The 72089-nt window shown below is 34.8% G+C and overlaps 5 protein-coding genes across 5 annotated transcripts in view; 2 read left to right on the top strand and 3 right to left on the bottom strand.

The window, feature by feature from the left end:
• The window catches only part of LOC132553845 (D-2-hydroxyglutarate dehydrogenase, mitochondrial-like), a 7995-nt gene extending 3998 nt beyond the window's left edge, over window positions 1-3997 (bottom strand). Inside the window, exons 1-4 of the mRNA XM_060218128.1 lie at window positions 3718-3997; window positions 2178-2375; window positions 1042-1235; window positions 389-557 (exon numbers count right to left, since the gene is read on the bottom strand). Of these exons, the coding sequence (XP_060074111.1) occupies window positions 389-557; window positions 1042-1235; window positions 2178-2375; window positions 3718-3997 (841 nt within the window). The remainder of the gene's footprint in view (window positions 1-388; window positions 558-1041; window positions 1236-2177; window positions 2376-3717) is intronic.
• A 23559-nt stretch (window positions 3998-27556) lies between these two features.
• Window positions 27557-36372, top strand: LOC132553844 (uncharacterized). The gene is made up of 8 exons (XM_060218127.1): window positions 27557-27577; window positions 29195-29273; window positions 29840-29991; window positions 30703-31915; window positions 32487-32624; window positions 33895-33993; window positions 34832-34923; window positions 35851-36372. Exons 1-8 carry the CDS (start codon window positions 27557-27559, stop codon window positions 36370-36372), a joined length of 2316 nt encoding a protein of 771 aa, XP_060074110.1.
• A 10187-nt stretch (window positions 36373-46559) lies between these two features.
• On the bottom strand, window positions 46560-53769 carry LOC132553861 (nucleolar protein 7-like). The gene is made up of 6 exons (XM_060218142.1): window positions 53605-53769; window positions 51880-52151; window positions 50642-50753; window positions 49445-49541; window positions 47786-47901; window positions 46560-47428 (listed from the first exon to the last, which is right to left on the bottom strand). Exons 1-6 carry the CDS (start codon window positions 53723-53725, stop codon window positions 47352-47354), a joined length of 795 nt encoding a protein of 264 aa, XP_060074125.1. The 5' UTR covers window positions 53726-53769; the 3' UTR covers window positions 46560-47351.
• Window positions 53770-54005: 236 nt separating this feature from the next.
• LOC132553859 (small ribosomal subunit protein mS22-like) lies at window positions 54006-62157 on the top strand. The gene is made up of 8 exons (XM_060218140.1): window positions 54006-54091; window positions 55413-55681; window positions 56688-56852; window positions 57856-57999; window positions 58760-58849; window positions 59956-60101; window positions 60730-60844; window positions 61961-62157. Exons 1-8 carry the CDS (start codon window positions 54010-54012, stop codon window positions 62063-62065), a joined length of 1116 nt encoding a protein of 371 aa, XP_060074123.1. The 5' UTR covers window positions 54006-54009; the 3' UTR covers window positions 62066-62157.
• A 494-nt stretch (window positions 62158-62651) lies between these two features.
• Window positions 62652-66037, bottom strand: LOC132553843 (alpha-1,6-mannosyl-glycoprotein 4-beta-N-acetylglucosaminyltransferase-like). Its single transcript, XM_060218126.1, has 3 exons — window positions 65900-66037; window positions 65449-65521; window positions 62652-64048 (listed from the first exon to the last, which is right to left on the bottom strand). The coding sequence occupies exons 1-3, from the start codon at window positions 66035-66037 to the stop codon at window positions 62652-62654; spliced, it is 1608 nt and encodes a 535-aa protein (XP_060074109.1).
• Between the last annotated feature and the right edge of the window lie 6052 nt (window positions 66038-72089).

Here is a 72089-nt window from a genome sequence, read left to right as displayed (position 1 = left end):
ATCCTTGCTTGATAAATTCCTAAAAATAGTTAATGGTGACCTTGAAAAATTAAACTGTTTGTTTGTTGACCTTTGTGTTAAAGTGTGATCAAAATCGTTTCAGCAGATCACAACACAAAATTGGCCTATTTCTTTTAAATAGTAATGATGACTCTGACCCTGGCACCCTGCAACACAAAATCATTTAAGAAAGTATCAAGACTGACCTCTGTTTTAATTTTTTGTCAAAACCTGATGACCTCTGAACCCTGTGTACTTCACACATGCATGTTAGTAGATAATAATGTACATACAAGTGTAACAGGACAACAGAGATTAGACAATTAACCAATGACAGAAAGATCAGAGAATCAACTCGAGTTAGAGCCTGGCTTCAGTATCAACTTACCTAGAAATGCTACACTAACAGCAGACGGTTTCTGTGGGCATAGAACAGAGGCTGCTGTGACAATCCCTAGTGTCCCCTCGGACCCTATAAACAGCTGTTTTAGGTCATAACCTGTGTTGTCCTTACGAAGTGTAGACATACAGTCCAAAATTTCTCCATTGGGCAAGACCTATGACAAAACAAACCAAGTGATAATAAAGTTATGTTCCAGACAATAAAGGACGGACAGAAAGAAAGACAGACGGACACACAGACGGACATGGTGGTGCCTATATGCTCCCCAGAAAATTTTCAGGGAGCATAAAAAAAATTATCAGAAAGTTGTTTGATCCCTGTGACCTTGAAAGTAGGTTCAGGTCATTGATTTGAACAAACTTGAAAGTTCTTCATCCTAGCATGCTATACTGGCCAAAAAAAGATGACACTGGTCTCATGGTTATTGAGACAAAATCATCTAAGTAAGCAGTTAACACTGGATGAGGGATGAATAAATGATAGAGAATAGACAACAAATACAGCATTAGCTCACTTTTCCTTCGAGCAGGTGAGCTAAATATAGAAAAGGGAGGTGCCCTTGATCCTTATTGACTCCACAGTAATTGATATTTAAAGGTGATGACAAGATTTAGTCAGCTGTTGATGGTAATACTTACAGCTTCCACACCAAGGATGCTGCCGTGCAGTGATCCATATCTGAGGAGGCGAACACCTCCTGCATTTGTTGCTATATTCCCACCAATGTGACAACTGCCTTTGGCTCCAAGATCTAGTGGAATGGTAAGATTATAATCTGCTATATATTCTTCTAGGTTTCCCAGGACACATCCAGACTGACACACCAGTGTTCCTGTAAGAAATCATCGGATCTATCAAATCTCAAATATTGGCTACAGATATCCAATGTTAAGACTGAAGTATGGTACTAGTTAGATAAGTTACTGGCCTTGATGCACTTTATCAATCACTCAAAGGCATAACTACTGTACTACATTGGAATCACATGTTAAACATCTATAATAATTACCTGCTGGGGCTAGACAACAACTTGTCCTGAGATATGCAACTTTATCAAAGTAGGGGTTAAAGAGACAAGCTGTTAGTTTACTGGTTGGTACGAGATTTCTTGGTGTGAACTTTTTCAATAAAAGCCAGGGTAAGAAGTCAAAATGCAGTTCACAGCGACCTACTCTTTGTTATGTTCTGTTATACTCATGAAACAGTATGTAGATTGAATGTCAATTTTATCTTAAATCCACAGGTGGTTAATTGGCAGAAATGCGTGAATCCAGCGATCGATGTATGTTTTATGAATAATTTAACAATATTTTACAGGAGCTTAAAACAAACTTCAAACCAATAAACCCAAGGTCGATATATGTTGTCTAGTAACTATCCTGCATCACAAGAGCTTTGGAAACAAATGTCCAATGCCCAAATCCACGGAACACATATTTGTATAATAGAGGTCATTATTTATTTTAATTCCTCCGTTAGGGTATTGAACCAAAGACCTCTGGCGTATAGTTGTATGCTCAACCAATCAAGTGAAAGAACAGTCCTCTCTAGCTAGCCAAGCAAACACTAGCCAAGCAGTATATTACAGCTAGTATTTAGCAGGATTGTAAATGTGTATTACATATATATAGTTCTAAGTGTATTAGTCATATTACATGAAGTAAAATTTTGCGTCTATCACATGCTCTTGTTATTTATAGTCCTGACAGCACCTGTGAAGGTTTCTTCACAACTAAATCAATAGCCAACAGTTAATGATAGTGCTGGTAATTACCTGAGAGTTCATCAAGACTGATAATCTTGTTTAACAGCTGAGTTGAAACTACCACTTCATCAAACACAGGAACACTCCCACCAACCAGACCTGTGTTACCACCCTGAGGAACCACAGCTAGTCGTCGTGTATTACAGTAATTGAGAATAGCAGATACCTCCTCCGTTGTCTTAGGTCGCAGAACAAGTTCACTGCACCCTGAAAAATGTTAAAAGGAAATTTAAACAATCAAAGATTTTCTTGTTTGCTGTACTGTTTTGTTGACAGATCCTAACTTGTTAGACAACTTAAACTCAAGTGTGATTAAGCAATTAACTGCTTTCACTTGGCATTCATAGAAATATGAATACCAACAGAATTACAGTAAATTCAACATTGAAGTACATTATTTGCCTTTATTCTGTTGGCATTTATATACAAATGAATGTCGACTAAACACAGTTCAATGCTTACATTTATCATTTTCAGCTTTTATCTTGTTGTAATATTGCTTATTTGCTGAGTTATCTCCCCTTGAATAGCCAGGGTCATTGAAACCAAACAACAGCCCATGGGAATCAAACTAAAAATAATACATTTCTGATGTCAGCTTATAAAGACAGAATTATACTTCCAATATTTATAACAGGATGCTGATTACAATTGAACCCAGATATCTGATGTGATAATCCACAAATGAGCTAAACATGGAGACTTTATCAACTGAGTTACAGATTAAACAGAAAGTAAACAAACTACATCAACCAACTGTTGTACGGCTATAGGTATTGGGGAAAAAAAACTGTTCAACTCATTACTAAATGTACTTATAACAATGGCAAACAAGAAATTCAGTGTTAACACTGTGATAAACTATACATTATTATATACATATATATAATATATGATAACTTTTAGTTTTTTTTTTTTTCTAATGGCATATATGTATATTAAGCATCCTTTCCGTTTACTCCTATCCCACATGTTGCAGGTATAGGTAGTATGACATCTTTTGCTGGATTTCAAGCTTTCTAGTCCACTTTTTGTTTACTTTGTGTTTTCACTTTCCTTCATTTTGGTTGCATGCTTTGTTCTATTCCTATTTCAGCTTCAAGTTTGCTTTTACCACGCATGTTGTGATTATGTAGTTAAATGACTTTACGCTTGCTATCAAATGCCTATATCATACATGACTCTGCTCGAACTGTATTTAATGATATTTTCCAGCACAGGTTCCTTTAGAGATCCTCTTCACTGGACTCGTCAGAGTTAGTATTATAATTAGATCAAATGATTTGCTTTTGTAATTTTACAGATATTATTTTATGATATATGTACATGTACTTTCATCTTGCATGACTGGTATTTTTTGTTTATAATAGATCAAACACGTGTTTGTCTTAAAATAGCTATACATAGGTAACGTTTGTACATATACGGCATAAAATAGATCTGGTGTTGTACATATGTATCTTTAAATGCACAGCAGTGTCGCAATGACACCGGAGTCCCTAGTTAATTTCTTGTTATTCTACCTTCTACACTATGCAAATTATGTCACCTCTACATGTTTTCAGCCAATCAGTGTTGTATCCTTCTATCTCGGATGCGTCGGCTAAAACTCGTCCAGCACCGGACAACAAACGTTCGAAAAACTGCACATCTGTGTCTTTGAGAACTGAAAATGGACCTCGTTTCAAATTCGGGTAACGGACCTTTGTCAGCTCTACAGAACGCACCGGGACTGTTGAATGCAAGGATCGGCAGCTTCTAAATGCATCTCGGGTCGATTTCTTGATTAAAAAGCAACCAATTCGAGAAACTGCATGATGAATTCTCATGTTGACAAGTCACAACTCCACGATTGCTTTCATTTAGTATGTCGATCCTAACCAAGTCTACAAATGTTTTAAAATTGTTATTTGAAATACGAAAAGATCTAGAAGTCTTGATTTTATTAATCTTATATAATGGAGAGAACTTTCAGATATGCTACTAAATGTTCAATTATCACGGGCAGTCTTAATAAAATAATTTGACGTTGATACCGACGGTCCGTCTAAATAAAAGAAAAGTCCTAACGTAAATCAGATGTATGCTTGATTTCCCATGGTAAGTCCTTCGTTCCAATCAAACGTTTAGCCTGTGTGTCATGGGGAAGAGTAAAAGTCAGAGGAAGGCAGGTTCCGGATTTATATTTAAAGATGTTAAATGATTATTTATCTAGTTTTTGAAATTATTATTATCATTATTTATGCGTGTGTAAAAGGTCAAACTGAAAGCATCATTGGGGTAGAGGAACCAGTTTTGTTTAAATGTTGTAATACAAGTATTTTGACCGGTCTGAAACGTTTGTGGACGGCAATCATTAATTAGATAAATGAGTTTCTTTAGACACTTGGGGATACGGAATGACTTTCATCATTTTTACGAAGTGTCTAGATATTTCAGAATGTATATTCATAACATATTTCTGTGATACTTCAACAAGTCAAAATGAGTACCATAACATGCTAACAATAGCAGCACCAGTTATTGTGTGGTTGAAAATTCAAACCTGTTGGTTTGGTTGGGGCGAAACGTCCACTTCTTATCATGACTCACATTAAAACGTTAATTTAGAGTTAACTCTGATGCTGCTGCTGCTGCTGCTGCTGCTGCTGATGATGATGATTGTTCGTGTCTCCATCTCCATTACTCTTCCCGTTTCCGGGCGTTGTCCAATCGTCAATTCTCAGGCGATGTTGTCAGAGAGAGTCTCCCGAGAGAAACTGGCTCTCCAATTTGAAAGTCTTACATGATTTGTCATTTGCTATAACCCATCTGCCGGAGTTAAACTCTATCAAGTCATAATGCTTGTGATCAACAAGGTTATATATACTGATGTTGAATCATTCATTTTCGCGGGGATTTCTTTTCATTGATTTTCGTGAGTACATTTAACCCGCGAATTCATAAGTCTTCGAACTTTTATAATGAATGTAAGAACATTTATTGAACTAAATTTATCCATAAAATCAAACGTCCACAAAATACACATTTTTGATAAACCGCTAAAATTGAGCCCACAAAAATATATGATTTTACAGTATATCCACTTTTTAAAGGAGATTGATCACTATTTTGTCTTTTGAAAAATGTGTTGCTGTGCGGCAGCCAACGAACTTTACAAATATATTATACAAAAGGACGAGAGAGTATAACGCTATCTGATGGTTCTGACTGGAATTCCAAGAATTTTTCAAATTCTGTTGTTCGCAAACAACAATTATACCTCTGTTGCAAGGTGGACTTTTGAGAAACATGTCAATTTTCACTTTTGATAATACTTTTTACAATGTATTAGGTGATATTTGTCCTAGTGACAAGCAAGTATATATTTGTCGTACTAGCGTGGTCGTGTGTTAGATAACATTAGATCACATCGGTCCTATTGTCATTACCTGGATTACGTAAAGGTCAGACTCCAGTAGCAGCCATGCCTCGTGCTAATACAAGAGCACAAATGTCAAACATCAATATCTTCACATCATGCATCTCGGACAAGCATGTCTCCACGCTGTCAAACTTTGAATTCCATTCCATAAAAAAATTTCAAGACCAGTTATTATCTCCGCCGTTTTCCGTTTTAATAACGTAGTGTTCTACACGTGTTCCTGTTTATATGTGTGTATGTTATGACACGACCGCTGTCTGCCCTATTATAACACTAAGTAAAAATCTGTTGAGGAGGTGCAAGAACAAACAAAGGAAATATTCAAACGTCGACAAATCAGAGAGGAAAACTAGTCGGTTTGTCATCCTTATTGCACTATGTATCTGTATAAAGACGAATTTCTTAATTGCTGATTATCACGTTAAAACAATACAGTAGAGAATTCGTGGATATAAAATCGGAGTCCGACAATCAAATATGATTTAATTGTAAGTTGCATTCTTCTTTGGCAGCCTTTATAGTATTTTCATTTCATTTTTGTTCGACATGAGCGAAAAACCAAAACGAGTTAAGATTAATTGTCGAAATATAGAACTTGTATGAAATCCAATTTTCTATCATTATCATAATTTCCACTGCATTGGTTAAAAACACCGACATTTAGGGCTTTTTGGATGTAACGTTTTAATATTTGTTTGGTTTTCACATCTGTACGGTATTGTGAAATATCATTATCTTAAAATGTGGTTAAAAATTTGAATTTGGACGAAATATAATTATATAACACAATTAGTATTTTATTTATCATATCAATAATAACATCTTTGATATTGTTGTTGATAAGTGCACAAGTTGAACGTAATGCCGATATATTTGTGCTATCCCTTAGTCTAGTACATGTCGTTGATAACATATAAAAATGGATTAATACAACCTTCTAGTTTGTTTTCCAATCCTCAGCATGCATTGTTTATCAAACAACTGCTGTGCGACAACTAATCAAATAAAATCATTTAAACTACATTGTAACATATGGGAATCGGTGCCTGGTTTATCATCTATGTGGTGATATAACAGTTATTGCATTCATGCATAAAACTTGACCACATTCTTAATACGAAAAAGGAAAATATCGGAAAGAGTTTAAATTTAACTTGAGCAAATAGTAGTTGTACGGTCGTTATAGTGATGTCGTTGAGAAATATTCTACGCTTTGTGTGACATGAAGCTGGACGTGTTTAATGCTCGTTAGTTTGCCTGTTGGTTCTGTTGTTGTATACCTTGTTCTCATTTGAGAACCTTACATTACTGACTTGGATTGACAAAGATTTACATGGCGTGTGTCGTCGATGAAACAAAAGATGCTTACTCTTCTGGAACATCTGGTTTTATTCTCCTAATACTTTTCCAAGTGTCTCCGTGTCAATTTTATTTTGTTCATATTTTTCACTAGTTTTATTGACTATGAGTTTGGATTACGATTATGTTGACATTTTGATATTTTCGTTTTGTTTAGTGATATTATAACTGATGAAGATAAGCCTAGATAGTTGAAAATAATAGCCGTACATTTGTATCGAAGTTTTCCTTCATCCATGATATAGATTAACTAGGATTTTACAAAATGAGACACAAGTGAATAGAACTTTCCATTAATCTTGAGAATTAGATAGAGTATAGTCAAATAAACAAACTTCGTTATTTAAGTAGTTTCATCTTTTTCGCACTTGTTAGTAACGATGAGAGCTTAAATTGTTGAAACTTGGTAGGCGACTAAAGAAAGTCCAGACTTGCCGAAAAAATATACGCGTGGTTTGGTCACCAACAACAAAATTCAATGAATTTCATACTTTTCGATAACAGATGCTTTTAAAAGAATGAGAAGCATATGAGTATATTCCAAACAGTGCCACTGTTCGAAATTATCAAAATATGGCATGCAGGTAACAGCAAACCCTGGGGATGATCCATCAGCAGTGTCTAAATGAATATTGTACAAATGGGAAGAAAGCAACAAGCGAAAAATGAATGTATTTATTTCTATGTAACAACTAACAATTTGATCAGACATATTTGATGAAACACAGCGGGTTAATCTGATCAGGACTGAAGACATCGGCCTAATGAGAAAAATAAATATGACATGTAGTTTCAGGTCACGGGTAATACGCAATATGATTTTAGCTTATGATAAATGTATCTCCATTACCGCATCTCCAAACAAAGGTTATTATCATTACAAAAAATTCATTGATTTTTTTTTCCTTTCTGAATACCATTCTAACAACATTATAAAAAGACCTCATATCTTATTTCCGTACAAGGTGGTAGCCATCAAGAATAATGTTCTTATTTAATAATCTGATAGAACATTAAGAATATAAAATGTTCAAATTAGATCGAATAAAGGATGCGTTTTGTGTATACGTTGTATTAATTACAGGTATGAAATTCATTGATATACTTCAAATATAGATACACCTTTGAAATATTAATATTGTATTTTCAATTAGAAATGATTTTTTAACATTTTGTTTTTATTCAACCCGACATAAACAACGCGCGTAAACCATTAAAGGAAACCATTTTTTACGACCACACGTAGTTTAAGATTGTGCACTGAGAGAAATATAAAAGCACGCCAAATGTATACCTCAAATGTTGATGCTGCGATATCATAGCAAAAGTCTGCAAATAATAAATAAAACAAATAAACAAATAAATAAATAAAATGATCTTAAGATATGATGTCACTTGTATTATACATTGCATTAACAAGAGACAACGTCGTTACCCTATTGTGATGATGTCGTTACCTGCTTGTGATGACGTCATTACCCGATTGTGATTACGTCGTTACCCTATCGTGATGACGTCGCTACCGATTGTGATGACGTCGTTACCGATTGTAATGACGCGATTGTGATGACGTGATAGTAGTTTAGATAAGTCTTCCTTCAGAAGAATAATCGAAATTAAATCCCTCTGCAGTGAGGTATTTTTATCACACTCCGAGAAATAGGATTTTTGTATCTGACATTCATTTCTTTCTATATTTTTTTCTGTACTACGTATGTTATGTAATGTGCTGTAATTGGAGAACATAACCGGTATTCACAATTCAAACAAAATAATAAACAAAACATTAACACACACACACCAAAAAAAAAAAAAAAAAAGAAAAAAGAAAAAGAATAGTTTATTGAGCTTCAACAGGCCTCTGAATACATCTTAGCTGTACGAAGGGTTACCTCCCGTTTGTCTTTTTGGAAAGTCATAACGCTATATATCACACAGGAATATAATTTTGAAAATCTGCAGATTTATTTATATATTTCAAATACTTCAACATATGAATTTAGTTGAAGAAACAGCACACATAATTATAAAAAAATAAATAGAATTAAAAAAGTAATGACCATGTGGTTACTGTTTGGTAGTCTAACGACGGAATATTATATAATAAGGCTCTTTAGCATGGATTAACCCTTAATCCCCAACCCCAGCCCTCCTTCCCCTAGTCACTAATGCCTTTAAACGGTGAGTAATTGGATATACCTGTTACGTGACAAAGGTACGACTTCAACATGTACCACCTGTCTACCTACTGTTACCACGTGTAATTGATCTGTATTGGTTAATTACATGTATCAATTCCGGCATCTCATTTATTTGTTTTGTTAATTACATGTATCAACTCCGGCATCTCATTTATTTGTTTTGTTAATTACATGTATCAATTCTGGCATCTCATTTATTTGTTTTGTTAATTACATGTATCAATTCTGACATCTCATTTATTTGTTTTGTTAATTACATGTATCAATTCCGGCATCTCATTTATTTGTTTTGTTAATTACATGTGCCAATTCCGGCATCTCATTTATTTGTTTTGTTAATTACATGTATCAATTCCGGCATCTCATTTATTTGTTTTGTTAATTACATGTTTTGTTAATTACATGTATCAATTCCGGCATCTCATTTATTTGTTTTGTTAATTACATGTATCAATTCCGGCATCTCATTTATTTGTTTTGTTAATTACATGTATCAATTCCGGCATCTCATTTATTTGTTTTGTTAATTACATGTATCAATTCCGGCATCTCATTTATTTGTTTTGTTAATTACATGTATCAACTCCGGCATCTCATTTATTTGTTTTGTTAATTGCATGTATCAATTCTGACATCTCATTTATTTGTTTTGTCATCACATTTAATCTTACTTCATATTTCAAGTTCCAATTTTGTGAACATGTTTTCAAATTAGGTATTGAGTTAGATCATTGATACGGTTCCATAGTCTTGACTTGTTATAATGCCAAAATTTCCATTACTCTCAGAATAAAACGTAAGTGTTAACGTACCTTATCCAATAGCAATCCAGGTTTTTCCTGCAATAAGACATATAATTACAAAATGTTTCTATAAATAGAGCAAACGCAATCAGAAAAAAAACATATTCAATTTTTTAATATTTAATATTAGTGAGATCTAGTTTAAGCGGAAAGCTTAAAATTTAAGATAATAAGATACACAATAATGTGTAATACTTCAGCATTAACCAAAACATTCCTATTTGGTACTTCATTTTTTTCATTCTATTGTTTTAAATGCGAAATTAATTGAATTATGGGACAAGTGCACTTCTCAATCTGGAATTTGATATTTTTTTCGATGAATTTTGACTCTCCTCAGTTAACTCATAGGTTTCAAAATTTAGGCCCTTAGAATCACTGACATGTCATAGGATGAATGCGCTTTATGATGCAATTTTTTAGGGTCTGCTGTATCTAATTCAAAATGTATATTGAAAGGTGTAATTTATTTGATGGGTTTTTTTTGTACATTATTTGAACAAAGGGACCATTTCGTCATTATTTTTTGTAGTTTCATTGCTTTTAAATTTTTTTCATACTCTAGCGTTGCTTATACGAAAATATTTTTTTTTCTTCCAGAATCTGATATCATTCCAATATTCGAAACGTAAAAGATTTGCCATTCCATGAATTGATCAACTGGAGCTTCAGCTTGTTAAAACCAAAAACATGACTGTCTACAAATTGGTCGCAGATGCGATAACAACATACATGTATAGTAAATAGTTGTGTGTGACTAGCATGTAGTAATATCATTTTACCTGACGTCGATGATGTTGTGGTAGCTGTCGTCGTTGTTTGTTGTCCTGATTTAAGTCATTCAACATAAAACAAGTAAACAAATAAAGAACGTTACAACAGTCATTCCATATATCACTAGTTTTTCCAAAGAATAATTTTGATGAACGTTGACAAAAACTTTGACGTCAAAAGCAAAATCTTTGTGGCCATTTAACGATAAGAGCGATTTGTTTACCTGATGTTATAGACTAAGCATACATTACCTGATTGACAAATAACACCAGCATCTTCCGAATGATCGCAATCTCCATGATCTATAGGGACGAACGTACATTGGTCTAGGTTGGTTTCCTGTCCACTGCACTGGGTTTCATCAAGATAAATAGGACCCACCCCACTACCGAACCTAGCCTTGGAGGTATGAATGGCTGATCTTCTGTGTAGAAGTATGTAGATATTTGTAATGAATGTTTGTCGCAAAAAAGTCACATGTCACTCAGTAAAAGAATAAATTTGGTTCAATTTGGACATGCATATTTCACTCAACAGATCTTGTAATTAGTAAGTAAAGAATCAACATGATGTATAAAAATCAATACAAAAGCTGGTTCTCTTTATTAAGGAGACAATAAAGTATCTGTCCTAATCGTTTTAATTTCGTTCACTTACGAATCATATCCCAACATTCTGCATACAACTTTAGCATCGTCATCGTCCCATGCATCGTCACACACTGTTCCCCACACACCATTGTATAGGACCTCCACCCGGCCCTCCATTGCGTTTCTGCCATTTACTAGTCGAACTCTGAATGTGACTACCGAATTGAGAAATTGTAAGAGAATACCAATATGTTAAAAAATCGTAACCCTACACTAAAGTTTCTCAGATGAGATCCAATCTGTATTAAATAAAAGTCTAACAAAGAAAACCATGTGATATCCGGAAGGGTAAATATCTTAGCGTCTTGACATAAAACAGGTCTATATATGTAAATAAGTAAGTAACGTTTTGTTCTTCAATAAGAATCGGGTTTATAACAACGGGTATCGAAGAACTTCATATTACACAAGGAAATAAAATACTTCTTGATGAGACTTTGTATGATAACGTCAATAAAACTTCCCTTTAGTCTTTCCAACAAAAACATCATATGGAGACGGCTTTGTAGGACTTGTTTATTAATTTTCATGGCAACAGCAATGATCGTTTTGAAACTGGCCTTCTATGCAGTTCCTGGTGGCTACCTCACAAAAAATCTATATGCAGTTGAGGGTATAAGTGTCTTGACCATAGATATAATCAAGATAGCACAGACCAGTCCGTTTATCGTTATCTGAGGTTATGTATGTCCATTGTTTACAGGCTGAGCTATCGTGGCCTTAGTGTTAACGGAGATAAAGAAGAACAAAAAACATACACAGCATAGACAAAAGAGCAGGAAGAAAATAAAGGAAGAGCGAAAGAATACAGATCACATGACTCCCCATGTCGGCGTTGAGGCAGCAATTGTTAAGGCAATAATGTCCTTAAGTATATGTTGATGACACTGAAGGTGACCCCATTAGACCCCCGAATTCAAGAAAGGTGTCCTTCACACTTAACCGATCTGTAAATTGATGATTTTACCGACAAAAAGTTATTTCAGAGATGAGGCATGTACTTGTTGTTGAAAGGTCTAAACCAAAACAACACACACAACTTTTCAAGAAAAAATAGTTGACAATATATGCATTGTATGATGGATTGGTGTAAGAAGATAAAATAATTAAGATATTTCAAATTACTTATTGGAGCAGCGGTTGTAGGTCTGGACGTAGAGACGGCTGAGGGTTTCCGTGTCGGAGTTGTTTTACCTGTAACAATAGATGGTAGATAGTCCTTAATATAGCAGTCAGTCATTAGCTCATTTGTCAGTCGTTAGTCTGTGCTTATGTTTAGATTAATATAGATATGGGTCTTCCGAAGGGGTTATCGAGACACCTAAATTTACACAACCGCTTGATTTAGATCTATTGTATTTGTTTTATGTTCTATGTAAGTGATGTAATTCATGTAATATTTGTGTCTTGATAAAGGGACAGGTTGCCTCGAAAATTTGACAATTCGCTTGTCCGTATTGTTGCTATTACTTCATTGACCATATATACCAAAAAGATTTTTAGTCAATATGATATACTTTGTTCTTTCATGAACACCAATAGTATATAACAAGAAAATTGTCCTAGGTTTTTGCTTGGTTTATTACACTGTCAACATCCAATGTCATCTTGAGGTGATGTATCCTTGTTGTAGTTGTGGCTAACATTCGGGAGACCCATAGTATGTCGTCCATGACATTGAGGATAAAGTGTCTTGCACAAGAACACAATCCCGTCAGCACATACTAGTTAGTTTCTCAGCTTAATGAGAAACACAAACAATAAGGGGAAGAGAGAATCGAACCACAGCTCGGATCTAACCAAGTTGTTGTGGCACTAGAAAGATCTCGTGCGTTATAATGATGTAATGATTCAATAACGTCACTAGATACTATGCTTAATTTTTAAAATATCGTCTCAGCGAAGAAAATTATTGACTTGTCTGGACAGTATGAATCCACACAAAAATATGAAAAGATTCATTGACATTACATGAAAAAGCACGATAAATTGTGTAGACATACGGCTTTCTCCAGACAAGAAACATGAAAAATAGGAAAACCGTATGTAACGACTGATAAAAATTGTTGAAATTTCAAAATAAAATAAGCTTTCTGGACGTTCTTACTATCGTTAAAGATTTCTTGATAAGATGCATCGGAACGGCAGATATCTTATTCTTATGTACTCTGTTATTGCGGAATTTATATTAAAGATTACTTAACATTATTTTACATAATTAATTTACATAGACGTGTGTATTTGTACGCATACTACAAAACATATTCGCTTGCTTATATCTGTTAGTGGTATGTGAAAAAAAGTTAACCTACCTGAAATGGTGCAAGTCGTTTCATCACTGTTATCACCACAGTCGTTGTTCCCATTACAAACGTAAAGTAGAGGAATACACTTTTGGTTGTGACACCTGTACTCCAGTATTGGTATACATAACCCTGTAAAATGATTATATAAAAGCATGTATTGGGTAAAAGTATTGTCTCCATGTAACGTATTTCACGGTACAGGTACCCGTAAGAACTTTCGACTTGAACTTACCTTCAAATATCACTGACAAAATCATGCGTGATTGCTAATGAAAACAAAATATGCAGAATATGAGAATTGTAATTTTTTTTTTTTTTTTTTTTTTTTTGTTTTAAGAATCGGAATATTATATCCTGATCTATACCACTATTTATTTATCTGTTTAATCAAGGATTGTACTGAACACATGCGAATGAATAGCAAATAAATCTTTGAAAAGATAGAATTAGATACAGTAAAACCAAATAATGACTTGGACTGCATCACCACATAACTACTTCGTCATGTCCGTCTAGGACGCGTTAGTGGTGCTACCAGATTCTAGAATTATCAGATACACGAAGATTATGAATTTAATTGAATTATGAAGGTAGTATACCTCCATTTTAGATTGTTCTTTTTTTATTTTTATCACCTAGGTTGCCTCATAGACTTCAAAATGTACCTTAGCAACATTGCCGAGTCCTAGAAGGACGAAACAGCAGTATGATGCAGTTTAATTCAAAATTTGCAACTCTGAATTTGTACTTAAAGGTACTATTCATTTGAATGTCTTTAGTACAATCATGTAAAAGATTATTATATATTTATCAGAGAAGACAGCTACAGTAGTATTGATTAAAGGAAACCTAGAATATTTGAACAGTGACAACGTCTTTGTCTATGATTTTAGTATCGAAAGTGTCTAAAGATGTTTTATTCCAAACCGATTCCCATTGACATAAGTGATGTGATTGTGGTGTTAAATAGGTGAAGTCAACCACATTAATGCTACAAGGGGAGAGAATCAAAACGGGACGTAGTAAAGCATGGGAAATTGATAACGTATGAAGAGATACTAATGGCATACCATCCTTGCAACAACCACGGCCATATGAGGTCGGGTGTCAAGCGGGACACATACAGTGAAAAACCGAGTAGGAAAAGAAAGGACCAGATCGGAGAGAAAGGAAAAGATAAAGATAACTGAAATTTCAGATGATGTGATAGGAACAGGAGATTTATCTAGTTCTGTTAATTCCTTTCCCTTTCCCGTAGAAGAAACGAAATGGACTCAAAATTCAACGATATCTACCTTCCATAAACATGCAGCGGAATAGCCTGTTCTTGAAACCCCCGGATTTCGGCCATTATAAATTTCAAGTTTACGTTATTAGCATAATACACAGATTTGTCAGCTTTAAATATTGATATCACACCATCTGCTTAGAATAATTATTATACGACCTAAAATTTATTGCACAATGCTCCATACTCGGACTGACTACTGTATTTCTTCTTCAATATAAATCCGTGATATTATGCATTGTTTTCTGTAAATCGCTGTAATATTGACCCTAACATCTATTCTGCATTGCAATGCAATCATTACTTTTTCTTATCGTGCACCTCTTTTCTGATAAAACAGCCTGTAGCAAAAACTGGAGCGATAGATAATGTTGCTTTCGTTAATGAATGAAATAGTAAATTCCACATTAAGTTTCTGTGACCAAGTTTAAAAACATTATCATATTAGATATAAAACTTGTCTGTGTCCTTCCGTATTTTTTTTACAGAAAAATATATTACCATATTTAGGAAAACCTTGAAAAAGTCCTTTTATTTTAACACATTTCACAAACAGCTCAGGTAAAGTTACATTGATGAGCGTCGTCACTTACATGTGTGATCTACAGGAGAGTGGGCACTTACATGTGTGATCTACAGGACAGTGGGCACTTACATGTGTGATCTACAGGACAGTGGGCACGTCACATACATGTGTGATCTACAGGACAGTGGGCACTTACATGTGTGATCTACAGGACAGTGGGCACTTACATGTGTGATCTACAGGACAGTGGGCACTTACATGTGTGATCTACAGGACAGTGGGCACTTACATGTGTGATCTACAGGACAGTGGGCACTTACATGTGTGATCTACAGGACAGTGGGCACTTACATGTGTGATCTACAGGACAGTGGGCACTTACATGTGTGATCTACAGGACAGTGGGCACTTACATGTGTGATCTACAGGACAGTGGGCACTTACATGTGTGATCTACAGGACAGTGGGCACTTACATGTGTGATCTACAGGACAGTGGGCATCGTCACATACATGTGTGATCTACAGGACAGTGGGCACTTACATGTGTGATCTACAGGACAGTGGGCATCGTCACATACATGTGTGATCTACAGGACAGTGGGCATCGTCACATACATGTGTGATCTAAGTGATCTACAGGACAGTGGGCATCGTCACTTACATGTGTGATCTACAGGACAGTGGGCATCGTCACATACATGTGTGATTTACAGGACAGTGGGCATCGTCACTTACATGTGTGATCTACAGGAGAGTGGGCATCGTCAATTACATGTGCTATCTACAGAACAGTGGGCATCGTCACTTACATGTGTGATCTACAGGACAGTGGGCATCGTCACATACATGTGTGATCTACAGGACAGTGGGCATCGTCACATACATGTGTGATCTACAGGACAGTGGGCACTTACATGTGTGATCTTGGGCATCGTCACTTACATGTGCTGATCTACAGAACAGTACAGGACATGGTGATCTGGACAGTCACTTACATGTGTGAGACAGTGGGCATCGTCACATACATGTGTGATCTACAGGACAGTGGGCACTTACATGTGTGATCTACAGGACAGTGGGCACTTACATGTGTGATCTACAGGACAGTGGGCATCGTCACTTACATGTGTGATCTACAGGACAGTGGGCATCGTCACATACATGTGTGATCTACAGGACAGTGGGCATCGTCACTTACATGTTTGACCTAAAGGACAATGGGCATCGTCACCTACATGTGTGATTTACAGGACAGTGGGCATCGTCACTTACATGTGTGATTTACAGGACAGTGGGCATCGTCACATACATGTGCGATTTACAGGACAGTGGGCATTGTCACATACATGTGCGATTTACAGGACAGTGGGCATTGTCACATACATGTGCGATCTACAGGTCAGTGAACCTCATCTAACTTATATGAATCGAAGATAATAAAACTGATCACTCACCTTTGTGACCTACAGAACGATGAGACTTTTTACTCACCGGCGTGAGCTACAGAACAATGAGATTTACCACTCACCTTTGTGATGTACAGAACGATGAGACTTGTCACTCACCTGTGTGAGCTACTGGACAGTGGAACTCGTCACTCACCTTTGTGATGTACAGAACAATGAGACTTGTCACTCACCTGTGTGAGCTACTTGACAGTGGAACACGTCACTCACCTTTGTGATGTACAGAACGATGAGACTTGTCACCCAACTGTATTAGCTACTGGACAGTGGAACTCGTCACTTACCTTTGTGACCTACAGGACGATGAGACTTTTCACTCACCGGTTTGAGCTACAGAACAATGAGACTTGTCACTCACCTGTATGAGCTACTTGACAGTGGAACACGTCACTCACCTTTGTGATGTACAGAACGATGAGACTTGTCACTCACCTGTATGAGCTACTGGACAGTGGAACTCGTCACTCACCTTTGTGACCTACAGGACGATGAGACTTTTCACTCACCGGTTTAAGCTACAGAACAATGAGACTTGTCACTCACCTGTGTGAGCTACTTGACAATGGAACACGTCACTCACCTTTGTGATGTACAGAACGATGAGACTTGTCACTCACCTATATGAGCTACTGGACAGTGGAACTCGTCACTCACCTTTGTGACCTACAGGACGATGAGACTTTTCACTCACCGGTTTGAGCTACAGAACAATGAGACTAGTCACTCACCTGTGTGAGCTACTTGACAGTGGAACACGTCACTCACCTTTGTGATGTACAGAACGATGAGACTTGTCACTCACCTGTATGAGCTACCGGACAGTGATACTCGTCACTCACCTGTATGAGCTACCGGACAGTGATACTCGTCACTCACCTTTGTGATTAACAGAACGATGAGATTTGCCACTCACCTGTATGAGCTACCGGACAGTGATACTCGTCACTCACCTTTGTGATTAACAGAACCATGAGACTTGTCACTCACCTGTATGAGCTACTTGACAGTGGAACACGTCACTCACCTTTGTGATGTACAGAACGATGAGACTTGTCACTCACCTGTATGAGCTACCGGACAGTGATACTCGTCACTTCTGTCGCCACAGTCGTTATGGCCATTACACAACGATGTTACTGATACACATCTCCTATTGTGGCAAGTATACTGGTAACTATGGCATTGGCTTGAGTCTGTAAAACAATAATAATGTTAATATATATAGAAGATGTCTGTTCTTCTGCAGACGACGGTTAGTTTTGAATTGATAATTCATCGGTCCCCGCTATTGAAGTATGTAATCAAAAGAGAAAGGACTTGACAAATAAATGGGAAAATGGCACATCATGATATTTTGCCAAACATTCATATTTACATAACGAGAACATTTTTTTCATTTAGGAGTACGTATAAACATTGAGAGCATTCTGCCATGTCTTGAGACAGGAAATTATCTTAAAAGTGAGTAAAGAATGTATATCACATTGATGCCTTGATCCCGTTGCGTTTACAACATAACAAAATACAATTTGATTTAGGTTTATTTGGCGTTACAGTAAAATGCCAATTATCGAGTGTTTGTTTAGCAGTTAAGTAAAATGCTACGGGTAAAATCAGCATCATAAACCTTTACTGACTAGTAAACATTGGTAAGACGTACAAAAACATCTTTCCAGTTAAAGCTTATCAAATGACGTGATATGAATTCCAATGAAAAGTGGTGCTTTGTAAAATCTGTCAAATATTGCAAAAGAAAGTGTAATTGTTTAACCGTTCAAGAATGTTTTTAAACGAGGGATAAACAGATAACATGCGACTGGGGTTTTGGTAAAATTTATTAAAATATATTGGTATTTTACTTTATAAATATTTTCCCATTTGTAATAAAAAAAATTCGGATTTTTAATTTCGGTCCACGCGATGGTATATCTCCTTACGTAAGTATTTTTCTACAGGACGATACAGTGTATAACATCATGTTGACTTCATCAAAGGTCCATGACGATCAACATCATTGTAACTTAGCTAAGTTGATTGTTCTGTTTGTACCATCAAATGAAATTGTGGTAGGATGTATATACAATAAGATATTTATAATAGACTATTGAATATTTGTTGTTACAATAAATTATGTTTTAACATTAAAGAAACATTATTTTACACGATAAATGATAAATAGGCTACGACAAAACAGAAAAACAAAAAAAACACCAACCCAAAACAAAAAAAAAAAAAAAAAGGGCGTAAGCTTAAACAATTAATGAAACATTCACGAGTACATCAGATAAGATATTTATAAGCTTACTGACAACAAAGAAAATACCGACATGTCGACAGAGTTATAACTCAATCCTAAAGTCGATGGAACTAGCTCAGAATATTATATATATTCATACCCTGTATTTTAGGAATCATAATTCAGTTATGCTGATTCTTCATACAAACCTGTCTGTGCTACATTCAAAATCGCCAGGATAGTAATAAAGTAGCTGGTAAAATATGTCATATTTGAGTCGTTGTCAAATTTATAAAGGACGCAAAGGTCAATTCAGTTCTAAATGATCATGCCTTATCTTTATCGTCAAAAGTGACAATAATCAGTAAAGTGATATCACGAGTTATTTAGTTATCTAACTGTAAATGGCAGCTTATTGTTTTTATTCTATATTGTAATTCTGCATTTGTACTTTGATGGAGAAATGTTGATAGTTAACTACCTCACACTTTGGAATCATTTTTGTGACGTTACGGGATTGTGGACAATGTTAACATGTTTAGTTTTATAAGTATAACACGAAAAGGATTGGTCAGCAGACCACGCGAGAGGATATTTCTTCCATCAATAAGATCGTCATTTTCTTTTTAAAATATTAAATGTGCAATATGACACTTATTTTTAGTAATATCATCTATTTTAGCGATCCGTAATAAAAAATATTCTTCATATCAATAATATATGTGTATAACATTTAGTTCATAGTCGGACTTAAGTGGTCTCAAATAGATAACAAGTCATTTTACGAAGTTCATTGAAAATTTATACATGGAAGGATTTCGCCAGTAAAATACTTCATATGTTTTTACTTTTGAAAGCAAACCGATATCCATCTTCTTTTCTTATCAACAAACCATACAATGTCTTTGTTTTCTGACAATGACAAAATATTTAAAAAGAAATATTTACACAGAAACCCCTGTACCAGTAAAAGAAGAAAAGAGACCAGGTGTTCTGGAACAGTACGCATCTTATGCTTTATCGACGACTTGCCATGTAAATCTTGGTCAATGCAAGTAAGTAATATCAAGTAATCAAATGAGAACAAGGTACAACAATGGAACCAACAGGCAAACTAAAGAGCAGCAGGCATTTTCAGCTTCATAAACAAATAGAATATTCCAAACCAAATTGAAATTGAAATCAGGTTTATAATACAGCATGGTGGAAATCTGTAGAGAATGTAAAAGAGTTTGTCGTATCTTTTCTTCCAATTCTGGTGGGTATACACGAAAGACGTTATCACACTTGTGTATAAAAGACAAAGACAAGTAGAAGTAGAGACAGATATTTGCTATATAAAGGCACAATTTGAGTAAAGTATGGTTACGATAAAGGCTCCCTTATCCTAAGAATGAACGTGCGATGGGTGTTTTGCATTCCAGGGGCTTTGTTAGGATGAGTGGACTCAGCCTTTCCGACTAGACAGTGAGCCTCGTAGCCCATCTGTTGCATTTGCATGACAGTGAGCTTCGTTATTCACATGTTTAAGTTTTGGAAACGTGAGCTTCGTTATTTTCCGATTAGAACTACTCATCTTGAAGCTATGGGTACAGCATATTGAACCTCGTCACACACTTGTGTGATGTAAAGGAAAGTCTGTCTCGTTACTTGCATATGACAGATACCGGATCGTAAGACAGACTGTGTTTACAACTGAACTCGTCATTTACCTGTGTGAACAAATGGACACTGAACTCCGTATCTTATATATATGTATATGAGGTACAACATAGTGAGTTTCATGACTCACTAAAGTGAGCTAAGGGGCAATGACACTCGTCACTCACATGTACACGGTACAAGGTGGCTCACTTTGGAGAGCTACAGGACAACGAAACTCCTTAATTATGGTACCGATATGAACTACACGGCAGTAAAGCTCGTCACTCACCTGAAAGAGCTACAGGATAATAAGCCTTTCCTCTCACCTGTATAAGTCACAGACAGGCTTCTTTACACAACTGTGTGAATTAAAATGTGTAAGCCTCATTATTGGTCTTTATGCGCCACAGAACAGTGAGCCTTGTTACTTAACTATATAAACTACAGAACCGATAGACTCGTCACTTACATGTGCGATCTACAGGACAGCGAGCCTCGTTACTTACCTTTGCAACCTACAGGACAATGACACTTGTTACTCATCTGTGTGAGCAACATGACAACGAGTCTCTTTACTCACATGTGTAATATACAAGACAACGAGACTTGTCATTCACCTTTGTGAGGTACGAACTCTTTACTCACATGTGTGATATACAAGACAATGAGACTTGTCATTCACCTTTGTGAGGTACAGAACGATGAGACTTGTCACTCACCTTTGTGATGTACAGAACGATGAGACTTGTCACTCACCTGTGTGATGTACAGAACGATGAGACTTGTCACTCACCTTTGTGATGTACAGAACGATGAGACTTGTCACTCACCTTTGTGATGTATAGAACGATGACACTTTTCACTCACCTGTGTGAGCTACCGAACAGTGATACTCGTCACTTCCGTCGCCACAGTCGTTATGGCCATTACACCGCGATGTTGATGGTACACATCTCCTATTGTGGCAAGTGTACTGGTAACTATGGCATCTGTAATTTGAGCCTATAAAACAATGTTTTTGTTTGTATAATGTTAATATCTTTATATGATGTCTGTTATTCTACAGAAGACGGTTAGTTTCGAATTGATATTTTATCGGTCTCAGCTTTTGACACGAGTTTATCAAAGAGAAGGAGGGTTGACAGATAAATGGAAAATGGCACATCGGGATATTTCGCCCAACCAGTTCATATTTACATCACAAAATCATGTTTTATTAAGGATTACGTATAAACATTTTGAGCATTCTGCCATGTCTGTAGACTGACCAGTTTTTACCAGTGAGTAAAGAATGTACATTACTTTGATGACGCCGTAGATTCCAAGTCCGTTCCGTTGCGTTAACTAAATAACATAATACAACTTTATTAAGGTTCATTTAGTGTAAAATATCAATGCTCGAGTGTTTGTTTAGCAGTTAAATTGCTATGGGTAAAATAAATTTAATCGTAAGATTTTACTGACCAGTAAAAGTTTGCGTAGACGTACAAAACATCTTTCCATTTAAAGCTTATTTAGCGAAGTAAAATTTGTATGGAGAATGGTACTTTGTAAAATCTGTCAAATATTACAAGAAAATATAATTTTTTAACCGTTCAAGAATGTATTTAAATGAGGGATGTACAGAAAACATTATTCTTGCTTTTTGATAAAAATTAACAAAACATTTTGATATATTACATGTATTAAATATTTTCCCAACACAAAAACAAAAACCCCAAAGAAAAGACAAAACCGCGAAAAACTCAAACCATTTATGAAACATCTACGAATACATCAGATGAGATATTTATAAACTTACTGACAACAAAGATAATACCGATATGTCGACAGAATTATTACTCAATCCTAAGTTTATGAAATTAGCTCAGAATATATGTAAACACTGTATTTTAGGAATAAATTGAATCATAATTCAGTGATGTTGATTCTTTATACAAACCTAACTGTGTTACATTCAAAATCGCCAGGATAGTAATAAAGTAGCTGGTAAAATATGTCATGTTTGAGTCGTAGTCAAATCTATATAGGACGCATTTCCCACAATTCAGTTCGTAATGACCGTGTCTTATCTTTCTTATCGTCAAAAGTGACAATAATCAGTATTGTTATATTACGAGTTAGTAAGATCTATCTATCTATCTTCCCAGTGGCGGTGCCGTTGGGGCGCTACAGATGACCTGTCGACCAGCCCTCTCCATCCCTCCCTGTCTTCCGCACGTTTGACCGCCTCGCTCAGCTTCAATCCTGTCCATTCTGTGATATTGTCTTCCCATCTCTTCTTCTGTCTTCGTCTCTTTCTTCCTCCTCCGACTGTTCCCTGGAGTATTGTCTTGGCAAGCCTCTCTCCTCTTGTTACGCGGCCGAACCATTTTAGTTTGCGCCCCTTGGTTGTGGTGGGAAGATCTTCATAGGGATCAATGGCTTGCCTTATTCTGTTTTTGACTTCCTCATTGGTTATGTGGTCTTGTAGGAGATGCCAAGCAGTCTTCTGAAGCATCTCATTTCTGAGGCCTGAATCCTCTTCTCTAATTCTACTGTCAGGGTCCATGTTTCACAAACATACAGGAAAACTGAGTGGACAAGGGAACCACTGAGTCTTATCTTTGAGCTGAGCTTGATTGCCTTGTCCTTCCAGATGACGTTCGACTTAGCCAGTGTTGCAGCTATCATTGCAACTCTGGCTGGTACTTCAGGCTTGGACCCCTCATCTGAAACTATTGCTCCAAGGTATTGGAATTTCTTCACGGTTTCAAGCTTTTCTCCGTTGGCAGTGATATCAGTCTGGATTCCATGGTCACTATTTGTCATCAGTTTTGTTTTGTCTGCACTGATTTCCATGCCGTAAGCTGTAGGGGATCTGTCTAGTTGCCTGACCAGGTTCTCCAGTTCTTGTTCTGAGCGTCCGAGACCGTCAATATCGTCAGCAAAACGCAGGTTTGTGAATGGCCTGCCACCGATGCTGACTGTTCCTTGGTGGTCTTCAAGTGCATATGTCATAATTCTCTCAAGGAAAACATTGAAGAGTGTCCCGCTGTGGTTCGGAACCAGTCTCCAATGTCCCCGTTGAGGTAAACGGCACTGCTGGTTTTGTCGTATAGGTTCTGTATGACGCGAATGGTGTTAGCATTGATGTTGCAATAGTTCATGGTCGCCCAGAGTGCCGCATGTCACACTCTGTCGAATGACTTCTTGAAGTCTACAAATACGTGGTAGAGTTCTTGGTGTTGAAAGTATTTCTCACACAGAATCCTGAGGTTGAAGATCTGCTCATTTGTGTTGTGTCCTGCCCTGAATCCTGCCTGTTCTTCAGCTATAATTTCTTCAACCTTGGGTCTTAGCCTATTCAATATGATCCTGAGCATCACTTTGCTAGGATGACTTATCAGGCTGATGGTGCTGTAGTTATTGCACTGTTGTAGGTTGCCTTTCTTGGGTAGGATGAACATTAAAGACTGGGTCCATTGTGTTGGTCACTCTCCTGTGCCCAAGATCTTCTGGCAGGTTGCATGTAGCACATCGATCATGGCCTCATCCCCTGCATGAACTGGGATGTTATCAATGCCTGCTGATTTTCCTTTCTTCAGGGACTTCACTGCTTCCTCCACTTCTTCTCTGAGGATGGGGAAGCTGTCTGTGTCTGTTGTCAGGGGGGTGTTGAGCTTCTCTACGTTAGTAAGATATGTAACTTTAAATGGCAGCCTATTGTTTTTATTATATGTTGTAAATCTCCATATATTGTTATCACTTTTGTGACGTCAGGAGATTGCAAACAGTAAACAGCTCATTTCAACTCCATAAAAAGCGTTATCCAAACAATGAGTTTAGCTTAATCAAACAAATGTATTGTCCTTATATATCTCCTCATGGCTACTGGGTGTATAAAGTTTGGAAATATACCATGCTAATTCGGAAAATCAAAACAGAATTTTTGTTCGTAACCCCAATAACGACACGTTTCTGACAAACGTCATGAAACCGATATTGCAATGGTTCTTGATAGTGTTTGTCGTGTTACACGATAATTATCAACATTAGTACAACGGATTGTGTTAACCTCGATATTACTGCCTGCGTCGGTCATTATCACCGAGAGGTAACTACCTATACGCTTTTAGTCAATGTATGACGTTTAGTGTCGTGTCAGTACAACATTGACATCATATTATTTTTTTTTGTCTTGTATATCCGTGCGTTGAGAAACGTAACATCAACATGTCGATAAAGGGACATCACAATATTTTATATTAGAATGTTGAGAAACTCAGACGAATTGAGTTGAACCATTGTGACTTTTGGACGATTTCTTTTGTTTAGAATCACTTGCCTTTGCCTATATGGATGGAAAATCACAATGGGATCCTAATGCAGCAAATGACGTCCTTGGCATCACAAACGAGGACAAAACAACTACATGATACTGTTTAATATGTATTTGGCTATTGTGTATCTATTTCTATATTTCCGTTGAACGATGTTAGTCTTCTATAATTTTACATTTTCTAAACCTTTTCTCGGCTGTTTTACAACACGAAACTCGTAATTGAAATAAAAATGCTTATTTAATGAAAGTTATATTTTTGCTAGGTTTGGATAATACTCTCCGTTCAGATTTACATGTTGTGATAGAAAATATGGGTTTAACTCCATATAACAGTTAGTGACAAAGATAATATGTTATTTCCCTCAGAAACAAGAGTTCATCCTGGCTTTTTGTATATCATTCTACGTTAATGGCGGGGTACAGTTACAATGTTAACGTATTTGTTTTTTACACGTAAAACACAAAAGAAATTGGTCAGCAGACAACGCCAGAGCACTTATTTCTTTCATCAATAAAATCGTAAATTTCTTTTTAAATAATCATATATGTGCAATGTGACACTTACTTGCATTAATATGATCTATTTGAGCAATCCATAATGAGTAAGATTATTCTTCAAATCAATGATATATATATGTATGATACTTAGTCCGTAAGTCATGGCCGTACTTTTCTAGCCTCAGATCGATAACAAATCATGTAACGAAGATCATTGATAGTTTATAAATGGACGGTATGGTCAATAAAACGCTTCATGCTTTTACTCTTAACAACAACTCATACAAAGTCTTTGTTTTCTGACTACACGCCAGTTTCAATAGTGACAAATCAAACAAAAAAGAAACCCCAGAACAAGTACAAGGAGCAAAAGACCAGGTGTTCCGGAAGAGAATGCAACTTCTGTTTCATCGACGACACCCGCCATGTATATCTTAGTCAGTCCAAGTAAATTATATCACGTTCTCAAATGAGAACAAGGTACAACAGCGGAAGCAACAGACAAACTAAAGAGTAGCAAACACACCCAGCTTCACATACATATAAAATATTTTTCAATAAATGAGATATGGCGACCACCTTTAAATTTTATCAACCTGCATCTTTTGAAATCCTGTGCTACGAGTTTGTCCCACAGTTGACGATTTCTTATACGAAAATCATAATAATAGGAATATATCCTTGAATGAATCAACTGTTACATTTAAATACTATAGACTGTGGATGCAAGGAGATTGCTTACCAAACATGGAAAATCCCTATAAGGGAAATTGCAATCATCGCGCCTATCATACAGCTTGGTGGAAATCTGTTAGTTTCGTTGTAGGAAAAGATCGAGATAAGATTAGATAGATTAAACTGATGAAAACAACTATCTCTAAAGGAGAAATGTTGCTGATTAATTTAGTCTCAACGCGTTGTCATTATATTAGGTTAAACATGGAATTGATCAGGCACAAAAAGATGCACGGCTAAACGCAAGAAAATAAAAATAAGCTTATTCTGGAAATGCATTTTTGATATCTCAGTGGTTTATTTTTTATTATTTATTTTTTTATTTTGTTTTTCGGGGTTTTTTTATTATTATTTATTTTTTTTGTTTTTTTTTTTTTTTTTTTTTTTATTTTTTTTTTATTTTATTTTTTTTTTTATTATTATTGTTTTTGTGAACTGCAGAGTTCTAGAGGTCACCCTGTTAAGTGGTTTTCAGGATTTAATTACGAATATCTGTTCTGGTTCTGTAATCGGATGTTATTCATCCTTTGTACCTGGTATCGCAATTATCTATAATTAACCTTTGACTTTGGAAACTTATTGACTACTCATGACACTGGTATATACGGCATTTGCGGACGAAATTGAATGGATACAGAGGTACAAACCAGATATTCCATCTGATCACAAACGAAAAATTTCGAACCGAAAGGTATCTGCAGCTGTTGCATGGAAACATGGACATGGTTTCCATCATTTACGGTTGAAAACATCATTAAATGCCTTCCTGTTAATAACTTACCGCTTATCTCGATCTTTTCCTACAACGAAACCAAGGCAACAGGCAATGTTTTTCTAATGCTAACTACCATTATTCTCTGTAACTAAAATCTTTACGCCAAGCATAAATTACATACACATGTATATGGTACATGATCTAACTTAACATACACGATTAATTTATAAAATGTCGTCTTTGTTCAGGATTTCCTAACGGTAATGAAACCTTGTATATAATCCTATTATTATCGCGGTTGCCTTGGCTACCAATGCAAAATTTGAATCCTGTTGGTAAGTAGGAGATAATTGGGACGTTAATTATGTTGCGATACGCGCAATATTCAGTCTAGGTGCGGGCACTGACAAGACCGTTGTCACAAGTCAGCGGCCATCATGGTATTGGGCAAGTTTAAGGTATGTTTTCCTCGTTTATTCTTATAATTCAAGTAAATATGACAAATGCCATACATATTTATTTTCGCGGGGACTATAGTTTCGCTATTTCATGCACTTTAACTTGATCGCGAAGTCTTCATTCTTGAAATTATTAGACAATTAGACGTAATTGATGATTTTGTTAGATTTAGCGAGCAAGTATCAAAACTTCGATGAGGGTTTCATAAACAAAAATCCATTTATCGAATATTTCATAAGATATATAACTTATATTGTCTCTATTACTTTTTTCTATATCAATGAACGAAATATCGCCTTTCTGTCAAATGTATAATAAGATTTTAAATGAGATTTCATCTTACATACCATTTTATCAAACGAATCTCAAAAGTGTTTTTAAGCCTTGCCGAGACGATATTACTTAAAGTTACATTTCCGCATGTTTTAAAGTAAAAATGTGGAGGACTAATTCAAACGTATGCAGCCATTTTGGAACGCGATTTTCAATATATGACGAAATGTCATTGTCCATATTATGACATTACAAGCTATATCTGACTGGTGCAGCAAATGAAAAATACTCCAGGATGTAATACACAAGTCACATACAAACAAAAATATTACTTTGGCGAATTCACTGAATAATAGGCCACTTATGTGATTGACAAAGATATCTCAAATATGTTTAGATTTACAAATAAGTCTCTAACATTCAATGCCACGAAGTTTTGTATAAGATATATCCTTCAGGAACGATATTTAAACTTATGGAGATATCCTACATTGGATATGATTTGTCAGACAGATGTATTAAGAATGAGAAATCTTGTATATGATATCTAAGATATTTTATGTACAATATTGAAGCTATATAGTATCAATAAGGTAGATTCTATTAGAATATTATAGATTGTATAAACGTATTTTTAAAATCTCATCGAAGCTTCAAGTATTTCATATACTATACAGGTATAAGATATATTTAATAGAAAGAGTAGCGGTGTCAGTTTGTCAACATTTTAAAAAAAATGCAGACAATTTTAGTCCTAGTTTAACAGGGATGTTTTGTCATTGTTGGATTTTTACAGTCAATATCATGTTCGTCTGGTCAAAACTAGAACACATAAATCATTATCTGTCTCATTATGACGAATAACTTATCAAACACAAGGTACAAAACTAAATATATGTTCTTATATAAAAACAAATTGAAAAAATATATCTAAGACATTTCAACATAATTATAATCCAAACTCAAATTCGATAAAAAAAACCCCGGAGAATCCTGAAAAAGTAAAAGGAGTATAAGACCAGGTGTTCGAAAAGAGCAAGCGTCTTCTGCTTCACCGACGACATCCGCCATGTAAACCTTGGGCCATCCAATTAAGTAAGGACAAGTTCTGAAATCAGAGCAAGGTATACAACAACGAAAAAACAGGCACGGTCACTTACCTTAAATCCCAAATGTAATCATCGTTTGACAATCTACGAGATAAAACAAACCTGAGAAAATAACCAGTTGGTAATTAGGTAAAGATAAAATTAGAGCACATTAGTGAGTTCCGGATAAATGCGGTTAGGCTTGATGTAGATTGATACCAAGGGGTTTCATCATTCTGATTAACTTATTTTCAGACATCTTCAACTGTGGACAAGGTTTCATCTCTTTTGTCATTCAGCAGCTCCGATGTACATATCCACAACAAAGATACGGGTAGGTACAAAACATGTTGTAATGCTGTTCATCAACTTTCTTGAAACGTTATTAATCTCGTACTAAATAACGTCTTCAATTACCGGTAGATTGGAATATGGAATGTCTTCTTATTTCAAACACCGGTAAAATCTCAAAAAAAGCGCAAAACCACCTTTAACATCATCAATTTGTACAGCATCAATTTTTTCTCTTATTTCAAATGGAGCTTTTTCGTCGGGAATAAAGAAAGACCGGCATCCTTGGCGAGATGCATATTTCGATTCAAGCAATTTATAAACCCTTTCTTGATTTATGATTAAGGGTTTTTCGCCCTATTCGAAGTAGCAAAGTTGAAATGTTATAACAGTAAACTCACCGTTGATATGGATATTATGACTTTTTAGAATTTCTAATTTTTGACTATGAAAGAAAATGTAATTGAAAATGCTTTTCGACTTTAAAGATTAAATAAGTAGTTAGCTATTGTACTATTGTGCAATTGGGATAAGATTTGGTGTATTAGGTTTTTGGTTAGTGTGCTTATCTGAGTCCGTTACCTCATCAACTTTTTTTTAATTTTGTAGGGATCTGCCGGCAAGGCATTCTTACTGATGCTGGGAAAAGATTGCAACTCGCCAGAATGCTTTGTCTCACCATTTTCCCCATCATATTGCTGTGGGGCTTCACCGTGTTTACTCTCACAGAATCAATCAATGAGAAATCAACTGCTGAGGAGGTAAGATTATTATACCAAATATTTGTCTTTATATTGTGTGTGCTTTGTGTGTTTTATTTTGCAAGTCTAAATTATGATATATTGTTCTTCGCGTCTTTGGGAATTGGTAGTGTGTATTTCAAGCCTCTCTAGTCTGCCACGTTGGTGTAAGTATACACCTACTAACTATGGAACTCAGCCCAGAAGTCAGATTTGATTCAAGGTGCGGTTGATTAGTTGATTCAGATATCTATATCTTCATTTGACTTGTTTTATTTGGATAGTTAACGTTAAGTTGAAGCAGATTATCAATCAAATCGAAGCAATGAACAAAACTGTTTTCTGATCGCAAGAAACAGTTGAGTAAAAATGTTGGGAAGATATATCTTCATTTGCTTTAAACACTTTGCTTAAAATATATGTTCGTGAGTCTTTATTATCGTGCCCCACCCCTCCCCCCACGAAAAAAGATGAAAATTAAAACAAAATAACTTTTTCCTGGTGCTTGATTTTCTGGATGATATAGCTCAATAAAACTACTCACGAAATCAACTAAAATGATCCCCCGCGAAAATTAAACTTTTAGAAGCATCACTGACGAGTCCAAAAAAGGGCAATACTGTGTAGCATTATGCAGTTTAGATAATTAATTTGCCCAGTTCCTTGGGACAGTATTGATTAAGTGGTATTACAATTTTGCTTGAAAATAATAAATGTATGTCCATTTTGTAGAACATGTTCCAGTTGCTGTTTACGAAAGAACTAGGTCAGTTAATTCATCACCTACAGCGAGAGCGAGATATGAGCGTCCTGTACCTCAGCGCTCTAGGACCGGAAACGAGGACATTTTTATTAGATGAATACATTGAAACAGACGACGCACTTACTGCCCTGACGACATGGCCAAGCGACGCGACGCGATCGGGGTGGCAAGACGAAGAGTTTACTTCACGCGAGACGTTACTTGCTCATCTATCGCGTCATAGACAGTTTGTGAATAAGAACCAATATGATATTTACGTAGAAATTGACTTTTACAATAATATCATTGATACCATGTTGTTCTGGTTTATGCGTACCGTCATTAGTGGTACATTTGCTACTGTCTGGAGAGATCTGATAGCTTACACCAAAATCACTATTGGAAAGCAAGACGTTGGCGTAGAAAGGGCTTTAGGAACATATTTCTTTGTGAAAGGCGGTTTTAACAGTCAGGACGCGTTTGAATTGTACAATCGACGAGTACACAAATTTCGAGCCTTTTACTATACAGCACACATGTATTCCAATATGGTAGACAACATGTACAAAGAGGGTTTCTTCAGCGCTTCCTACAATGTTACAGAAACAGTCAACTCGTACAGATATGAGATACAAAACTCTGAAGAATACAGCCAAAGTGCAAATGTCGTGAAAGCACAGAAATGGTTTGATAACATGACCGTCTATATGGACGCACTTCTCGGAATACAAGTTAAACTTGGTCAAAATATCATAACTAAGATCGATGCGAAAATTATGGCGATCACGGAGACCATGGTGATAAGCATCGTGTGTTTAGTAATCGTCCTTTTCATTTGTCCATGTGTTGTAGTATCGACGGAGGCTCTGACTAGTAGTATTCAAAACTATGCTATCATACTCGTTCACAAGACAAAAGAACTTACCAAAGAGAAGAAAAGAACAGATTCACTCCTTTACCAGATGGTACCCAAGCCAATCGCAGACAAACTGAAGAAAAATGTACATATTGATGCAGAATACTTTAAGTGTGCTACGGTATTTTTCATCGATATCTTTGATTTTAATCAACTTGTGATGGAAAGTTCACCGATAGAAATAGTGGATTTGTTGAATGCCGTCTACAAGAATATTGATGAACGCCTTGATAATTTCGATGTGTACAAAGTGGAAACAATCAATGATTGTTACATGGTTTCTTCAGGTAAATAATTACTAGTTATTGTCACGGGTGATACTTTTGGATTTTTTTTTTTTTTTTTTTTTTTTTTTTGGGGGGGGGGGTGTATTTTTTTGGGATATAAGAAACTCGCTGAAATTCATATCTTGGAAATAAAACTGATTTAGAAATTTATTGTACATTTTATTAATACGATATTTTTTATTTTTTCTCAAAGCCTTTCGTAAAACTGTAAAATAGTTAGCAATCGACGAAAGAAACAGCATTTGCAGTTACTATTCATACTAATTCTATTCACGCACGTGGTGATAGTTACAGTTTTACAGTATTTATCAGTGAATAATTATTGGTTTAAGTGTTGAACAGATTATACCAGATAAAATACTGAATTATATATTTTTTTAATCTATAATTACGAGACTCGTAGTCAAAAATAGGTAAAGTAAGAAAAACAAAATTGTCAATTTTAGACCACCGTCAAAGGTTAAAAATCGGTCAACTGGAACAGAAAAGGCCACATTGTAATAAATCAGAACTAGTCATGATTCAATGTATTAAATACAACATGTATATATCTTGTTCAACTTTCATCTAGGATTACCAAAACGGAATCGGGATCGCCACGTTGTCGAAATAGCTAATCTTGCCTTGGTCCTGCGAGCCATGATTCTAGCCAAGCCGTTCGTGCTTTCGGGTGAAAGAGTTATCAAACTGCGCTTCGGAATTAATACTGGTATGTACCGTCTGTCCAGCCGTTACTTAGGGGACAAATTTACTGTAAAATCATTTATTTTCGTTGAGAATTTGTTTTGAATGTGTGTAATTTTAATCCATGCAATCCATATGCCTAGGAACTGATGAAATAACTAAAAGGAGATATTGAGATGTATGTAGCCATGAAATCAAGCCTCAATGAAATTGTAAATTATTTATTTTCAAACCACGAAAATTAAGCCCACGAAAACATATGGTTTTACAGTATCCGTCTTCTGGTAAAATTGTTTGGTTCAGTTTAAAACAATGCTTTATTTGATACACAAACAGTATTTTTAATATTACATCTAAACGGGAAAACAAGACCTACACAAGTAAATATCAAATATAATAAATAACACAGGAGTTATGGACGCATTGCTGACGAATGAAATGAAAGTAATACTGTCACGTGTCTTTATTGTGTGATACTTTTTCTATGGTATTGATATAGTAAATATTCTGATTTCATAATTTATCAGATTGTTCATGTTATTCAAGCTAATTTATTATGTGACATATTAAAATTTAATACTGATGCTTTTGGACGATGTTACTCTGATTTTTATCAAATCTATTCATTTACATTGTTTTCGATGTACACTTTAAAACAGGATATTATTTCAATAATTTGCATAAAGTTACATCTCGGTTAAACTTCGGTAACAAGTGGACTTTACAACGAGACAGCAAACAAGGATATTGAATTGGTTAGTGGCACGGTTCAGAATATGCACATGTACCTGACTTTATTTTATCTGATATATGGAAATTAATAAATCTGTTTGATTATGGGGCTAGTGCACCTTCACATCTAGATTTTGAAATTCCTTTCGATCACTTAAGATTTTCCTCAGTCGCCGTCTAGGTTTTTTAAGTCTTTCTTTCACGTCACTGAGGAAACCTAGAAGGACGAAACAGGTGTATGAAGCAGTTTCATTTGTTTCAATCTCGTGTATCTACCTTTAAATTTGTGTTCAAAGGTGATATTCACCTGCGTGCATTTTGTATAATCATTCTACATTAACGGAATCGATTTGAATGTTATTTACTTTATTTACTTATTTACTGGTATTGTCACTTGTGTAGTAGGTAACCTTTAAAAAGCCTTTGGAAGACTCCAGGCTGTAAGAGAACTGACATTCACACATATCATTTAGATTCAAGAGCTAATGGAAATATTATACTGCTGAACGAATATCAATGATTGCAGCTCAAATGAAACCCAGAAGTTTTTTTTTCTATTGAAGGACCATGTATGGCAGGTGTAGTCGGCCTGTTAATGCCGAGATATTGTCTATTTGGTGACACCATCAACACAGCATCCAGAATGAAGTCATGCGGAAAACGTATGTATACACAGTATATTATAATAAATAGACAAATAACTGTTTTTCTATATAAGTAACAGTACATCTAGATCACCTTGGAAGAACTCATTGCAATAAAAATTTAAGGTTATTTTAAGGTCGTTTCTTCAATAACTCTTAACTTAGCCAGTGCCCAATTTAATCTAATTTAGCCAAACAAAATTTATGTTTTATGTTCAAGAAATTTAGACCATCATAACTCATGAAAAAAAATATTGCAGCTCGAATACTGCATATTTCATGAAATCACTTATTGGAAAAGAAATTGATTTATCAAAGACTTTCTGAAATGTCGAAATTTTCATATCAGTAAAGGAATGATAAATAAGCTGTGAATAAGTCTGTCTTTTTTATTGAGAGTGGAACATAATAGAGATAACTAACATCATTACCTGCCCAATCTCTACTTTAAATTTTCGGAAAATGAAATCGATCTTAAACTCCATATTTGTCATGTATTGTCACGTCAATTGTCAATTTACAAAGAGTAATAAAATGTTTCAGTATTTTAGAAGAAAAAACAGAAACTGATATTAATAATGACCATGACATAGTTCTTTATGTTGTAGAATATCTTTATAAATTACGAATTTTGATACTGGGCTGGTGTACAAAACTGGCATATACATAGGGGATAGAGATATGTATTGGTGGACCGTTTGTTATCTCTTTGGTGTAGTACTGATATAGATATATATATATATAACACGATCACATAACATAATATATCCACTAATTGATATGTAGCAAAATAACATCCCATCTGCTGACGTTATTTAACTCAATCAGATGAATATGTCACTGTGTGTATCTACAGCCAATAAGATCCAGGTGAGCCACTCCACCTATTCCCGGCTGATGAAGTTTGGTTACTACATACTGAAACAAAGAGGTAGTATCTATGTAAAGGTGAGTACTACGATATAAGTTTACATACTAACTGGTCGAGGAAATACTGAGATAGTAATAAAACCATGACTTGACTGTAAATTACAATCAGCACTCGATAATCCGGACTCCTTCGTTTCTGGTCAAAAGAATCCGGATTAATGGATACAATTAATAATACGGAATCCATTCCCCAACATTTCCGTTCCGATTATCGTGGGTCCACTTTGTGTTTAAGGTTTTCCATGTATTAACTAATTCAATAATTAATTATTTTTGGTATTCTATAACGTCTGTTCCGTACATAGAGTGTGCAAGTAATATTCATACATGAATTTTTTTTATCATCTTTGCGATATGAATCTGGAGAAGTTTAATGTCATATGTTTTGACAAATCCCTCGGCTTTGAAAATTATTCTATACTCATTTGCATCTAAGGTCCACATATATCAATATTTCTCGTTTACGACGGAAATGAGGCCATCGAAAACAATATAATTGTTTCAATCACAATATGTGGAACCAATTGTAATGATTTTGGGGACTCGTGCTTTTCTGTCGGACTCTCTCAAATTCTGAGACCCCTGTGTAACTCTTTATAACTGGACTTTTAAAAATTTGGAAATAATTCTCTGGACTCACAAGAAATTGATTTTTTTACAAAAATTACTCAAACTGTTGTGGACGCTACCAATAGCTGGCACTGTTGGTTGACTGTGGTGGTCCCTGAAATTCGCCGTATTGTATATGATATGTTTTATTCCTCTGAACAGCAGCACGATTCATAGCACGCTCCAGTACATTTGAAATCATCCCCCGGTCGCCAATTTAAGTCCTCATAATCATTGATGAGTTCTATAAGGACGAAATGACTGTTTGATCCATTTCAATTATTTGGCTTACTGCATTTGATTCTAAACTTTTAACTTGAGTGATTGATGTTTTAGGGGAAAGGAGAGATGCAGACCTACTGGTTGCTAGGTAAACAAAGTGACAGTTGCAGAGCTATGAGCATGGCAAACGACTCCTTCGATGACATTGATGAGGACGTGACTGAAAACCGCTTGCCAGGAGAACTGACACAGTACAATGATGCTCATTTGTCATCTGCTCTGACAGTTCCACTACCAGGTCGGGTTTACTCCAATAGACATGTCAAAAGGAAAGGCATGAAGGTCTCGCCGCAGATTAAAGCCACACAGCAGGACGAAATGGAGGATGAAAGATCGAAGTTTCAATCGAATGTCCCGGATGATCATTTGGATGATGAAACGGAGACTGAAAGAAGTCCCTCAGTTGCAGAGAAACCTTTAGCTAATGAGGAGGGGACTCTGATGGAATATAACCAAGAACGAGTATCGATGGACGCCGTAGAATTTGATAACGAAGCTGTAAATGTCCATACAGTGAACCTGAAACCGTCAGAAGAAGCATTGGTGTCCGAGGCCGTCAGCTCAGAACCACAGTAACAGACGATAACGAAACTAAAACCAAATGTTGTCAACATGACGTAATCGGTGTATTTTATGGTCTTGTCCAAGACTGTATAAGTAACAAGTAACTAATGTCTTATCAAGATATTGGCTTATTTGGCCTCGTTTTAAAAATAAATCCATGGTATTATGTCTGGTCGAATGAGACAGCGAGTTTCTACAGGAAATCTTATCAATCTTTTGAAGTTTTCCTACATTATAGTAAAATCCTATCTATGACAATCTCATAATTTAGGAAGGAAATTAATTAACATCTTTAGACCACTTGATAAGCATGAGACTCGTTCTCGATCGCCAATGACTAATTAATCATTTATTACACTATAATAGTTTAACCATAACTTTGACATATAATATGCCAATGGATTATTTGATCTGTACCTTTCCTCTTTGGTTTTAATCATTACTGTAAAATAACCTTTCCTAACCATTACTGTTTGGTCAGAAGTCCTAATCATTGTTGTTTGGTCATAAGTTCTAACCATTACTGTTTTTGTTATAAGTTCTAATCATTACTGTTTGCTGATAAGTCCTAATCATGACTGTCCCTTCCTAGTTTGTCCTAACCTTCTGTCCGCGGTATAAAGTATAACCTTTTCATTTAATGGTTCAGCATGCATCCTAACTTACCTGGTCATACATCCTTAATATTTCTGTTGGGTCATAATTTTTTGTAAACGACACAACTGTATTATTCTAGCCTTTACTGTTTGGACATATATCATACACATTACTGCTTGGTCATGTATTCTAGCATGTCTCTTTGGACGTATATCCAAAACTTGTTTGTTTTAGTCACACATATTAAAATTAACCATTTCTGTTAAGTAACAATAACCAAACCATTAATTAGTTACGCATCATTATCATTAATATTTAGTTAACAATCTCAGCCATTACTGTTTAATTACACATCATAACTATTGTCAACAATACAGTTTGGTTATACATCTAAACCATTGCAGTTGGTTACACATTCTAACCAGTGCTGTTGGTTTCTAACCATTGCTGTTGGTTACACATTCTAACCATTGCTGTTGGTTACACATTCTAACTATTTCTGTTGGTTACACATTCTAACTATTTCTGTTGGTTACACATTCTAACCATCGCTGTTGGTTACACATTCTAACCATTTCTGTTGGTTACACATTCTAACCATTGCTGTTGGTTACACATTCTAACCATTACTGTTGGTTACACATTCTAACCATCGCTGTTGGTTACACATTCTAACCATCGCTGTTGGTTACACATTCTAACCATTCCTGTTGGTTACACATTCTAACCATCGCTGTTGGTTACACATTCTAACCATTACTGTTGGTTACACATTCTAACCATCGCTGTTGGTTACACATTCTAACCATTACTGTTGGTTACACATTCTAACCATTGCTGTTGGTTACACATTCTAACCATTGCTGTTGGTTACACATTCTAACCATCGCTGTTGGTTACACATTCTAACCATTTCTGTTGGTTACACATTCTAACCATCGCTGTTGGTTACACATTCTAACCATTCCTGTTGGTTACACATTCTAACCATTTCTGTTGGTTACACATTCTAACCATTGCTGTTGGTTACACATTCTAACCATTGCTGTTGGTTACACATTCTAACCATCGCTGTTGGTTACACATTCTAACTATTGCTGTTGGTTACACATTCTAACCATTACTGTTGGTTACAAATTCTAACCATTGCTGTTGGTTACACATTCTAACCATTGCTGTTGGTTACACATTCTAACCATTGCTGTTGGTTACACATTCTAACCATTGCTGTTGGTTACACATTCTAACCATTGCTGTTGGTTACACATTCTAACCATTGCTGTTGGTTACACATTCTAACCATTGCTGTTGGTTACACATTCTAACCATTGCTGTTGGTTACACATTCTAACCATTGCTGTTGGTTACACATTCTAACCATCGCTGTTGGTTACACATTCTAACCATTGCTGTTGGTTACACATTCTAACCATTGCTGTTGGTTACACATTCTAACCATTGCTGTTGGTTACACATTTTAACCGTTGCTGTTGGTTACTAGACTACTACTCTTTGTAATCGCATCTCAACCATTTCGGTTATACATGACAGAATTTCTGTTTGGTCAACCATCGTAATTACTTCACTTTGGTTAAACATCCTTACAATTTTTATTTCGTTACATATCCGAATCTGTTTGGTTACACATCACAACTTTTACCACTTGGATAAACATTCCAACCATTTCTGTTTTATTACAAATTCTTACTATTTCTGATTTGATTATTTCAGTTTAATTGCACACTCTAACCATTGCTGCTTTTTGTTCACAAATCTGAACCATTACGGTTCGTCAAACACCTTAACCATCTCCGTTAAGTTACATGTCTTGACCGTTAAATTTTCGTTTCACATCCTCGCCCTTTCAGTTTGGTTACACATCCTTACCATTTCCGTTTTGTTACACATATTTACCATTTCTATTTTGAAATTGATCCTTACTCTTTCTGTTTAGTTACACATCCTAACCATTTCTGTTTAGTTACACATCCTAACCATTTCGTCTTAGTTATGCATCTTAACCATTTCTGTTTAGTTACACATCCTAACCATTTCTGTTTAGTTATGCATCCTAACCATTTCTGTTTACTTACAAATCCTAACCATTTCTGTTTAGTTACACATCATTACCATTTCTGTTTAGTTACACATCCTAACCATTTCTGTTCAGTTACACATCCTAACCATTTCTGTTTAGTTATGCATCCCATTTCTGTTTAACCATTTTTCTGTTTGTTTACAAATCCTACCTATTTCTGTTTAGTTACACATCCTAAACATTTCTGTTTAATTAAATATCCTAACCATTTCTGTTTAGTTACACATCCTTAACTATTCTGTTTTGTTACACATCCTTATCATTTCTGTTTAGTTACACATCCTTAACTATTCTGTTTTGTTACACATCCTAACTATTTCTGTTTAGTTAGACATCGTAACCATTTCTATTTACTTAGAAGTCCTAACCATTTCTGTTTAGTTACACATCCTAACCATTTCTGTTTAGTTACATATCCTTTTTAGTTACACATCCTAACCATTTCTGTTTGGTTACACATCCTAACCATTTCTGTTTAGTTACACATCATTACCATTTCTGTTTAGTTACACATCCTAACCATTTCTGTTCAGTTACACATCCTAACCATTTCTGTTTAGTTATGCATCCTAACTATTTCTGTTCAATTACACATCCTAACCATTTCTGCTTAGTTACACATCCATAGCTATTTCTTATTAATTACACATCCTAACCATTTCTGTTTAGTTACACATTCAAACCATTTCTGTTCAGTTACACATCCTAACCATTTCTGTTTAGTTACACATCCTAACCATTTCTGTTTAGTTACGCATCCTAACCATTTCTGTTTAGTTACACATCCTAACCATTTCTGTTTAGTTACACATCCTTGCCATTTCTGTTTAGTTACACATCCTAACCATTTCTGTTTAGTTACGCATCCTAACCATTTCTGTTTAGTTACACATCCTAACCATTTCTGTTTAGTTACACATCCTAACCATTTCTGTTTAGTTACATATATTTAACTAGTTTGTTTAGTTACACATCCTAACCATTTCTGTTTAGTTACACATCCAAACCATTTCTGTTCAGTTACACATCCTAACCATTTCTGTTTAGTTACGCATCCTAACCATTTCTGTTTAGTTACACATCCTAACCATTTCTGTTTAGTTACACATCCTTACCATTTCTATTAAGTTACACATCCTAACCATTTCTGTTTAGTTTCACATCCGAACCATTTCTGTTTCGTTATACATCCTAACCATTTCTGTTTAGTTACACATCCTTAACTATTCTGTTTAGTTACACATACTTAACTATTTTGTTAAGTTACACATTCATTACTATTTCTGTTTAGTTACACATCCTAACCATTTCTGTTTAGTTACACATCCTAACCATTTCTGATTCGTTATGCATCCTAACCATTTCTGTTTAGTAACACATCCTAACCATTGATGTTTAGTTACGCATCCTAACCATTTCTGTTTAGTTACACATCCTAACCATTCCTATTTACTTACAAGTCCTAACCATTTCTGTTTAGTTACACATTTCTGTTTAGTTACACATCCTTAACTATTCTGTTTTGTTACACATCCTTATCATTTCTGTTTAGTTACATATCCTAAATTATTCTGTTTAGTTACACATCCTAACCATTTATGTTTAGTTACGCATCCTAACCATTTCTGTTGAGTTACCATTTCTGTTTAGTTAGTTTCTGTTTAGTTATACATCCTAACCATTTCTGTTTAGTTACACATCCTAACCATTTCTGTTTAGTTACGCATCCTAACCATTTCTGTTTAGTTACGCATCCATAACCATTTCTGTTTAGTTACGCATCCTAACCATTTCTGTTTAGTTACACATCCTTGCCATTTCTGTTCAGTTACACATCCTAACCATTTCTGTTTAGTAATACATTCTAACCATTTCTGTTTAGTTACACATCCTAACCATTTCTGTTTAGTTACTCATCCTAACCATTTCTGTTTAGCCATTTCCATTTCTGTTTAGTTACACATTTCTCTTTAGTTACACATTCATTACCATTTCTGTTTAGTTACACATCCTAACCATTTCTGTTTAGTTACACATCCTAACCATTTCTGTTTAGTTACACATCCTAACCATTTCTGTTTAGTTACATATCCTTAACTATTCTGTTTAGTTACACATCCTAACCATTTCTGTTTAGTTATACATCCTAACCATTTCTGTTTAGTTACACATCCTAACCATTTCTGTTTAGTTACACATCCTAACCATTTCTGTTTAGTTACATTTCTGTTTAGTTATACATCCTAACCATTTCTGTTTAGTTACACATCCTAACCATTTCTGTTTAGTTATACATCCTAACCATTTCTGTTTAGTTATACATTCTAACCATTTCTCTTTAGTTACACATCCTAACCATTTCTGTTTAGTTACACATCCTAACCATTTCTGTTTAGTTACACATCCTTTCCATTTCTGTTTAGTTACACTGTTTAGTTCATTTCTGTTTCTTTAGCATCCTAACCATTTCTGTTTAGTTTACATCCTAACCATTTCTGTTTAGTTACACATCCTAACCATTTCTGTTTAGTTACACATCCTAACCATTTCTGTTTAGTTACACATCCTAACCATTTCTGTTTAGTTACACATCCTAACCATTTCTGTTTAGTTACACATCCTAACCATTTCTGTTTAGTTACACATCCTAACCATTTCTGTTTAGTTACTCATCCATTAAGTTACACATTTTTCTGTTTAGTTACACATCCTTACCATTTCTGTTTAGTTATACATCCTAACCATTTCTGTTTAGTTACACATCCTAACCATTTCTGTTTAGTTACATATCCTAACCATTTCTGTTTAGTTACACATCCTAACCATTTCTGTTTAGTTACGCATCCATAACCATTTCTGTTTAGTTACACATCCTAACCATTTCTGTTTAGTTACACATCCATAACCATTTCTGTTTAGTTACACATCCTAACCATTTCTGTTTAGTTACACATCCATAACTATTTTTGTTTAGTTACACATCCTAACCATTTCTGTTTAGTTACATATCCTTAACTATTTTTTTAGTTACATATCCTTAACTATTCTTTTTAGTTACATATTCATTACTATTTCTGTTTAGTTACACATCCTAACCGTTTCTGTTTCGTTACAAAGCCTTGCCATTTTTTCTTTGTTGAAACATCCTAACCATTTCTGTTTAGTTACATATCCTAACCATTTCTGTTTAGTTACACATCCTAACCATTTCTGTTTAGTTACACATCCTAACCATTTCTGTTTAGTTACACATACTTAACTATTTTTGTTTAGTTACACATCCTAACCATTTCTGTTTAGTTACACATCCTAACCATTTCTGTTTAGTTACACATCCTAACCATTTCTGTTTAGTTACACATCCTAACCATTTCTGTTTAGTTACACATCCTAACCATTTCTGCTTAGTTACACATCCATAGCTATTTCTTATTAATTACACATCCTAACCATTTCTGTTTAGTTACACATCCTAACCATTTCTGTTTAGTTACACATCCTAACCATTTCTGTTTAGTTACACATCCATAACCATTTCTGTTTAGTTACGCATCCTAACCATTTCTGTTTAGTTACACATCCTAACCATTTCTGTTTAGTTACACATACTTACCATTTCTATTTAATCATACATCCTAAGAATTACTATTTTGTTCCATATGCGAAGCATTACTGCTTGGTCTCACATCCTTACCATTTCTGTTTAGTTACGCATCCTAACCATTTCTGTTCAGTTACACATCCTAACCATTTCTGTTTAGTTACACATCCTAACCATTTCTGTTTAGTTACACATCCTAACCATTTCTGTTTAGTTACACATCCTAACCATTTCTGTTTAGTTACACATCCTAACCATTTCTGTTCAGTTACACATCCTAACCATTTCTGTTTAGTTACACATTCAAACCATTTCTGTTCAGTTACACATCCTAACCATTTCTGTTTAGTTACACATCCTAACCATTTCTGTTCAGTTACACATCCTAACCATTTCTGTTTAGTTACACATCCTAACCATTTCTGTTTAGTTACACATCCTAACCATTTCTGTTTAGTTACTATCCTTTTCTGTTAGTTACACATCCTAACCATTTCTGTTTAGTTACACATCCTAACCATTTCTGTTTAACCAACCATTTCTGTTTAGTTACGCATCCATAACCAGTTCTAGTTAGTTACGCATTCTAACCATTTCTGTTTAGTTACACATCCTAACCATTTCTGTTTAGTAATACATTCTAACCATTTCTGTTTAGTTACACATCCTAACCATTTCTGTTTAGTTACACATCCTTAACTGTTCTGTTTAGTTACACATCCTAACCATTTCTGTTTCGTTATGCATCCTAACCATTTGTGTTTAGTTACACATCCTAACCATTTCCGTTTAGTTACACATCCTTACCTGTTCTGTTTAGTTACGCATCCTAACCATTTCTGTTTAGTTACACATCCAAATCATTTCTGTTTAGTTACACATCTATAACTATTTCTGTTTAGTTACATATCCTAACCATTTCTGTTTAGTTACGCATCCTAAAAAAATCTGTTCAGTTACATATACTTACCGTTTCTGTTTGTTTACAAATCCTACCTATTTCTGTTTCGTTACACAGCCTTTCCATGTTTTGTTTGGTAAAACATCCTAACCATTTCTGTTTAGTTACACATCCTAACCATTTCTGTTTAGTTACACATCCTAACCATTTCTGTTTAGTTACGCATCCTAACCATTTCTGTTTAGTTACACATCCTAACCATTTCTGTTTAGTTACACATCCTAACCATTTCTGTTTAGTTACACATCCTAACCATTTCTGTTTAGTTACACATTCTAACCATTTCTGTTTAGTTACGCATCCATAACCATTTCTGTTTAGTTTAGCATCCTAACCATTTCTGTTTAGTTACACATCCTTGCCATTTCTGTTTAATTACACAGCCATCCCATTTTTTGTTTTGTGAAACATTCTAACCATTCCTGTTTTGTTTTTGTTACACATCTTAACCATTTATGTTTGGTTTCAAAATCCTTATCATTACTATTTAGTCAGAAATTTAAACAATTTCTCCTCAGTTACATATCCTCACCATTTTCGTTTTGATACACTTCACAGACAGTTCTGTTTTGATACACTTCCCAGTCATTTCTGTTTTGATACACATCCCAGCCATTTCGATTTTGATACATATTCCAATCATTTCTGTTTTGATACATGTCCCAATCATTTCTGTTTTGATAAAAGTCCCAGTCATTTGTTTTAATACACATCCCAGCCATTTCTGTTTTGATACACTTCCCAGTTATTTCTGTTCTGATACACATCCCAGCCATTTCTGTTTTGATACACATCCCAGCCATTTCTGTTTTGATACACTTCCCAGTCATTTCTGTTTTGATACACATCCCAGCCATTTCTGTTTTGATACACGTCCCAGCCATTTCTGTTTTGATACACATCCCAGCGATTTCTGTTTTGATACACATCCCAGCCATTTCTGTTTTGATACACTTCCCAGTCATTTCTGTTTTGTTTTACATTCCAACCTTTTTTTTGTTTCACATCTGGATTATTTCTGTTTTGTTTCACATTACAACCATTTCTGTTTTGTTTCACATTCCAGTCATTTCTGTTTTGTTTCACATTCCAACCTTTTTTTGTTTCACATCTCGATTATTTCTGTTTTGTTTCACATTCCAACCATTTTTTAACTGTTTGATTACATGTATAAAAGTTCTCACTGATTATTAATTACTATGTTTTGTTTGTGTTAAGCGTAACTAATTTTTTTACCCTATGTATGAACTTCAAATAGATTGTTATTTATAATACTGACTGAATTAACAGTGTTGTCAATTATAAGATAAAGTGTTGCGTCATCAGCCAACAATTTGGTAATACTGCTAATGTCCGAAATTTTCGAAATTATATCATTAATATATATCAATAACAATAAAGGTCCTAATATGTAGCCCTGGGGAACCCCAGCTTTGATGTAGTTTGAGAACTCTTAGTTAACCATAGCTCGTTGTTTCCAATTACAAAGATAAATTTTGGACCAACCTAGCAGCATTCCTGAAACACGTGCTTTGTTTAATCTGTAAAGGAGGCCCTTGTGCCACACTCGATCTAATGCTTTAAGTATATCTAGAAAAGAACCTGCACCTCCGTCCCAATATCTAAAACTTTACCAAAGTCAAGAGTTGATTTATAGCAGAATCGCCTGATCTAAAATCCGACTAGTGTTCAGTGAAAAATGACCAACATTACTCAGTGTCATATATTTAAGTGTGGAATCCATAATCTTCTTTGATTTATTTCTTATATGCATGTTTACAAATCCAAATCCATCTTCAACATTTTCCATGCAGTCAACTCTTTCTCAATCAAATGTCTTTAAAAATTTGCTAAAATTGGTTTAACTGTTCAATAACAATATGTTTGAAGGAACCGAATGGTTCAAAATTGTCATTTTGTCAGGCTGAAGTACATGTTTGTTGGAAGAGCTATTGAAAGGAGAAAATTGTGTTAGAAATCTAGTTCATGCAGAATGCATTAAACAGCAAGAGGATGAAGAGATCCTTAATGACCTAGTTTCAGATAAAAACACAATAGGGTTACTTTCTGAAGAAAGAGTTGGCTATCTTCAGTTTATTTGAAAGCATTTTTAAGGGATACAACACTGAAAAACAAATTGTTGAAAAAGTGCATTACAGATTTACGTACGTTAAAAAAGTTGACCGTAACTTTCAATGAAGAATTTAAATATAGTATTATTTTTATACACTTTATGAAACATTTAATTTTTTTTTATCTTTTAATTTATCAACTCGACTTACTGTTTGATTTTTTTTCATCAGAAGTTTTTAGAGCATTTTCCCATTAACAATTTTAACTATAAAAAAACGATGCTAAGGATTTCCAAATTTATAGAGTTGTAACTCACATTTAAATTTTGATATATGGCTATTCGAATCATCCTATAGCAAATCATGATTCTGATGTTTTCAGACATTTATACGACAGCAAAATTTTTAAAACAAAAATTTTGATATACATGTACATGTAAGTTTATCTTATGAAACACCAACTTTCAGAAGGAAGTGAGAGATAACAGAAAAAAAATTGGCTCTGTTGTAAAGTATTGTAAATAATGTAATTAATCAAAGTTAACATAGACATAATACAATTTACTTAAGTATCGTAAAAAGACTTCTAACCATGGTCCTAAGCATGTTTGTATAGATATATAGATCACACCATACAAACCCTCCTAGATCATAAGTCCCAGTAGATTACACTTATTTTTGTAGTAATTACTGATATTTATTGTACTTTCCAGTAAATGATATGGGATTTTGATTCACATGGACTAAAACAAATTCTTCACCGGTACATAAGATGTAAGTAATATAAAGACACTTTACGTGAGTGTTAAGCTATATAATTTATTTTAATGAATTGAAACCTTTTTGAAAAAGTCACAGAATTTTTGCCTTGTTGCTTTTAATTAAAGAAACAACAACTCTTGAAATGAGATTTGTACCTTTTCATGTGTTGAACATTTTGTTGTAATGAAGCACTAATCAATATTTTGTCATGTGTTTGATGATGTCATTCTTAAAGTTTTGGTAATGTCAATAAAAATGAATATCAGGTTTTGATAAAAAGTTGAGAGTTCTCCTTAAGATACCTACAGACATAACACATTCTATTGATTTTGTACATATTGTATTTTTGTAAGGGATCTCTGCAATCAAAACTTCCATGATGATCCTCTACTTTATACATTTTTTTATATATTCAATGCTCCTGGTTGAGCTTGCATATGCCCTTTTTTCACATTCCTTTTTTTATCGCTTCCTACCCCTTCAGGAGACCACTATCTTCTTTATACAGGCTGAATTGCCTTATCTTACTTATTTTTTCAGAACTGGCCTTGGGATCATTAAACAATCTTAAACTTCAAATTTTTGCTTAGCCAATCACAAATGACCTCTCTTTTCGTGACGTTATCTGTGATTGGTTCAGTCATAATTTTCAAGGAGCATAAAAAATATTCATAAAACTTCCACAATAAAATGACTGAATTCATCCATGATATGAGAACCATTGTGATTGAACTGAGATTTTCAAAGAAGTCTGCCATGTACCATGCAATGAAAACATAGTTAATTCCCTTGCGATTCAAATATAAACTTACATCAAAGACAACACAATTTTGACTTTTAGACCTCTGTTTCACAAGTACATTTATCTACCAATATGACAATTAAAACATCATTTTTCTTTCATATTATCATAAACTCTTTTCCCAGTCCTTTTTTTAACGCTTTCTTCTTTTCCAACTTTGCAAAATGAACTTTACCTGTAAAATACAGAAATAAAGGTAGGAGTGCAATCACTTGTGTACCTACACAAATAGTACCACCATCAAACATCTACTATAATAGATACAGTCTTTATATCTGGAAAGATTCTCATTGTCAAATTTTTATGTCAGCTAAAACAGGCATTCATTATTCGGAGTTAAAAATGGGCTTTGGCATTATCTTACGGTAAAAATATCATGGTTTCATTTATTCATTTTCACTGACTTTTCTCGTTTTTAACTTACTGGTCATTTCCGTTAAATAAGTTGTTCAGTTGATTCAAAAATATATTTAGGATAAATTTTTAAACAGCAAAAATCACTTTTGATTATTAATGAATGAGAGTAACTCACTTGAATGGCGTGGCACATTGCTTAGTCGAGTTTTCCTGAAATCTTCAGCTTTGACTTTTGACGACATTGCTAATTGTTTGTGGCTCTGCACAGTAGACACTTCAAAACCATCGAGTCTGTAAAATGAACAAGATCTGTGGTCATCACAAAGAATCAACAAGGAAACTCGCACCGCCATACCACTCAGTCATCACAAGGTATAAACCAGAAAAAACTTCATAAATGTTCTGGATTACTTCAGGGTGATTCCTGGCAAGTTCCCAACCAACTCCAACTAGTAGAATAGGAGTAGAAGTATGACAATCATACTTTTCACAAAAAAACAGTTGGATTGTGCAATCAAACATCCTCGACATTTCAGGGGTTAGGGTCACTAATGTTCTCTACAGATGGCCTTGAAATTCCAAGATTTACAATCACATGCAATCTCTACAGACATCCTTGAGATTCCAGGAGTTACGATCACAAAAAGTGTCTACAGACATCCTAGATTCCAGGAGTTACGATCACAAGCCATCTCTGGATATTCCAGGAGTTACAATACCGAGCCATCTCTATAGATATTCCAGGAGTTACAATGCCGAGCCATCTCTAGACATTCCAGGAGTTACAATACCGAGCCATCTCTAGATATTCCAGGAGTTACAATACCGAGCCATCTCTAGATATTCCAGGAGTTACAATACCGAGCCATCTCTAGATATTCCAGGAGTTACAATGCCGAGCCATCTCTAGATATTCCAGGAGTTACAATGCCGAGCCATCTCTAGATATTCCAGGAGTTACAATCCCGAGCCATCTCTAGATATTCCAGGAGTTACAATGCCGAGCCATCTCTAGATATTCCAGGAGCGTACAGCACGAATGATGTCTGCAGATTTGTAGTTGTAGTTTCGAGGATGCAAATGATGATAAGGTTTACTATACCAACACTATGTCAGTTTTTTTTTGTTTAAGCCAATTAAACTGGACAAATTGATAAAAGACAAAATCTAAAGTACATCATAAGCTTGATTACCTAATTCAGAAATATGAATACAAAATTCCTCAGCTTGTGAAGGATATTAGTTTGTCTGTCCCATTTCTAATACAAAAACTTGTCATTTCGTATTAGTGGAAATTCCCTGTGCCTGATTGATGGTTCTTCATCAATATTTGTAATATATAATGAAGGAACAGTCTTTGAAAGACATAGAGGATCTTACGATGTATATGAGAGTAATACTTATGAAACAAATTTAATAACTTGAAGTTTCACAAGCCTTTAGTTTTAACATTCATTCTGGATGGTAGGTTTTTCACTTTCATGTGACATCATATCACTATATAATGACATTATCACAGTGTTATTATACACAAGTCTTACTATATTTATAACAAAGGCCAAAGACATGACACAACAGGCTAGTTATAAGATAAATAGTATTGAGATTAAGAAAAAAAGTTCATGTGCAGTCATCGAATTATCACACTCAAATCTTCTACTGGTAATACTTTTATTTTATAGACGTAACAAACCAGACGAAAACGTCTTAAAGTATTGAGATCTGTTTTGACATGTATTAATTACAAAATATTTTTGATCTACTCTGATTCAAATTCCTTCACCTGTACTGAAGGTGTAATCCTTCAAAATAAAAAAAATACTCGAGATCTAACCTGTTGTTGTCAAAAGGAATAAAATCTTCATTGGAAACACCAAAGTCTTCCTCAGTATCAGCTAGACTGGCCTCCTCTTCATCAGCTATCTTTCTCACTAAACAAAAAACAATGTAGTCTTGTATTGTTAACAGTCCACAAAATTTGACATCGCCTTCACAGTTCTCATTATACTATCAAAAAACCAAAACAATGTACCGTTGTATTTGTTAACTGTACACAAAAACCTACATCCTCTACACTGGTCACCAAATATAATTAACAATTCATAAATCTTGTATATACATAAAACTGTTTTTATCAATACTATATGCATATACGTTTCATTAACCTCTTGCAGTACTATTCTCCAGTATCACTTTCAAAATAATTCTCTAGAGTGATATATACAGGAAAAGGATCAAAAACCTTTCAAATCTTTGAAAATATTTAAATACATATGCCACTATATATATATAGACATCAATGATTTTTGGGGCTCAGATAACTGAGCCCTGAACTCATGCTTTTTTCGTCGACTCACTCAAATTTTTTAGTATTAGGACACATCAGAATTTTTTAATTGGTATTTTGTTCTCACCACTCACCTGAAAAGTCCCACAAAAACTACCGAGACATGTGCATGTGTATCATTTAAGAGCTTGACGAACTGTTGCCTGCAAGGCCCAAAGGCTATGCACTATTCATATTCTTGTAATTGTCAACATTTCATGAAATCTTGCAGTAACCTTACTAAACAAAGACATTGAACACATCCACATAGTTATTCTTAAAGGTATGTATGTATTAACAGGTCTTTGTTCATCGGACTGAATTTGGCAAATCTGTGCTTGACAAGGGTTTCTCGCCATGCTAAACCTTTAACATTGTAGGAGTTTATATATAATGTAGGTATCTTTGTACAGCTGGGCAGAAATATCTACAATTAGCCACACTAACATACAAAATTCCTAATATCTTAAAAACCCTACTAAAATAACAAATTGTCATGGATTAAACTAAAATTTGAACCTTGTTCATTACCTGATCACCTAGAGTTCTCACAAAAACTGCACACGTCCATCAATAGACAATATCATCAAAATTTACATTCTACAATTTTTGCTAGTTAAACATCCTAATAAATGTACTATTGGTTCGAGAATAAAGAGTATTAGACCCAATAATTTTCACATTGGTACACTTGAGTATACAAACCTTTTTTATTAGTTGATGATGTGGACTTTTTCACATTACTCATCTTTTCCGGCAGATCGTCAAAGAAATCCTCTGGTAATTTACTCTTAGAGAGTTTTTCCAACTTTCTTTTCTGATTTAAAAAACAAATTTAAATTAGTTATCTCAAATCACATACAAAAATGAAGATATCCTTATTCCTTAGATTACAAGTCAAGTGAAAGGCAATAACTCCATATGAAGGGTGATACCCTGCTAAACCAATATGCATGTCTTTACAAAGTATTGTGAATGAAAGTTGACTAAGAAAAAGAAAGGAGCAAGGAAGGGGAGATAACTCTTTAACTATGTAAATGTCTCTATTTCACAACATGACATTCCTTGATTCTAGGATGAATAAAATTGTAGGTGTTCAAAGCATATTAACTGTAAGTCAAGAACCGTGAAAATTAATGGAATAAACAAGAGGGACTGATCATGAAAAAGGTGCCAATGTAGTCATCAAAACATCACACATAAATTTCTTATTATTGTGATCTGAAAACTTCTCTCTATCTCTATCTCTACTGTCTACACAGACCAAGGTTTTAAAAATATATATAGATGTCATTTCCTACACAAACTCCTTGTTCCCTTATCCTGATTAAATATTTAAGGTTAAAAGGTTAAAATTAAAGAAAATATAAACTTGGGGACTAAATGAACACGAAGGGACTAGAAAATCAAGTTATTTCTCCCTCATCAAAAATGCCAATAATATCAATCTGGGGAATACCATCAACTAGGCTTTTTATGAGAAAAAAATGTAAAAGAATCAAAGAACAATAGTTGGACTTTAAGAAAATATTGTGATAGAATTCTGTAAATGAAGATATGTGACCAGGAGATAAGATGAGAGATTTAATCATTCTCTCATTTCTTTTGTGTGAAAAAGGTATGGGAGTTGATGTACAATTATCTGATCATCTTACAGAAAAATGTTTGACTCAATGTGAAGATGCTTTCATTACAGACTGATTACACACCATATTAATAGAAAACTCCATATTAATGTTTTATTTTGCCACAGGAAAATTTCAGCATTTGTTCTTAAATCGAGATATCCAATTTTAGCCATATTTTTTATATGAAAACAAAGGCAACGGATATCTATAATGTTATTCTTCCTCAACTGAATGTGCTGCTTCATCTTTGTCATGGTAAAAATTTGAAAAATGATGAAAAATTTATTTAATGTTATGTTTGTTTTCTCTCGATACCTTTTGATCTTTGTACTGCTGGTCCAGCTGCCTACGTTTGGTTTTGAGGGCAATTTTTTCTGTGTCAATCTGTTTCATGACTTGTCTCATTTTCTGAATGGCATTCTCCTTTCCTGACTGAAAGGATACAGTCTCTGGAGCATCATCATCCTGATCGCTGTCTTCCTCACAGTCAACCTTTGCTTGTTTGATCTTTGCACCAGTAGTATCTTCATCATAATCCTCATCACTTTCAACCAGTAATTCTTCATTTCCAGAAGATTCTGACTCCACTTAAAATTTCAAGAACAATGTTATTTTTTTACAGATATTAAAATTAAACGATAAATAAGAGAGCAAAGAGAGATCTTCATTTTGTTTTTTTAAAGTTGGATCTTTTCCCCTCTTTTCTCTTCTTTTTTTTATAACCTTTTAATTAAATGATGGAGAATTTCTCTTAAGAAATAATCTTTAACCGCCAAATTAAATGTTGGCCTGTCATCATCTTGAAATTTGAGAAAGATCCATTATGTATTTCTCAAGATTTAGCTTAAACAAACTTTCATTGCTAAAATCCAAGATGGCTGCTTGTCAATAATTTTGCCTTTAACTTTTGACCAGTTGCAAAATCAGAAGTGTACAACAATATTTACAAGGAAACAAAGATGATGAACTTACATTGTCAAAATCCAAGATGGCTGCATGTCAGCCATTTTGCTTTTCAAATCAGTCTTTAAAAAAGGGCACAACTAACAAAGGGACATGAAGAATGTTACCTTACATATGAAATTTGTAAAAACAAAAAATATCCATTCATTATATTTAAGAAATAAGGATTTATGGAGAATTAGATAAAGATGGACCCTGTGTCAGCGCATGTGATGGACCACGGACCTTGGGTGCCAGGCAATCTGAAGATTTAACCTAAAATGCCTATAAGACACAGGGGCGGATATTTAAGAATGTCGTTATGTGATCAACTATAATAAAGTTACTGTATACTTGAAAATTAGCCCAACTTAAGTCATCTATAGCTGTTTAGAACAGTGATAGTCATAACATACGTCCAGTATACTTCGTAACTCACCCTTACTCTGCCAATTTTAGGGGGGGCGTGCGCCCCCCACGCCCCCCTCTAAATCCGCCCCTGAGACATGAATGCCTTACTTCTATGAACAAGCATCTTTGTAATCTTTTCTCTTCATTTCAATCATTATAGCATTCTTGGTAGAACATAATGCACAGACACTTGGTATTCCTTCCCTTCATTACTATCAATACAGACTCGAAATTTATGGACTATTCTAAGTCTGTGCCAGGACTAAATTAGTTTGAGCAAGCCTGTGTCTTGCGTGACTGAATTAAGTAACCATTTTGTTTTATGATATTCATAACTCTATGGGCAGTTATTGTTTCAATGTACAGATATACTGTTTTGAATTGTCTACCGAATGAAAAATGGCCCAGGACACTTCAAGTTACTAAAGGACGGTTTTTACATAGACCCGGTCCCATTCATGAAGAATGTCAGAAGTTGAGTGTCAACCATATTTCTGATTTGAAGATTTTTTTTCTGTGTTAAAAAGACGAGTTATTTGAGCCCTATTTTATTCTGGGGTCAACATTAACGGTTTAATATCGCGGTCTAAGGCCTAACATTTGTTCAAAATTTATTCTCTTGTGGTATTTACCAGATCACTGGTTATTTCTGGATGGGTTGTGAATGTACTATAATCTGATCGTCACCTGATTCACATTCTGATCCAGACGTGCCATTTTCTTCCTGTGTCTTCCTTTCTATATCTTTGAATATTTCGCTTTCAAATTCGTCATCTTCAACTTTCCTTGATGTATATCTGCGACTCATAACGTAACAATTAATTATGTACCGTTTTCATATATATGCTGCAGATGAGTTTGTTTACAAGTTCACGTGGGTTTTGGTGCAGTTTTTGGCATGTCGTTATAAGTAAAAATTAAGTCTGTAAATATTATTAAAATTATAATACATAATATGAAACTAATATAATGATATAATAATGGAGATTATATGAAATATTGTAAAAGATCCATATTTTTACTAGTTATGACATCTTCAAGCCGGAAGTCATGCCGAAAACATCCAGCTTCCGGTCATGCTGAAAACGAGAAATGGCATCCTTGGATCACCTCAAACTATTTCGCCGATTATTTAACATAAGAAGAACATGTTTGCGAACATATGCAAGAAAAAGTAAGATCTGATTTTATTGATAACTAGAAAATTAATCCAAAGCGAAAACATAGGGAGAACTGCCTTAACAAATTGAGTCAGAATGCAAATCGATTAGGTTATAAGTTGTTACGGGAGTCCCGAAGACGGTTGTTCGGGATTTGAAAAGCTATTTGGGACATGTGCAGGATGTTTCGTTACTTCCAATGGTTTTGTATTTGATTTTCTTTACTGGGGTCTGAAATATTCGGAACGACTATTACTAGCAATATTCTAGAAAATCATTTAATTTTTTGACACTTATGTAATATTTGGTATCTGTTTTCAACAATTCATTTTTAAAGTCAATCACCGCATTTATTAAAATAAGCAAAAAGTGTGGCTGTTCAATATTTTCTAATTAGATGTTTGTACCTATGGTTAAAGTGACGAAACAGCTTTTTCATATGTCATATGTCAGCAAGGGAAAAGTGGTCAAACAGACAACATTGTCAAAGTGTTTGAGAAAACTAAAGGCACTGGTAAAAAGTGGTAAGGACCATATGAAAGAGCAGATCTTGCTGTGTTCCGTGGTCTATAACAATGTATAGAAGAATGATGGCAATCAGTGTTATACTCACATTTCCTTCTGAATTGTGCCGATTTTGGCCTAAAATCCCCCCCTCCCCATGCTGAATATGGCCGCCCCCCCACCCCCCCCCCCCTCATATTGCCCTGTACACGGTGAGAAAGATGATTTTTCCATGATTGCCGACAGTACAGGTGTGTCGGTGATACAGTTGTATATTGTGTCTCACACTTGAGAGCAGCAGCATTTGCTTCATATTAATTTGATATTGTTATATTTCCGCATCATGCTTGTTTCCGAATCATTCTGATATTTTATCAACTTTTAAATATCGCATGAAATCAATGACCTCTATACATAAAAGTTGATAGAAAACCAAAACTATTCAGACTTACTCAGTAGAGATACAGCAAATAAACATAGTAAGCACACTAAATGCTTCTTCAGATTTATCTGTTTTTTTTTTTTTTTAATGTTCACATGAACATATAATAATACACCCCTACTGCAATAAGACATTTTCAGTATCAATATTTGTTTCTCTGTTTAATATTACATTGATAGATGTAGACTTATTGATAGATTTCTCATCAAGTGTGTGATTATACATACACTGAAAATAATCTTGACAATTTTACTATAGAAAAAGTATTCAGTATGCAGGTTTTTCCATTGGTATGAATGTTTTATGTTTTTATTTTATGAAATCACAATTGTGTTGTACATATTACATTTGTATGTGTTCATACAGTAGATAATTTTCATGTACTACAGGTGCCACAGGATCCTCTGGTTCACCTGAGAAGGACATTTCCTCAGCTTCCTCCCCGCCCTCATCAGGTGGTGGTGGTGGTGGTGGTGGTGGTGGTAGGCCAACATTTGTTCCGAAACGCGACCCTCTACCAACATTTCTTCAGAGGAAGGTACAAGAAATTCTACTAAAGATATCCCGGCTAAATATGGAAGATGTTGTCAGGATGCGTAAAACAGATCGTCATCAGAAACCTCGTTATGAGTTAATGTCAGAAGAGGAATTGAAAGAGGTCAGTATACATTTCATCATTTACGAAGAAAAAAGACATTGGTAATAGAAAGCATACCAATACATGGCAATTACAATAGTGGAATGCTGATAATACCAGCTGCCTTTATGTCTTGATATGATGCATTTTTCTGATTTAGGAAAAATTGTTTCATCAGTTTCTGGTTTTGAAAAGTAAGTTTAAACTTTTTGATTGAGGTAATATAATCTTTATGTTAAGCATAGTTTGTATCAGAAAAATAGAAAAACCAATTAAGCAATAAGATCTAAATCCAATGTGTTAAAAATTATAACCTCATGGAATCCAATGGTTTGGCTCTCAATACAAATGTATGACTCTTTATCCATGTTTTATGTTGATTAAAATTAAAGGCTCACAATTTGATTATTTCAATGTTGCCAATCAAACTAATATTGACGGTATCTGCTAGAATCACCTGTTGTTTCTTTACTTTTGTTTAGTGTTTAAAAATTTCAAAAATTCAACTTCTGGATGCAATGTGATCAAAATATGTTCAAATATAACATTGATATAACATCATCTAAATAGATTACATACAAATGTGATAAATGAACAGCAGAACTAATTATCAGGTCTTTTTCTGTGAGGACCCTTTAAAACCCCCTCCTGTCACCTTGATTTTTGGAGGGCTATGACCAGATATGAGATGATTAGAGTTTGGCAGCATTGTTGATTTAGAGGATTGTATTTCGTTGATGCATGTTTTGTAACTTAATGTATATAGTTTCTGACAATGAATTCTCCTCCTACCGTCACCCTTGATTTTACTACAACCAGGTATGAGATCATTGATGTATATCTACAAAGTTTCTGACAATCAGTTCTGGGATGACAAGATATTGACGATTCTTGTTTTTACCTTGTTAATCTGGTCATTAGATCACTACCATACGATATGCATTTACTGACTTTACTCCATCAGTAGCAAGAAGAAATCCAAATTTTATTACTTTGGTATATGTGAACATGTTTGTTTTGTACATAGTTGGAAGTTACACAGATGGAAAGGGCAGTAGAATTGCTGAAAATGCCACCATTCATGAAAGAAAAAGACTCAACTACGAAAGTCTTGTCAAAAAACCCTGAGATTGCTCCAGCTCTAACGTCAAAATATGTGTTTACCGACATCTCACTTGGAGTAGGAAATCGGGTAAATATATTTAACAAAGTTGAGATAAATCTTATGGTTAAAAAAATTTCCCTACAATTTTTATGCTTCCGGAAAGGAGAGCATATAGTCCCTGCTTCATCTGTAGGTCCACCATCCATGTAGTGACAGAATTTGATGAAAAATTCAGATTTCAGTTATAATTGTGCTGTATATAATTTCAACTACATGAAATATGATTTGAAGAAAAATCTCTGAAAGAAGGAAGATAGAGCAATGAACTAACAGTAGTCACTAGCCAGTGATTTTTAGGATTTATATATTTTAGTCCTGAATTCATATTCCTGTAGGACTCACTCAAAATTTGAGGTGCCACTCTCTTATTATCTCTTATTAAATATACAATAAATTTGAAAAATGGTGTTCTGGATGCAACTGAAAAAATCCTTCAAAAGATGTGTAGTGTTTTTAGATGGGCAATAGGTGCCAGGAAAATAAAGTGTGAGGGCATTATTTAAGGAAAGGAAATGCTGCAAAAATGACTGTATCATATAAACCCAATGTTGTGAAAAGCATTCATTTATGTGAAATTACCTTGAAGATCATAGGCAAATTACTGGAGAAGTTTTGATTTTCGCATGGTTCTGTTTTTCACTGTTTTTGCAGTTGTATTTAATCTGCAAAGTGTACTGTAGTTCAATTTAGATAACATATTTACAGAATCATCATATGGTATGGTTCTATGTACTGATTTTGGGAGCTGTCTAGGGAGTTAAGGACATTGTAATTTAAAACTGCAAATTTAACTTTAAAATGTGATTTTACTGATTAGTGGAGGTAGGAATTCGCAAGACAATGTAGAACCATATATCCTGTTATGTAACACATGTACTTCACGTTTTTGCACATCATTAGCATGAAAAAGTTACAAATTTACTTAAACCACAAATATTTAGTCCGACAGAAAAAATAACAAATTTCACAGTATTCAAAGTAGGGCTCAAATGGAGCAAAAGAACATTGTATTGTATAAATTGTTTTTCAGGATAGAATTATTGTCATTCGAGATGTAGACGGTACACTAAGGACTGCTAATCCTGAAGAACGAATACGGGCTAATCAGATTTACTACCCGAAGTTTGGAGTTTCTGCTGTGCCTCCAAAAATGTTTGAGCAAAGTCATTTAGAGGTACCTATGATATTCTTACTTGGAATGTGGTGTAAAATCATTGATTATCATTTAACATTTAGCACTAGTGGGTTTTGTGAGTATTAATTATCCACAATATCAATTGTCAATGAAAATGTGTTTTTCTTGAAAACTGCAAAATTTGCATGGAATCTGTAACACATATGTGTCACATGGAAATTTATTATGCTAAAACAGTCTCAACACTAGGGTGAGATAAGGAAATTTTCTACCAGAAAAAACCAGCAGGGTTTGAGAAAAATAATTATTCATCCTCTTGTTAGTGAGATAGGGTGATCTCATTCCTCGGGAGAAGATGTTCAACTTACCAAGTAATTGTATTTCCCAATCATTCTATCTCACCTCGATGCAGATGAAGGTTCTAGAAAACAAGGAATCTTTTTAAACTTGTTATAAAGCGAAGTATTTTAAGAATAATTATGAAAAATTAATACGAACATCAACATATTAACCTACAGATTTTGTGTAGTTAGGATAGATGTGGTCATTGTCCATGAAGGAATTAAATGTAGTATTTCATGTTTCTTTCAAGACTTTGACATGATTGTACTATCCAGTGGCGGGGTGGGGGCGGGTGGAATCTTTTTAACATAAACAATTGAATTGTTTGATCTGTCAGAGTTGCTTTAGTCAAAATGTTTATCTTACAGTACTTCAGTACATTGTCACTCCAGTCACAGCAACATAAGAATAAACAAGATTAGGTGTGAAGTGTAACATGTATATAATTTTGTTGTAGTACCTGCTGGAAAATGGCTTGACCGATATCGTCTACATCCTTGACAGAGTGTGTGTCCAGTTTGAGCCAGATGACAAAGACTTTATCAGAGTAAGTTCATAAATGAAATCTCAAACAATAATGATGTTTTAAGTAGTATTAAGCGGCAAACCTCATTCACTAGAGCATTAGACTTCTCACCCTGCAGGTCTGGGGTGTGTGTTTCAATCATTACTCAGGACATTTTGGAGCGTTACATTCGAGTACACTTTACACATCAGTGTTAATATGCTTCACAATGGTCATTTGTCTAATGAAGGTGACTGTGTAGTCAATGAAATGTCACCCTGAAATAATCTACTGGTTTTAACGTAAGAACTTTTTTCTTCTTTACTTGAGTGTTTGTGCTTCTCATTATTAAAGATTTAGCTCCTGAACACAAATCTTACAAAATGCTTCAGGTCATGATTAAGATAGTTTGTGATAATCAGTAGCTGGCTCGGTTTGAGGCTGTAGAGGAATATGTAAAATATTAATCAACTCTACTCAGGATAACAAAATTTTCACAAATCTTTTATTTGGAAAAAAGGTAATTCACTTTCTGCAAATAAATTGTCACCCACTTTCTAGCTCGAAATATTTAAATATTCTGAAGTCTTTAAGAACTTTAGAGTTTCAGAGGCCTGCAGCAATGATATATTGTTTGCTTGTGTGAAGGCAACATTTATTTCTGAATAAACAGATTTGACACAATTTGATCATTGGTCAGATATACATAAGAAAAATGTTTTCATGAAAGTTATCAAGGCATAGAGTAGCCACATTTAATATCTTACTAGATCTACATACTATTTTGTTTTATACTATCTTTACATCATGTCATGGTTTGAAACCTTCCAATATAGATCTGTCTTGACTTACAGGTTTCTCTAACTATTGCTCTAGTATGGGTAGAAGTGTTCTTTACATCAAAGCTGGTCGATGTTGAGTACACTTCAACCCTTGATGTTTTAGTTATACTATTGAGTGACACCTGGCACACCTTTCAGTTTCCATCCTCCAGTGATCAATCTAACTGAGGATCCCACCTTATCCATTGGACCTAGGTTGGCTCCTTCCCCCCCCCCCCCCCCCCTTATCACAGTGACAATTTTCATAATACAGTTGCTAATGATTCTTGATTTTTTTAAACATGCTCTGTCGCTGTATCTTCACAGGTAACTCAGACCATTTATGAGTACGTCAAAGAGAATAGATGTTTTAGCAAATTGGGGTCAACACGATTCTTTGGACCAATGGCTTTCTACTTCATTCTAAAGAAAGATATTCAATATCTATTAGTGGACATGATACAACATGATTTGTAAGTATTGATAATTGGTGTGTCTTACTGACTGTTTTTCAGTTCTATTCAGTGTTGTTGATGGAAATGAAATATTTCAATTGAATGTGTCCGTTTGTGACTTACTGGTAGTACGTATTGGTCATTAACTCTATATTTTGCTGAGAACATTTGACGCCATCGTTCCTTCCAATTTCTATGGACATAGGGTCTTGCATGAGTTTCCATTTCATATGTGATTTCGGCAAAATGTATTTTTCTTTCTGAGAGCTTTGGCAAGCTACAAAGAAACAAATTTAAGATTACTTTAGGGCTCAAAACGTCAATCAAAATTTTGCATAGATGTTTACATGGTTTAACATTGTTTGATTCTAGACATCTGAATATAGAACTTTTCAGAACTTGCCAGGCACTCTAGAGTGCAGATTTTTTTCTGTAATAATTTCATAGCTGTCTGATTGGGAATAAAATTTTGCCTTTACATACTTAGTTTTAAATGAATTTTTTTTATGAACAGATAACAATCATGTTTAAAACACTTGCAATATTTAAAGATTTAGTACAATTTTTAAGTGCAAGAACACAAAGTTCTTAAATGGTATGAGATTCTGTCAAGGACCCCTGAAGAGATTAATACAATTTTTTTCAGACTCCTTGATGCTGTCAGTTTAATTCATTTGTACAAGTACATCCACAATAGGGAGAAAATTACTATACCTCAAGACATCTCCACAGATACAGAAGACCAGTTAAAGATAATAGAGGTATGTAACAACACTGTTACAGATCAAGATATCTAACTTGTGGTAACGTAATAGAGGTACATAACAACACTGTTACAGATCAGGATGTCTGACTTGTGGTAGCATAATAGAGGTACGTAACAACACTGTTACAGATCAGGATGTCTGACTTGTGGTAACATAATAGAGGTACATAACAACACTGTTACAGATCAGGATATCTGACTTGTGGTAACATAATAGAGGTACATAACAACACTGTTACAGATCAGGATGTCTAACATGTGGTAGCATAATAGAGGTAGGAATTGACAGCGGCAACAGTGTTACAGAATAAGGTGGATATCTGACTTGTGGTAACATAAAAGAGGTAGGAATTGACAGAGACAACAGTGTTACAAAACCAGGAGGATATATGACTTATGGTAGCATAATAGAGGTAGGAATTGCCAGAGACAACAGTGTTACTGAACCAGGGGGATATCTGACTTGTGGTAACATAATAGAGGTAGGAATTGACAGGGACAACAGTGTTACAGAACCCGCAGAACATATGACTTGTGGTAGCATAATAGAGGTAGGAATTGACAGAGACAACAGTGTTACAGAACCCGCAGAATATATGACTTGTGGTAGCATAATAGAGGTAGGAATTGACAGGGACAACAGTGTTACAGAACCCGCAGAATATATGACTTGTGGTAGCATAATAGAGGTAGGAATTGACAGGGACAAGGGTTTAACAACTGTGAGCATTTCGAATGTGTGGTGACAGGGACAACAATGTGCAGTATTCTTGTAGAGTTCACATTGTAAGTGGTTATAACATATTCCTAATACCCTTGTCACATTTGTGACAATAAGATCAGTTGAAACCAAAGATTAAAATAATTCTGTCGCCGAGAGGCAGCAAATCACTGTTAACTCTATGTGTTAAAAGAAAAGAATACACCAGTAGATACTAAACCGTTACAGGTTTAACTGTTATGTGTTTTTCTATCTACCAATAAGCTTTTTGATTGAAGTTCCAAAACATTATATCATTACATTATAGATGTTATTTATATCAATTAATTTATCAAAGTGTCGATTTTTAAACTTTGATGAAAATATTCCAACTTTTTTCTTGTCTTTCAGAAATACTGTGAAACATACCACCAAGAACAGCAATTGGATGACTTAAAGGAAGCAGTGAAGTCATACCGGCTGTCCATTACTGACCAGGCTAGGGCCTCTGGCTGATGATCCCATGTTGTATATATGTGTGTGCAAGTGCGTGAAAGTTATCAATGTAGACTGTGAATATCATGTGAAAATAAAATATGTTGATAGATTATCATCTTGTCTATTTGAAATTTGAAAAAGTCATCTTAGCTAATTACGACATTTAACAGCATATTGGAGCCTGTAATAATATTGACCAATTATGGACCTTTGAGGAAGTCAATGTGGTGTTATATTAAAAAACTGTATGGATGAGAGAGACCACCATCTTGGATTTTAATGTTGAATGTTTGTTAAGACGAATTCTTAGGAATTACTGGATGGATCTTTCCCTTGGTGTTATAGTTTTACACTGTTGGTTATGAGATTGGTCGGTGAATAAAGACAAAATGGTAGACTGGCTCCCATCTTCAATTTCGACTGAAGTTTCACATGGTTATTTTATAGGAAAGGACAGGATGTTCTAACCAAAAAACCATACTAGGTTCCTTTGATCCCTTGTTTTGCCCTATTGATATTTGGACTGTGTTATGAAACAGACTATAGTATCTCCATATTTATATGTGTCCTCCCTATGTGCGAGACTTGCTAAGGGATCGGCATGCTATTCTAGTGGCATCGTGATATTCCATGTGTCTTCCATTTGTGTAAGACTTTTATTTTGATGTTTTACGAGAATGTCAGTATGAGATATTTTTGTATGATTCAGCTCTCCAGGAACCATATTTTGTTCTGATGGGTATTTTGTCGTTGTTGCCTGTTTTCTTTGCACTGTGTTTTCCTTTAGGGGTTTTCTGGACAGTGAACTCTTCTTTGATTCCGTTGTTTCTCCGGGAAGAAATATTGCAATCTCTCTAATGACGATCCAGCTAGAATGACTGGCCGTAATTTCAATAATAACACAGTCTATATTTACCGGAAGTGAAATGTTTGATCCCCTAGTATCAACATCCCCGTTTGTGAAGTTTGCGACAATTGTCCTACTTTGACAGGGTTGTAAACTCTGATCAGGTGTAATAGTTGATACTAACAGTTGGGCTTCGTGCAGTATGTCGGCTTCTTTTCCTTCAATGCCAGAATCTATAAATATATGACTGATGTTTTGGGGAGCTTTGAATTTGACCCGGAAGTAGTTTCCTTGACTAGGACTAATTCCCCAGAAATAATCATCCGACAAATCGTACGCAAATAACGGTTTGTGTTTAGAAAACATCCGCATATCAGTCTCAATAGTTGCGGAGGGATTTACATGATAGAATTGTTTTCGAGGAATTTGCTTCATATTGGAAACGAACGAGTCTTTGAAATATTTATCAGTAATCTTTTGCACCTTTCCCGGTAAAGATGACACGGTACCTATGTGCTGGAACACTGATTTAGGACTATAAATCCTTCTTGATTGCAATTTAATTTTACTTATATGAAGGAGTAGAAGATCGCAGGGTTGTTCCGCAAAGAAAAGCATGATGTAATCCGACAAATCCTGAAGGTCGGACGATCTTACCAATTTTCCTATGAATCCTATGTGAGAAAACTCGAGATAATACCAGAATTTGTTCGTTCGTGACTCGATAAATTTCGCTATGTCGGTATAGTAACTGCTGGCTGCTAGCACATCGTCTTCAATATGGAGATAATATTTCGATATGTTTTCACTATACGAGAAGAGGTACGCATAGTCGATATTCTGTTTCGACCGCCAAGCTACTCTTTCAGCAGAGTCATTAAAAGTCCTTTTGAGTTTTTTAAAATCCGGGTATATTTTTTTATCGTGTGGATGGACGACCTGTAAAAACCCGTTCTGTATGAGTTCAGGGTATTTGTCGGCCAGCCGTTTGCCCCTAATCCTTGTCCAGGTCTCATTTCTGTCCACTATGAAGATGACGACTACTATTGACATTCGCTGGGATTCCTGGGAGTGGGAGATTAGAGAAAATAGCGTCTTCTCCAGGTAATCCACACGCGGTCGCCGGGTAGTGGGGATCCCGATAGTCAGGTAACCTGTGGTAAATATATATAAAAAAAACCGTTCAGGAATTTGAAACTTTTATCTTCAATAATTTCAATGATTTTAGCGAGGTTTTATAAACTATCAAAGATTATAAAAAAATCTTTCCCTACGTTTTATGAATTGGTTGTCAGCTTGTTTGCCTTAATTGTTGTATAAGAGACACTGACCTAAGCACATTTTACACAGCATGTATGTAAGCCAATGTATGTTACTCCCAATTAACGTAAACCATATGACAACCAATTCATATATTCACATGACAATCAGACATGTATAACACTATATATCCGTTTTGGAACAGAAACATTTGACAGTACGATCAACTTCAATAATATTCGCACTAATATATAGTTATTGTATTACTAACAATGAGTACATTACAGATAATTGGACTTCCTTGACCTTCTGTCTACCCAAGAAATACTTCATCGTAACATTACAAGTCTAAAGACCATTTTTGAAACTGTTGAAATTTGTAAAATTCTAGGTTATCTGCAAGATGTTGGTCTTTATAATAGACTATGACATACCATTTTAATCTTTTGTGATAACATACCCATTTCAGATTTTTTAGCATTTGTCTTTTACCTTTTGGTTTGTTTAATGTTATTTTCCTTTTGGATCGCTGTGTGTGTTTTTTTTTACCGGTTGATGGACCTAATGACCTTTAATGTGTTGACGGGCAGTCAAGAATGTCATAAAAATAGCTATGTGTGAACATGAAAATAACAAATTTGGTGTCCCATGGTCATTCGGCGGAGTGCAGTGCAAATGTAAATTTTAAATCACCTTTGAACTTAATAAACATGATCCTAGTGTCTTTATTGTAGCATCGTTCCATCACAGACTATTTACAGTCGCCCACTGTCTCTGTGACTCATTATTTTAAGTATCAAATCGTGGTCTGAAAGTACCACGAGGCATACGTCCGCCAGTTTTAATTTCCAGCATTGATCTTTCCGTGTTCATTCTTCTGGAACGCATCGCGTGTTCTAAACGTAGCATCTGAATTGTAGTCGCTCAACTTTTGTTAAATTGTTTTTGACATTTGTCCATTAAATCCTATACATTTATTGATAAAGAAACCAGTCACTTATGTTGTCTTTCCTTGACATATAAAACTGTTTCCCCAATATTTCCCCAGCTATATCACCTCCAATCACAAATATTCTAATACTTCGTATTTTGGATGAGAAGAGAGAAAGTTATATGTATATAGAGACTCTGAATAACAACACAGTGTATACTGTATTTGATTGAGGTGTGTATAAGAGGAAATGGCAGCAAGTGTATATAACCCACGTATACTATATCTTATTATGTAACGTGATTATCGTGTAAAGAACACACAGAGTTGATGTTCTTGGGTAACATACGATTGTATACTGACTTTTAATTGGTCTAGCCTTTCCGTACAAGAGAGCTTTTCTGTGATCAACTCGCAGCCTCCCGGTAACTCCATTCTACAAATTAAATAAAACATGACCTTTTTGCGACAACATCAACTCCAAATATCTTAAAAATAGCTTCTTTATATATATATATATATATATTGTGACTTTTTTTAAACTTGAATTTCTGCCGTTCTCAGGGATTCAGAAGTCCGAAATATAATTTCTAATCGTTAAAAAATGATGCCAAAACAAAATATTGCAAATTTTTTACAAATGCGAAAAATCAGAAGTAAAATTCATCAGCTAAACACAGTGTTCGACAATATGACTTAATAAAGCCAATTTTCCCACTGACACTTGATCTAACGGTTAAGATTAATTGGCTTTTCTGAATATGTTGGCTACGGAGATTTGTGTCTTACCAAAACAGCTAATAACATTCCTTACCTCTGTTGATTCTGGTGATGGCGGCTGGCGTCGTGGTCCTGGTTCTCTTTTTGATGTCGGAATGTGATGTGACTCCAGTGCTTTTGAAAATATTGGAAGGTAATATGAAACTTCTCGGTTTGCTATGCGGTAATACATAATTACGTTTACTGAAAAGAATATTTAAGCACTTTCTTATTCTACCTCTGACTTGCATAGAAACAGATTATCTGAAATTTGGTTTTATACCGCACAATAAAATTTTCAAGTGAAGTCGCCTGCTTTTACGTCGTGGTATACTTAGTAACAATTTACGAAGAATGATGCTTAAAAATGAATCAATGTTTACATTCAACATATAAATAAAAACCTACCCGTCCGTGGTGACAGCCTCTTTTGAGTTCTATCTGAAACTCTCTCCAAGATTGCGGAGGAACGATTTTCGGTAGATTCATTTCTCAAAAAAGTAAGATCTGATCTGCGAGGCGCTTGTTTCGTGCCCTCTCTGTCACATGTACAGCGAATTGATTGTCCCCAGAGTACCAGGCCAGTCGACAGTACTATCCATACCACGGTCTTCTGCTTCAGGAACCGTTTCATGCTATCGTATGATCATGGACAGTATCAACGGCCCATGATGGTGGCTACGAAATTAGATAGCATGTGTGGAGTCTGAATTGGCAAATCACGCATACCAGAACGATTTGATACATATTCACCAACAACGATCTGAATTTAAAACTGTTGGCAGAGTCTTTTTTATATACTGGGTTCAGGGACAAGTTACACAATACGTATACTACACGCATGATTTCATTTGTTTGTAAAGAATGATCTGTTGAAGTGATAATACTGGCAAGCCTCGTTATAGACTTTAAACGTGTTGAATTCCGTATTTTTCATTTAATTTAGCAATTATCTAATTTTAAGTTAAACTTCCGAACAAGCCATATAGTACCCGCGAAAACCCCACAGAGTCGGGCAGGTGACCCCACACGTTTTAAATAATGTTAAGTACGGAAATCGACCCCGACCACCTTGTGCCACCTTTAAGTCTAGTGTCGGCATAACGAGATAAAATGGAAAAGCGTCAGTGGTACCGACGGGGAGGAAGTCTTTCGGATGTATATAATTAATTTTCAATCCCTCGTTTATAAACAACTATATATTTCTGTTAACATGATTGTTCCCTCTTTATATGAAGTAATGTTCGTACACATTGACAAAGATTTATTGCTAAGGTCCTGCTCCACAGTACCAAGAAGGCTGGTCTAAAACATTTGTTACTATAATTAAAAGTCCTTACTTTAGTTAATTCTCGTGTTACAATAATGTTAGAACCTTACGTTAGTGAATTCTCGTGTTACTATAATGTTAGAACCTTACGTTAGTGAATTCTCGTGTTACTATAATGTTAGAACCTTACGTTAGTGAATTCTCGTGTTACTATAATGTTAGAACCTTACGTTAATGAATTCTCGTGTTACTATAATGTTAGAACCTTACGTTAGTGAATTCTCGTGTTACTATAATGTTAGTACCTTACGTTAATGAATTATCGTGTTACTGTAATGTTAGAACCTTACGTTAGTGAATTCTCGTGTTACTATGATATTAGAACCTTACGTTAATGAATTCTCGTGTTACTATAATATTAGAACCTTACGTTAATGAATTCTCGTTTTACTATAATGTTAGAACCTTACGTTAGTGAATTCTCGTGTTACTATAACGTTAGAACCTTACGTTAGTGAATTCTCGTGTTACTATAATGTTAGAACCTTACGTTAGTGAATTCTCGTGTTACTATAACGTTAGTACCTTACGTTATTGAATTCTCGTGTTACTATAACGTTAGTACCTTACGTTAGTGAATTCTCGTGTTACTATAATGTTAGTACCTTACGTTAGTGAATTCTCGTGTTACTATAATGTTAGTACCTTACGTTAGTGAATTCTCGTGTTACTATAATGTAAGAACCTTACGTTAGTGAATTATCGTGTTACTTACTGTTAGAACCTTACGTTAGTGAATTCTCGTTTTACTATAATGTTAGAACCTTACGTTAGTGAATTCTCGTGTTACTATAATGTTAATACCTTACGTTAGTGAATTCTCGTGTTACTATAATGTTAGAACCTTACGTTAGTAATGTTAGAACCTTACGTTAGTGAATTCTCGTGTTACTATAACGTTAGTACTTTACGTTAGTGAATTCTCGTTTTACTATAATATTAGAACCTTACGTTAGTGAATTCTCGTGTTACTGTAATGTTAGTACTTTACGTTAGTGAATTCTCGTGTTACTATAATGTTAGTACTTTACGTTAGTGAATTCTCGTGTTACTATAATATTAGAACCTTACGTTAGTGAATTCCTTTTACTATAATGTTAATTACGTTAGTGAATTCTCGTGTTACTATAACGTTATACTTTACGTTAGTGAATTCCTTTTACTATAATATTAGAACCTTACGTTAATGAATTCTCGTGTTACTATAATGTTAGAACCTTACGTTAGTGAATTCTCGTGTTACTATAATATTCGTACTTTACATTAGTAATCTCAATTTCCCCTTGCTTTCATTTACTAACAGAAGGATCCAATGAAATATAGCGTGAAAAAGCTCGTCCCAGACGAAAGACAAACACAATTACAGATAACATACTGACTTACCTCAATAATAAATGTAAATTGTTTTCTATTACTCTGTGTTTAGGTTCGAAAAAACAATAATAAAAAAAACGTCTACATATTTAATTGTCCTGTGATTAATCAACAGTGACGAATCACAACGCTCCATTTATCGCGCCAGGTTTAAGAACAAAAAATATGAACGCGTCTATAGTACCTGCTTTAAATAACTACACCCAATGAATACGCATTGTCTGTCTAGAGCGACCTTTGAACTTTGGTAGACATTGCATCTGATGACACCCCAACGTATTATATTGATCTAGCCAACAATTAAGTATGTTGGAAAATTATTTTTCCTCTTTTTTTAATATCCAAAGTGAAAATATGTCCTAATAGTATATTCCTTCAGGGTCAATCTTCCTATCCTACAGTTAGAATGACTTTTATCATAAATAACATCAAAGAACAATCACCAATAAAACAAAGGCATTTTAAGCTGCACTGTAACAATTAGTTGCCCGTTCGTTTAATCCGATCTGAACCGAAACAAAAGCGTCTGATAGGCAGTATGTAGATATTTTAGTTGATAAGTATACTTACGTAGGTGCACCTCATTAGGTTTTATTGATAGAACTAACCAGGCCATACATGTGCACCAAGGTATTCTATTTATACCATTACCATGACTGATGACAAAGTTGAAAAGTCTTGATAATACATTGTCATTTTGTGTAGGTGTTTGACCTCTATCAGCTTTAACTTTACAGGTAGTGCATACTTGTACTTGATTCTGCACTATACTCGACTTCTAACAAAGCGTCACAGTTCTCGATAAAACCTGATGCCTATTATGCTCTGATTGAGAAGAGAAAAGTATCTGAGTTTTTATTTCACTTCCAGTTTAAGAAAAGCATGTACGTGAAGTTCAATTGACATCCGCTCACACGGAACGATTGTTATGGTTCATTGTGCATATTTTTTTTAACTTCACTGGAAGCTGCCATCCATGGGTCAGGATTCTAGATATTCAGCATAATTAGAAGAAGAAGAAGAAATGGTGTTTTAATAAATAGTATAGGTCCTCTTTGTATAAGGTACCTAGCAACCAATACCATGGTCTGGATGTTTTAGTTAATGATGAGGTTTTTGAGTGTATTAAGAATATTGATCTATAGTACCTTGAATATGGGCCAAGATGATGTGTTCATCTTGTTTCCTTTCGTAAACATACCAATCATACGAAAAGTGAAGGAAGCCATCTCGATCCACAAGAGCAGGTCGGTGTTAAACAGGGATGAGGGGGGCTATAGACTTCGTATATTTATGGGATAGCCAAATCGGCTGCCGTGCGAAATTTCATTGTTACCATTTAATGTAGCGTGCTTTACTTCAACATTCACCCCGTTAAATCTTGCAAACGGTATTTTCTGAGTAATCTCATGCTGCTGGGGAACAATATCAAAAGAATATAACGTACTTCAGTATGACTTTTTAGACATTTCTTCTAGAGCTCATATATAATCTAGAATAAACTTGTAGGACACACGTATCCCATGTAAATTTCTCATGTAGTCTATTCCACATGGGTGCACTAAGTGACCTTTGACATTATAACGTCTGACTCAATCTGGTGAACAAATAAGTCATTGCGCATGCTCATGATGAAGGAGTTTTTTTCATTATTTGTGGTATACTTATGTATATTGTACTTTTTCCTTATTTTTTTTCAAATATAGTCTTAATTTTTTATGTAATATTGTTAGATAGAAATATTGATATTTCTTTTGGATTTTCCTCCTAGGCTTTGAGATCAATATTCTTAGCATCATTGATGAGTCCATTATGGACGAAACAGCTATATGATGCAGTTTGACTCATCGTTTGGCTCTACTCTATCAAACTATGATTTTGAATTAAAATGTGCTATTCACTTATGTATCTTTAGTAAACAGTTACTTGATAAATGTTGTGTTTACCAAATACTGGTGTAAGAGGTGAAAGTAGATTAGTCCACTAAATGTTTGTTAGATAATGGATAGTCGACACTCATGTATACAGGTCGGGTTCAGAGCCTCGACAAACCTCAGTTCAAACCCATAGTACATACCTTCGGGTAGAATATCCACCTCTATCCCACATATCTACAAATGGTTGATTCTTTCCATCTTTTCTTCCCGGTGAACTGTAACACCCATGGAGACGATCCACTTGGCCAAAATATACTTAAGTATCAATTATCCCGATGAAAATCAAACATATGAAACTTGTTTATATAAGGTAATATCGCTGAGGTCACTAAGTACATTCGTGTAGATTATGCTGAGTGTACTCATAAATAAAGAAACAAAAATAAGTAACTAAGACTGTTTAATTTCAATAGAATAAATTTAATTAACTTTTAATGTAAATAATATCGGCTGATGAGTACCGGGTACATAAATGTAGAGGTGGTCACTGCGTAATGAGAAAAAGGAACGTCCTTATCACAATAGAATATTGATACAACAGAAATGTCATTGCCAAGGTTCTTGTAACACAGAGTATTTGATAGCCTAATTAAAAGTGTACCCAGGACAAAAAAACAAGACCAAAAAAACAAAACAAAAACAAAAAATACAAAAAAAAACAAAAAAAAAAAAAAAAAAGAAAAAAATACAGATAAAAAATACGTAAAAAAACTAATAAAAAAAAAAAAATTCGAAAGGCAATAGTAATAAAACCAGATAAATTTACATTGCTAAGACAAATTATTACCAAACGTATTCAGCAGAAAATTTCCAACCTCATCGTCCGGTTATTAGTATTTGGTGAAATGATGTATGTATATGGACCGACATAAGTATATGAGATACATATGGAACGTGAGGTTAGAAGTTTGTCCTGAACACCTGTGTTTATACCCGTTTAAACATTTTTATATCGATAGCTTTCACCACAGAGCAATACGGGTACACCAAGAACGTAAATTATATACTCTCAATAAGTGAACTTAGCACAACCGCATGAGTAAAAACTTATCAAACCTTCAGCGTTGTAGTGCATTTCATAACTCGTTATGGCTATAGTATATGTTTTAGAGTGCTTAAAAATGGTTAAATGAAAATGTGTGCCATATGGTTTTCGTTACATGGTTTCGAGTTTTGCAAGAATTCCGTAAATTCATAGTCTAGGTATCTTTGCTAACATACGGTTTTACTTTGTGAGAGGGATGAATGCCGCCTTTTATCGTTACAATGATATTCGTCAGGGAGACAATGCTTAGCGAGAGAGGAAGTGTCACGTGGAAGGAAAACCAAAACTGACTACTAGTAGATTAATGCGTCATGTTTCAAAGACTACACGGTTACCTTCATCAGACAAATGACTGGTGTGAAGTGTACTAGCACTGACGTATGTATTGTATGAAATTAACTAAACTTACATAAACTTATGTAAAACTTCACTAATTAACTAATGCAAAATATACGAATAAAGGGGTTGGGATTTTGTGTGTTAAGGCTCCCGTGTGCCCTCCAAATAGATACTCATATTTACAATCACATGTATACAAGTGTTGTTGATCACGTGTCAT

Source organism: Ylistrum balloti, unplaced genomic scaffold (assembly GCF_031769215.1).
Source record: "Ylistrum balloti isolate Yb309-2 unplaced genomic scaffold, AGI_CSIRO_Ybal_v1 Utg370360, whole genome shotgun sequence".
NCBI lineage: Eukaryota > Metazoa > Mollusca > Bivalvia > Pectinida > Pectinidae > Ylistrum > Ylistrum balloti.
Note: the sequence above shows the minus strand (reverse complement) of the source record. Positions and strands in the feature narration are given on the sequence as shown.

Bases quoted from the DNA above. Each gene is read 5' to 3' on its own strand.
- LOC132553844 (XM_060218127.1), top strand. From the start codon at position 27,557: ATGGTATTGGGCAAGTTTAAG. The intron at 29,992-30,702 runs GTAAGATTATTA...TCCATTTTGTAG, and splicing joins AGAAATCAACTGCTGAGGAG to AACATGTTCCAGTTGCTGTT. The intron at 34,924-35,850 runs GTGAGTACTACG...TTGATGTTTTAG, and splicing joins GAGGTAGTATCTATGTAAAG to GGGAAAGGAGAGATGCAGAC.
- LOC132553859 (XM_060218140.1), top strand. From the start codon at position 54,010: ATGGCATCCTTGGATCACCTCAAACTATTTCGCCGATTATTTAACATA. The intron at 58,000-58,759 runs GTACCTATGATA...ATTTTGTTGTAG, and splicing joins TTGAGCAAAGTCATTTAGAG to TACCTGCTGGAAAATGGCTT. The intron at 58,850-59,955 runs GTAAGTTCATAA...GTATCTTCACAG, and splicing joins ATGACAAAGACTTTATCAGA to GTAACTCAGACCATTTATGA.
- LOC132553861 (XM_060218142.1), bottom strand. From the start codon at position 53,725: ATGAGTCGCAGATATACATCAAGGAAAGTTGAAGATGACGAATTTGAA. The intron at 47,902-49,444 runs GTTAGATCTCGA...TTCATTTTACAG, and splicing joins ATTCCTTTTGACAACAACAG to ACTCGATGGTTTTGAAGTGT. The intron at 47,429-47,785 runs GTGAGTTACTCT...TGTATTTTACAG, and splicing joins CAATGTGCCACGCCATTCAA to GTAAAGTTCATTTTGCAAAG.
- LOC132553843 (XM_060218126.1), bottom strand. From the start codon at position 66,037: ATGTATTACCGCATAGCAAACCGAGAAGTTTCATATTACCTTCCAATA. The intron at 65,522-65,899 runs GTAAGGAATGTT...TTTAATTTGTAG, and splicing joins CATCACCAGAATCAACAGAG to AATGGAGTTACCGGGAGGCT. The intron at 64,049-65,448 runs GTCAGTATACAA...TATTTACCACAG, and splicing joins AAAGGCTAGACCAATTAAAA to GTTACCTGACTATCGGGATC.